The sequence below is a fragment of the Cryptomeria japonica genome, chromosome 5, assembly GCF_030272615.1.
Source record: "Cryptomeria japonica chromosome 5, Sugi_1.0, whole genome shotgun sequence".
Taxonomy (NCBI): domain Eukaryota; kingdom Viridiplantae; phylum Streptophyta; class Pinopsida; order Cupressales; family Cupressaceae; genus Cryptomeria; species Cryptomeria japonica.
The window spans coordinates 914,778,585-914,850,673 of record NC_081409.1 but is presented as its reverse complement, the minus strand read 5'-3'; positions in this window follow the sequence as shown (position 1 = coordinate 914,850,673).

The following is a 72,089-nucleotide window of genomic DNA, read 5'->3' as shown; positions in this document are numbered from 1 at the left end:
GTACCTGAGACAAAAAATGGGAGTTGTCCCACCATCTGGTAGCACTTAAATGCATGAGAGGATGCATGATTCAAGGGGAGTCTTCAATCATGACGCATTGACACAAGGGGAGAAAATGTCTTAAGCAGGAGTTGTCTAGGGAGAGATTATTGGTGTCAGTCTAAAGTTCCCTTTGCCATTGTTGTCAAAGGGGGAGTGTAATCGGAAAAGGCATGTTGGCATCAATGCCAAAGGGGGAGATTGTTGGCATTTAGTTGTCATTGATGTCAACCGATATCGCAGGCAAGCTACTGGGATAAAGAATAATGTACCGGTATGATGAAAGACAAGTACTATCAGTAACTTCATCAGTATGAGATGAGATACATGTGTGGGTGAGCATGTTAAGTGATAATCGGTTGAGCTCATATCTGTCTGAAGTTTGGTTGCCTGTTTATGATGAAGAGGCACAATGTTAAAGTCATCATAAACCACCGAAGGTGAAGGTGTGTTACCGGTGTAGTGTACATTGTCGGTTAGCAAAAGGTGGTCTCGCCGATAAAGGGATGTACCGGTATGAGGTTGTTGAACGATCAAGTATGAACCGACTGTGTGTCGGTAAGCTAAGTGATTGACCGTGTGACGCCATGTGGAGCTAAGGTGGAAAATATGTAGGGGTCAGTAAAGCTACCATCGACAAGGTTGGTGAAATTGTCAGTCGACATAAATGAAACAGCCACAAATCACGGGATTGTAACTGACCGATGCGGCTCGAGGAAGAAAGAATGACTAAGGAAGATCAGCAAGCAGTTGGCGCCTGAATCAATGCAAAGGAAATCCGATCACAAGATGACCTTGAAAAGGAAACAGCTAGGCGCTTTTATGTGTCAACGGATTTCAAAGTAAAAAATCTTGTACGTGATTGCTATCTTTAGCAAGCATGCGTTGGGTAATGGAAAATGTGTATAGATACATCTCTGGAGTATAGGGGATCGACACATGACAGACTAGATAGGATCTAATGCAGATTGTGTCGGGAAAAGGAAACCCTGAGCGCTCAAATTTTGATTTGCATTTTCGCAGGAAACCAGTGGTTAAAAAGAAGAGCTTGAGACTGAGCAACTAGTTGCTGCTGTAGAAGACAAGTGTAATTTTCCGTTTGTCTGGGAGCCAAAGAGGAAAAACACTTAAAGTGTTTGTGAGCAAAGTATTAATTTACAGGTGAAGCAGAGCAAACCGGTATAAAAAACAACCAATGAAGAGTGCATTGAACATAGAGGCTATAAACCAGCAGAAGCAGTGCCTGATAAAGTGTGATTGAGGGTAAGTTAAGAAGGAGGAAGACAGTGTGAGCGAGGATTGAGAAAGGTGACCAGCAAAGTCAAGTTGCAGAGTAGGAAAAGAGGAAACAGACCAGTAAGACTGAAACCGACAGAGCGGGATATTGTAAGGTTGCAAAACTTCATTTGCAACAGTGATTTCATTTGTGTATCTAAGTTTTAAATTGTTTTTCACTAAGTTTTAGCTTAGTGCAGGGGTTGTAGCTCCTTTAGGTAGTAGCCTATAAATTGTGCAGGGGTTGATGCTCCTTTGAGTCGGTGCTCATAAATCAGGGGTTGGTGCTCCTTAGGTTGGTGCTCCTTGGGTCGGTGCCCTAAATTTTGTAATCAGAGTTTCATTGTGACGCTGGATTGGAGCAGAAGATCTCCAGCAGCTATTCTCACCGAGGTTTTTTCCCACATTGGGTTTTCCTCGTAAATATCTGGTGTTGTGTGTTGCATCTTTGTATATGTGGCATTTTAGTAGTTTAGCAAATCCTTTCTCACACCTTGGTTGCACTATTTAAGCTGCCAATTAACACTCAATTTGTTTTATTTACCGGTATCTTCTTGTTAAAAGTAAAAAGATTAAATCACTGATTCACCCCCCCCCCTCTCAGTGATCCATTATGTCCAACATGTCATGTGTGGTCAACTAGAAGTTTATGCAAGCTTAACTTCGATTATTATACGTTCATTGTTATTCATCAACTTGGATGGTGGTAATTTGAATATCTTTGAAATACACCTTAGATGATTGCACTAAACTTGTGTGAAAATCTGTTCGACTTGATGGTGAGACCTTGCCTAGTTTGATTCCACTGAATTTGTTCACTACTTCTTGCATTCTAGGCTTAGAATAGAATTCCTAACCCTATTCTTTTTGCCCCTTTTTTTAGATAGTCTTGTTAGAATTTAATCAAGAGCTCAGTGCAAAATCCTAAGTCATCGACATGCCTATCCTAATCCATGATAAGATTGAGCATTCATGTACAACGTAAGTCCCCTTGTGATTCTAGCATTATCACATCAAACCACTGAACGTATCCACAAGTCAAGACCTGACATTTCATAACCTTAGAGTTGTCTCATTTGATCGCGAAGCATAGCATTTGAGAGACTTTGTTCAAGAGAGGATGAGATACCTTGGTATTTCATTCTGTGTTCGCATGTGCATAAAAAACACATCAACAGGAAGGTTTTAGGAAACATGATTGGTGGAATGTTAGTGTGTTATTTCATTTATGAATTAATGGTGTGGAAGATTAAGTTTTGTTTCATTATCCCATCCTTTTTCATTCAAGGTGTGTTCTTTTCAAGTTTTGAAGCAAGAATTGAAAGCTGGGAGAGATCAACACATTCAAGAGTATGAAGGTATAACATGCCACTAATTCCATATTTAAAGAAAATAGATCTAGAATAAGATAAAACTTTAAGCATCTCAAAATAAAACATAACTACTTCAGCTGAAATTGAAAAATAACTAACTAACTGCTCTTCAGCATAACAAGAATCTAATTGATTCATCTAAAAGGAAGTTATTCTTTTATTGAACAATAACATGGAACATATGTCATTATACTTTTCAATATGAAAAAGAAATCACTATGGTAACTTTAAATTACAAAAGAAGAGATAAGTTCAGTGATTACAATTCATTTAGCTTTCCAACTAGAACTTTATGTATCAAGCCTCGACATAGTCTGGAAGAGGAAGAGCATCATCAAGGCCTTTTCCACCCAACCACAAACTTGACAATCTCTCGTGCCTCTTCCTATTGGAAGTGGCCCAACCCTGCACAAGGGTGCAGACTAAGGACGAGACCTAATTGATATCTTGCCATCTAAGCCTGGTGTTTAGAACCTAGACGAATCTAGTCAATCATGCACTATAGGTACCCCCTAACTAGTATGACCTTCTGACTAGTAGGTGTATCTTGTTCATGTGAACTAATGGTCGCATGCATAGTGCAGCACTACCTTGGCTAAGGTTTTAACATTGAAAGCACATTCAACGTGCTGTCAATATTCAACACCCTTGCACAACTTGACAAACAAATTCTTGAGTTTATCTAGCTCATTGGTTGCCATTCCACTAAACAACCAACCACTATTTGTCTACTGACACTAGTTGTCATAACGACTTTCTTAGGATAATAACCCACTGGACACGTCATCCGGTTAATGTCTACTAATACCAATGGTTATTTACAACCGTAAGAAAATGTTCTCAACAGATTGTTAACAAATTTCTTAACTCTTGGTAGTTTTCCTTTTTAGCTGAACAAGGGCCTCCTACCCACCTGACATCTCGAAGGTTCTTACTATATTTCTTGACAATGTTAACTACCCACATGGCTCCATGCAAGATCTACCATATTCATATTCAGTTATACCAGCAATTAACTGCATATTATTTCTTGATGTAGAATATTATAATTATAATGAATAAAGATAATTTGTTGCTTATTCTAGCATTTAATTTTATTCTGCCATTATTGATTCCATACGATTTCAAATGGATAATATATTAGTGCTTACATTTTGGATTCTTCCTTCCCATCATAGAATTATTTTCCATTCAGACATGAGTCTTAAATCTTGAAGTTAATACCCGGTTGCTTATTATTCAAGGACCCTGAGTATTCTTTCACAAAGACACAATTCATTTCATTAATGCTCTCATCTTATCGGGGGCTAAACGATCACTCCGATCTTGGCCTTATTGAAAATAAAAAGATTAAGTATTTCATTGATTTGATTTTATAATTTCGTTACCATAAGATCTTCCTATTGTTTTAGGTAATCGGGTTTAGGTAATTCTTTCAACTTATACTTAAAATTATAACAAAAACAAAGTCTCTTTTCGTTTTACAACAGAAATAGAGTCTCCTTTCCTATATATATATATACGTAATTCAGATTCCATTCTATCATTAATTTCCTATTCATATCAATGATTATTTACCAATGCAAAGAATGAAAACTTAATCAACAAATTGCAGATATTTCGCATTAATTCAAAGAAAAATAGTTACGTCTTTACATGCATGCTAAGCTTGAAGCTCAATGAAATAGCTGCAGCTTCTGCCACCCATACTTCTCAAAACCAAGTTTGAAGAGTCCGATCAAAGAGATAATGATCCAAGATTACTGTATGATTTCCGAGGACAAATGAATGTGTGTGTGTGTGTGTGTGTGTGTGTGAGAGAGAGAGAGAGAGCCTGATGATAGGAAACCTTAATTATGACACGATTCTCTCCCACATTCCTTGCGATTTCCCCAGGTATAACAGTGCAAAGAAAACTTAGTTGCCTGAGACTGATTGCAATCCTTTTCTTTTTTGTGAACAAAGACAAATGCCATGATATCCTTGCAAAGTAAACAGATGTTATCTTTTTAACGCTAGGAGAGAATATTGTGTTTTCTTTTTCAAGTGAGCCACCGAATCAAGAGGGTGCAAAGAAAACTCCTTAAAAGGATAAGGTGGTGCAAAGAAAACCACCATCCAAGAGACTAGCGACAACCAAAGAACGTGGTTCAAGAAAGACAAACTCTCGAGGTGATCAAGGAGAGAAGTAACGCCTTCCCCTCTTTTATTACCATTATTAAGCAAGCTTTGGCTCTCTTGCCGATAACATACTTTAATTTTTAAATATTCAATTCTTTTCATTTAATATATAAACATATCTTCACTTAAGACTCGTGTATCATAGGATATGCGTAGATATCTATATGTTATATACATTCTCATCTAAGTATATATTTTATATTAAATAAAAGAAATTATTGCTAGAAGAATAATTACAATCCAATTAATATCATTTTTACAATTATTAAACCAAAAGCAACATCAAACACTTCACTTCCACAAGACGTCTAAGGAAAGACTGACTACCTACTAACTAACAAGACGAAACAACCACCCTAAATGCCAAGGTGACAAGTTAACTTCATAACGACCTAACTCCAAGTTCACAATTCGATGGCAAGTTCGATCAATCCCGAAGTCCACAAACCTCTCCTTGATGATACTCTCTCTCTCTCCCTTCAAAGGTGTTTCTCATCCTGCATCCACTGGGTAATATAAAAATGGTTAGACTATTCTTATCTTCTCAGTATTCGCAAATATATGAAATAACATTGTCAATATTAATCTCTCAGGCTCTTAATATAGCTTAATAAAGATTTCACATGCACATAAGCAGAAATAAACACAGATGATATAGTGATCACAATTGCATTATTCATTAGCAACCTTATTGAAAAGAGGTATGTAACAAAAGGTGTGACTTGGAGAGAGGACTTCACAAGCATATTGCAAAGACAACATCAAGATTCAATCACATGCAAGGGAGGCTAGCATCATGGTTTTCAATATGATAGAGGAGATGCACTTCCACGAGTTCAAGATGGCAACACAAGGAAGTCAAGACTTCAAGGCGTGAAAAGGATATCACAAATGCATATGCAAGATGAAGGATTCAAGGCATGACAACCATTACATGAAGATAGCTTTACAATGTCAAGATGTTCAGACTATAGCAGTGAGATGAGGAAACTTTACAATTATCTTAAATTTCCTTCACATATCCAAGATTCAAAGCTAGTACAATATGGAGATACCCCACATCAAGGCAAGGAATTCAAGTCTAAGTGAGGATCAATGCAAGGTTCAAGATGAAATGTAATTGTGATCAAGGAAAGATAGTTTCGGAAGAGTTAATCAAAGCTAGTTATGTTTTAATTTGTGATTTGATTGTTTGTAGGATCAAGGCATGGAACGCAAGCAAGGAGGTTACGAAGGACAACACATAGAGGAGACTTCGAGGAGCATCAAGGAAAGATGTAATTCAAGAAATTTAGAGCATCATAAGGACTCAAACATTGTACTTGCAAGGACTATGACCACTACATCAAGGGGTTCAAGTTTACAACATTAGGATGTTCAAGACATAGCAATGAGGATGGGGATACATACAATCTGCTTGGAGCCCATACATACAATTTGTTCTTCCCATATAGATATGTCTCCACCCTGTATGGATGTGTCTCTGCCCCTGCTCCTCGTATGATTTGATTGCCCCTTTGCTCTTGCAGCCTATACAGTTCACTCCTTCATACTGCTTTACTTACAAGGTACAATGTTTTACTCACTTCTCTTTTTTGTACAACATACGAACTTTCTTCCTTGGCATATGGACAGACTTCCTCTATGCAACTCACATTCAATATCCATACAGTGTATGGCTTCAGCCCGTACGACTTTTTCTTTCTTCATCCGTACGATTCTACTTCAAATCCATAATCCTAAAAAATCGTCATATTGGAAGCCATTTTGAACACTCCATTCATTGCTTGAGGGCAGGCAATCTTGAGTGAGGCAGACTATAATGTCCCCACTTTGAAATAGAATTTTATTATTAATATAATTAAAATTCAAAAGAATAAAAATAAAAATAAAATTAAAATATAAAAGAATATAATTGAAATTTAATTAAGTTAATGAATGGTCAAAAGACATAAAATGAAAAGTTGTGACTCCCTCAAACATGAGATATAAAAGGGAGAAGAGATCCTCATTTGAGAGGGGGATAATTTGGGAAGCAGAAGTGCAGATCTGATTTAAATAAGATGTGCAGATCCCATTCTGAAAGGTTGTGCCCCTTTCAAAGGGCAGATATAATGAAGAGTTGCACTCTTTCAAAGGGTGCTAATGGTGGAAAGGGTGTGTCTCTTGCCAAAGGGCATACATGATGAAGAGGTGTGACCTCTCCCTCACATTGAAAGATATAAGAAAGGAGGATGGGGATGATAGAAAAGACCAAGGATCAACAATTAATTGTAAATCATGACTTCAAAAAGACAGCAATCAAGGCATATATAATTGTTATTGAAGAGTGGTCTTATTATCAACTAAGGCAGTGATGAATGTAATTAAGCAAAGACAATAATTAAGAACAGAGATGGATAATTAATTCAGGTAAGGGAGAAAATCAGAAACAATAAAGGGGCAAGCCGATTATTATCCATCAAAGGTAATAGGAGATTAAATTCAGTCAGCAACAGCAGTGGTTAGGACAGCAACAGTTCCAATCAAGAGAAAGGAAAGAGGTCCTAATTACTTGTAAGATCTATGCTATGCTTTAAGCATGAGTATTCTGAAATTAATCATTAGATCCACAGGAGTTAAGAATAACAACAACTAGAATTAACAATGTCAGTTAATGACTCAGTTATCTTAGAAACTTATAACTATGTTAACTAGAAATTATGTATGTAAGTTATTCATGGTATGCTTTACTCAATGTAAATATGTAATACACAACTTAAAAGAATAATTAAGTATGTTTAGAAATACATTCTTCTAAGGAAGGGTATTAGATGTAATGAAGGGGTGACGAGGGGCTCGTAAGTAGGCCGTTCTAGAACGACCAAAGTGGCATCCAGGACTTTGAGGGCCCTTAAATGGAGGAGTCAAGGAACTCGGTTACATTCTTTGCCTAACCCCACAAGACATGGTTGATTTGGGAGAAATAGACTTAAAGGGGAATTCCAATCACGAGAAGAAGGATAAGGATGGAAGTGATGAAAGATAACAGTGATAGGATACCTCACTAGGTAGGCCGCCTCATGGTAGTTGACCAATGGTCCCATGAGGCCAAGGGGGCTTTGGCTTTCGCTCCACTCTTGGGCCTAGGGTAGAGGATCTCTTGGACACCTTATCGTTCCTCCTTACTCCCACTCTCCTATGGTTGAGTTCCAATAAGGAATTAGACATAACTATGGTTTTAATGTTCCTAACCCTAGGTATACAGAATTTATGTTTAATTATCCTTTTTAGAAGATTTATATTATGGTTTATAGACATTTCAATGGTTTCCTAACCTATTGCAGGATCCCAATCAGGTACGCATCTTGTTCCATTTGTAGTTTTACATAGAAATGGTGATTTAGGGCAAGAACTAGGGTTTTTACAAAAAGGGGGACATTACAAATAACTTTGGCACAATCTATCCTCCAATCTTGGTATTTGAACGCCTTTGACATGATGACAACGATTTCCAACAATAGGTGCAGTCCCCTTGAGTCTTGACCACTTAAACACTGGTATAATACTCCCGGGCTTGCACCAGGCAGTCATTGCCACTTTTAAGTTGTCCTCAAACTAATAGGTGTGCTTCTAGACTGACTGAGACACTCAAACTTGGGCAAAAATTTGCTAGGCACACTTTCACATGGTCTACTCTCTTCCACTTGAATTCCTTATCAAAAACCCTTGGACTGCAATCTTCCTCTGGTATTGATACTAAACACTTGCTGAAAGACTCAAAGAGTGCTCCATGATCAGGCTTGTCATTTAAACACTTTTTTCAATTGTAGAAAGTGCTCCAACTTGTCCTCTCCCATGACAAAACCCTCTAGAAGTGAACTCCTCTAGTGATCATGTCACATGAACGAGACTTAGTCGTGACTCGCTATACATTATCCTGGACCAATTTCAAACCCGGACAAAGACACCCTTCAATTGATGACAATAAAAACAAAGAAATGACTCTGCAAACTTAAGATTCTCAATGTAGGCATCTATCTCTATTTAACAATTTCAGAATTAAATCAGAAGTTGCAAAAAGTGATGCTTCCCAAAAACCCTTGGAAGTTATTTGAAAAGCTAATCTGCCTGAGAAATCCAAGGGGTTGTGAATCTCTTGCCCAAACAGGTCTATAACTCCAGCATGTGGTCAGGTTGTAATCTGACGGTTAAGAGATGCCTAAATTGGTTTAAATAACTGAGGCACCGAAGGGGGTGATCTATTCCAAATTATATGCCTAAAACGATTGGGGCACCGATGGTGTAAATATATTTACAATCATTTTGAATAAAGCTACACCGTCCTCTGCAAAGAGTTATTGAGCCCATTGTTGTCAGTCCAACAATTATGAGTATGATTTGGTATGCTTCTGGAGATAACTGTGTAATTACTATGGACTGAGGAAATCTAATGTGTCTGAATGTGTAATTATTTTCACGTCAAATAATTATATTTCTTTTCAGCAGAAAAAAAATACTTATGCAGTCAGTTCCACGCATTCTAAATCATGTACATGGACTAAAGAAATATCATTACCGCTTATTATGGGTATATCTCAAGTGCCATTGAGTTGTGGTGTGACAATTATGGGATGCATTCGAATGTAACTACAAACATTAAAGATGCCTTCCAAACATACCCAGTACCATCACCCAGGATTTAACAAACAAAAATAATAATCTTCAAGGCGGATGAAAATTAAATTTTATGTAGCGTTAATGTTAAAAACTACTACGCAGTTTATCCAGAAACAGTATTCCCAAATTCTATGTAGTCTTGCTTGATTAACTACCAGGTATCAAACAAATTTATACTATTGGGTTTCATAAACCAAAAATTTTGCACAGCATAGAGTGTCTCGAAATTACTCAATATAACAAGCAAGAAAGAAAATATAAATTTCAAAATCTCACATGACAATCACAGGAACATCTAAACCAATATTTAAATGCATTTGTGAATAAAGTTGGGCTAAAAGGCAATTCAGAAAATTACCATACACGCTTGAAAAAATGCAGAGTACATATATCCAGTTCTAATGATTTTATACCAGGAGAAGCTTTACCTTGATATGTTGGGCTCTCAAGCTTTGCTGAGCTGAAAAGCATGAGGGCAAAGAGGCAGAGGCAAAGTACAGCCCGAGTATTTCGGGGCTCCATATCTTTTTTCTGCGGATTGTACCCTGCTACATCAGCTCCCGCGTCGGATATATACAATTAATATACCATTACAAATTATACAATAAAAATTTTCGTTTCATTAAAAGAATTGCAAAGCACGTGAGCCCTGAAAATTTGCACGTCGCGCTGTTTTTGGGTACTCGTGGGATTGTTGATACTGATAATAATCCAAAAAAAAAAATTATGAAGACATTCCATTTAATTAAATAAATATAAATATTATTATTTTATTGGACATTTGGGAATTATCCAATTCTATGTGCATAAATGGCTATTTGTACAGGAACTCGGTATGGAAACAGCAAAATGTTCTTGATGTATTTCATGTTTTTCAAAATGATTTATTAAATAAGTTTGAAATCACAACATATTGATTTTTTAAGTTTTGGGATGATTTTTGGGTCTATTAGGATTTTGTTTTTTTCTTATGTTTGTGGATTTCTTGTGTTTGTCTTGTATCAAACTTCATTTATTGGAGGATTTCTTAGGTTTTTAAATGGCCACGGCTAACTTCAAGCTAGGATGCTGGTGTTGATCCTTTAGCATCTAGCATGAATGGCTCCACCAAACAAGTGACTTTGAACATTTGTTCCAAAAAAAAACATGAGGTATGCCTTTTGATAATCCCTCGAATGTGGTTTCTTTCATGAGGTATGCCTTCTGATAATCCCCCGAATGTGGTTTCTTTCATGAGGTATGCCTTCTGATAATCCCCCGAATGTGGTTTCACCCACTCCAAAATTTGATTATGTATGTCAATGATTAGAGCAATTTACACTTATTGGTTATTTTCTTGGGAGGATCCCCCATGAAAGCATGCTTCAAAAATGGGTTGCCAAGGCATGGATCCCTCATGGGATCCACCGCGTTGGCATCCAAAACCTTACCAAAGGCTTTCTTTTGTTTCGTTTTGCCGAGGTTAACCATGTACAACTCATTTTTCGGAATGCCCCTTGTATATTAAGTTGTCCTTACTTGTTTTTCAACTCTGGTTTCGAGACTTTTGTGTCTTTAATGATAAGAAACTCCGAGTCCCAGTTTGTGTTGAATTCCTAGGTCTTCCTTTGCCTTGTTGGCATTTTCTTTCTTCCATTGTTGCTTCTCTTAGAAAGGTGATTTGTGTCAAACCAAATAGGTTATATCATGCTTGATCCCAAAATTGGATATGTGTTGAAGTAGATTTGTCTCATAACCTAAAGGACATGATTGTGTTTCAGATAAGAGGCCTTCAGCACACCTAGTGTTCACTCTATGTGAATCTGTCTAATACTTGTTTTCATTGTTAATATGTCAATCATGAGATCAAGGATTACCCTCTAGCTGCTCCAAGAGATAAAACCTCAAGTAAGACTATAGAGTCTTCACATGCTTCTTTGGAGGCGACCAAACCAGAAGAAAAATGGACAACGGTAACATATAAATGCAAGGCCATCTCTTCTGGAACTGCAACCGCTAAGCCCAAGAACCTACAGTTTCTAATCTACCACCTCTGATTTCAAACCCTTTGGAGAAGGTGAAAGATATTATTGTTGCTAATACTATTAAGGCTTCAATTTATCAACCTTTGGTTCAAACTCAGCCAACCTTAGTGCTTTTAGCTCAAGGTAATCAATTACATCATTCTTATAGAGCATTTAGGTCTACTAAGGAAGGCGAGATTTTTCCAAAGAAATGGAGGAGTGGGCTGCTTGAGTTTTAGTTAGCTTCCACCTTCTTGCATAACCAATTCTCCTCCTCTCAAGGACATTGATGGCATACAAGAATATGTTACATGAATTTTCTCTCGTGGAACATAAGAGGTCTCATCGATCTCACCGGGAAGTATTCCATGCTGGATACTTTGCAAAATTATCCTAGTATTGATGTATTATGTCTTTAGGAAATTAAAATTGCTTCTTTCATGGTTTTGGCTGCATGTCGGTTTATTTGGCTAGTTGGTCCGGCTTTTGCTTCCAAACATGAGGTTGGTCATGGATGGGTTGTTACTCTTCTTGCACTACAATGGCATTCCTATATTGTTGACCATGGGTCTAATCCTACCCACCATTTGGTGTGGATCCTCATGTCAACCAAAAATCATTTTTTGGGGATCATTAATATTTATGCTCTTAATGATGTTGTTCAAAGATTTGCCTTTTGGCAATGGATCGTGGATTTAATGCCCCCTGCTACTTGGGTTCTATATAGGAATTTCAATATGGTTGAGATGGCATTTGATAAGGAAGGCTTGGTACCTTTTTGTTGGACAACTAGTGAATGAGAGGTGTGGTTTTATGATCCCAATTCTTATTGTCGTCATCCTCAAATTGTATGGCATATGTGGAGCAATTTTCGAGCGAGAAATGGCAAAGTCCTCAAAACGGCTTGATCATGTCATGATTACATCTTAGTCCTTCTTTTCATTTGCATCTTGTCAAGCTTTGCTCGTTATACCTCTCCCCGAAGTCACTTCATCAAACCACTACACCATTAAGTTTGACATTGAATGGTGTGTGAACCTCCAAAATGCAATTTTTCTTGAATACCTCTTTGTTGAGTCACAAGCCCACATTGGCTCACATTTAATAGGTTTGGAATCTTGAATGTTGTTCCACTCAGTAGTCTGGGTTGATTGCATGGTGGAACTGTGCTATTCAATGCACAACATACTTTCTTTGCATTGATGGGCAATGACTTGCTAATTTCCATTGACAATCATACGAGGATACCACCTTAGATCTTTGGCTTGGCACATAAGCTCTCTTTGTTGATCCCTTCTTGCCAACCCTACAAGTTCAGGTGGCTCAGTTGAGGCAACAAAAGCAAATTGTTAATGCTCATGCCACCAGAGGGGCTCAAATAAAAGCCAAAGTTCAGTAGTTTAAAGTTGGCAACCGAACTGTTAGGGTTTAGGCAAATCTGGAGCAAATATAAATTAACAATTATACGTAGATACAAACACAAAAGATGAAGAAAAATACATAACACAAATAACATAGAGATTTAACGTGCTTCACCCAAGATGGGCTACATCCATAGAACACAGTCGTCCAACCTTTTCTTATTAGCCAGTAAATCAGTACAACACCATTACAATGCCTTTTACATTCCAACCGCTTAAAACATGCAATTTTTAGGGCAACATACAAAGTTGGCTATTTTTAGGGTTTTTTCAGTGTCGATTTTTCAACAAAAAATGGCAAAAAAAAACTTTGCGAGGATACATAGCAAGTGCACAATACTTGCATGATCAATCACCACATCAACATAAACTTCTAAAGAGTTTTTTTGGCTATTTGAACTCATCATTCTTTTCCAAGCATTAAAAAAAAATCAAAGAAGGGTAGTTGTTGCTCTTCAAGTCACCAAACATTCTCCAACTTTTGTCTGTCATTATGAGAAAGTTTTCATTGCGTATGAAGTTTCTCCTAAGTGCAATAGGATTCTCCAGGATTATCTCAAAGTTGTGCCATGCCAACTCTTTAAGGCCCAGTTCAACTTCTATGAGAAATTGCTCACCCTAGAGGATTTAAAGGAGGTTATTAGTTCCATGGCAAATGACAAGGCTCCTAGTTGTGATGGTTTCTCGTGTATCTATTACAAAGTCCTTTGGCCCTGTGTTGGTTTTGACTTACACATGGCTTATCTAGAGGATTTTCATAACTAGTCATTAGGCAAGCTTATCACTAAAGGCAATATCAAATCCATACCTAAATTTGTTGACCCAGAAGATATTTGTAAGTGGTGGCCTATTACCCTCCTCAATGTCTCTTATGAGATCATAGTCAAGACCCTAGCTTTGAAAACATGACATCTACTTCTTCAAATTGTTCACCCCAAGAAAACAAGTTTTATCAAATCCATATTTATTCTGGGCAACATTATTGTTGTCTGGGAAGCTATGGAATGGGATTGACACTCTAAGAAAGTTTCCCTTTTCCTTAAAATTGATTTTTATAAAGCCTATTATCGTATCAAGTGGCCTTTTATTCTAGCTATGTTGAGAGCCCTTGGTTTTGGCCCTTGTTTCATTCAATTCGTACAAATATTTTTTGGAGATGCTTTTGCTTGCATCACCATCAATGGTTGTCATTCTTCCATGTTTTGTCTCCACTACTATCCACCGGGTTTGTCCTCTTGTTCCCTCTCTTTATGTTCTTACTATTGAAAGGTTTGGCTATCTATTGGCAAACTCTATCTCCACTAGGAGAGTTCGAGGAATTGCTCTGCCTAAGTCTTTTACTTAGTTGGTTAATGGTCATTTTGTGGATGATTCTTTTCTTCCTCTTATTGAGGAGAAGAAAAATATCAAAGAGGCTCTTCAATGCCTCGATACTTTTTGTTTGGTCATTCAATGGTATAAAATGCAGTGTTATCTTTAGTCCTTCCTTCCCATGCTATCTTGGCTTTCTAGTCATGGGTGGAAGTGGTTGGACATGGGGAAATTTTTTCACTTCTTGGGCATTCCTTTTTCCTTTCAATCATCTCAAATTTATATTTGGAATGTTTTCTTTCCAAAATCGAGAAGAAGCCCTCCTTTCGATTACTAAGCCTTTGTCCTTAGCTAGTAAATTTTAGGTTTGTTCTAAAATCTTAGCAGCCACCCATGTGTATTATTCTTCTTGTTGCGCTCCTTCCAATTCCTTGTATCTGAAACTTGAGAATCTTCTTCATGATTTCCTTTGGGCCTCTGTAAAGGATCGCAAGGGGTTTCACCACGTGGCTTGGAAATTTCGTTGTGGCATTTTCAGTCACCATTGCCTATTTGGTAAAGGTGTTTTAACACTGTCTGGTTGGTAATTATAGAACCCAAGCTTGCTCATTTTGCTTGGTGTATTATTTTCGAAGGCTTGCCTGATAGTTCCCATCTCAGACACATAGAGTCATGGACCCATGGTACCCTTTTTGTGGCCAACCTGAGTCAATTTTTAACATCTCTTTTGGTTTTGCCATCATGCCCAGTAATTATGGAGTAATGATTTTTTTCACCCCTTTCACCCAGAATCTTTTTCTTGGCATATGGTTCTCTTGGGGGACTAGCCTCACATCCCTTTATAATATACCTAGATTTGGCATGCTTTCAAGGTGGAGATCCTATTTTCTCTATGGAAAGATACAAATGTAAAACTCTTTTTCATCGCAACTCGATTGATACTTCTATTTTTCTTTATACTAAAGCAACCACTTGTAATAATGTCATGATGCAAATTCATGGTCAAGTGAATAAAGTGGCTATGGATGTATCCTACCTTTAGGAGCTACTTGAGCATTGGGGTAATGCCTCATGCACCATGGCTAGAGTGCTTGTTGATAGTTCCATCTCTCACAATTAGTCTCCTTCTCGAGGCCATTAGCAAAGGAGTTTCTTTGCTTGATATTGTCACTTGCCAAGGTCCTGGGCCCCTTGTTGCCACTCTAGTGACAAGGGTGGTTTGACTCAGTGGCACTCTACTTCTACTTTGCACGAGGCTATTGCCTTTAAGTGGCCTTTAGGTGGTGCAAGGTTGTCTACCTATGGTGGCAATGGTATCCTTCGACTAACAGTTGTGGTGGGTGGATTGATTCCAATAAAGAGCTTCCCTCATTTAGATTTGGTCATTTCTCCTAAGTAGACTAAAGATAAAGAAGAGGGGGAGACTAATGTTTGAGGGGTGGTCCCTACCTGATGTTACCCCAAACCCTATTGATGTATGTGGAAAACTAGAGGACAAAGATCCTCCTTTGCAACCCGTTGGATCCCTCTTGCTACATAAATTGGTGTTGGTTTTATTTTGCTTAAGCCTTGCCCTTATGCCTATGATTTTGTTAAGTTGTTTCTTTGCTTTCCAAGCTTTGCCTCTTCTTTTTGGGCTCTTCCCAAGTGACACTAGTTCTGATTTCCACACTTTTCCCATGTGACTTGGAGGGGTGAGTTCATGTCCCCCTATCTTTTTCTATGGATATTTATATTATATTTTTAATCTAACACAAATATTGGCACATGTATTCATAAAAAAAACACATAGCTTTTTCAAACTTATTTAATTAAATCATTTTTTTTAGCTCATAATAATGTTTTTTTATATATTAATGTCAAAATGTATTACATCGATCAAGTCTAAGAATTTTAGTAAAACAATCCCACCCTACCATCCACACCAAAATTCCATCTACCCTACCACACCCCAAAATACAGTGCAAAACAACCCAAAATTAGTGCCCTTAATCTCTCATACCATTCAAAAGGTACAATCCATCAAAGTTTACACCCAAACCAAAGACTTGAAATTAGCCCACCCGCCTTCTACATACAATAAATGTACCCATCCATACAAAATATACAAAACATACAAAATTGCACAAATTTATCAACTATTTCAAAATGTACATCATTTTTTCTTCAAACCAAATACAATCGGACCATTAATCTAGTAGTTGTTGAGATTTATCTCCACACTTGCCTTGCTCTTGTCATTTTTTGTTTCCTCCCTACCACCACACTCCATTTACTTCCATTGTAGAAATGCCTTCAATTCATCCCCTCCAATCATTACTACCACATGAGACTCATCTTTGTTGGAATTGAGGCTCTAATGAATAAATGGTAGCAATGGTCACGATGCATCCTCCAAATTTGGTACATCTTCATCAACCAAGAAACCTGCACCAGACTAAGCCCTCACCAAAAGCGATTCCATGCCATACAACCATTCTCATCCACACATCTCTGCAATACCCATGACACCTCCTCCTTTTTCTTGAATTCCAATCCTCACACCATCACCATCAAAACAATTTCTATATTTGTTCAATACCAATGCTCCACCTGCATGAATTCCTCCCCCAACAAGGCTTCCATGATCTATAAAAAAATTGAGTCACCATACTTAAATAAACCCTTTAGTCTTTTCTCCATGACCTGGCCAGGAAGGCAAGTTGTTGTTTCATTATGATGAGAGTGATGTTGGCCTCCATGTTGCAGACTCACCTCACTCGACACCACCAACCCTTGTGTCGTTTGGTCGTGGCATTTGGTTGCATAAATAACAAGCCATCTTTTTGAGAAATCGTTCCCTTCTTTATTTTCACCATTAATGCCATCACTTGAAATGATGACCTTGAGGGTGGTGGCATACGAGGGATATCAAAGATCTAAATCTACCTAACGGTAATATTCCCAAACATCTTTCTCTCCCTCTTCGTTAAAAGCCACCACCACCTTTTAAATCATGTCAATAACCGTATTCCCCTCACACACTACGTGGGAAATTTTAAATTTAGTGAATGAAGCTAGACTATTTCTTATAATTTAAATATTTGTATTGTCTCCGCACCTTTGTCTCCCCTTTGATCAATGCATTAACAATAATTTGGGAGTCATCTCCTAAATAGAGCATAGAAATATTTAATTTTTCCGCCATTCCTACCTTAAGACTTTTTTCCTCTTAAACTAAATTGTGGGTGTGGTTATGTCAATGAGATATATTTATATATGCAATCTTATTCCACCTTTTGAAATTTTATTTTTTTTGCTTTGAAGCGAACAATCATGAAAATTGATTGTTGCTCGTTGGTTTGTCAAAGCAATTATAGTTGAGAGGTCCCATAAAATATTATTCAACCACACACCTAAACAAAGAAACTCACAACAATTCAATGGAACAACAATTAAGAATGTATTTTATTCATCATAGTCACTATTGTAGACACATAATATTTTCCATTAAATTATTCTCCCATTCAATCTTCAAGTTTTTGATCATCAAGTGGATCTTTATCATATAAAATTTTTATTATCCATAATAATATATCATTATTCCCCTATTTCCATTATTCATTATTCATAATTTTCACTATATTATAATATATTCATTCTCCATTATTATTAATATCCATAACATTAATTCATTAAATCCATTAAATAAATATATATATTTCATTATTATCATTTATCCATTCCATTTATTTAAAATAAAACAACTTTAATAAGCACTTCCTTACCACTTACCATTTCCCACTACCACCTTTCCTCTCTCCTTACTATTGATTCTTCCTATACCACTAATATCTTATTATCCCAATTTCATCTTGATGCATGATTTCTTTGTAAGGACAACTATTTAAACCCAAGCCCCCTCTCTTTCAATCATCTAGAATTTAAGTTCACTTCTGCACTCTTGTATTCTTGTTATCTCACACTTTTGCTTTCTCTATCTTTCATAATTTAAATCTTTCAAATCTCCATTTCCTCATAGCCTTTTGTGCATGTGCTTTTGAGGAAATATTGTTGAAATACGAAATCTTGAGGAATAGGAGTGCAATTGAGTAGTTTTTTATAGCATTCATGTGTGTTTAGTTTAGATTTTGGGTTTGCACGTGTGTTTATCACAAGCACTTTATTGTTGGATAATTAATCTATTTGAATCTTCTCCCATAAGATTTCAGACCATATTTTTGCGTTTACAACAACTACATTGCTATGTTTCACAATGAGCTTCCAACATTTTAGGCCTTACTCATTTAGTTACAATATTTGATAGCATGCACATGTGTTATAGAGTGCAATGGAGTAGTTTTTTATACCATGCATGTGTGTTTTAGTTTAGATTTTGGGTTTACATGTGTGTCTATCGCAAGTACTTTATTGTTGGATGATTAATCTATTTGAATCTTCTCCCATAAGATTTCAAACTAGATTTTTGCTTCTACAACTACTACATTGCAATGTTTCAAAATGGGCTTCCAACATTTTAGGCCTTACTCATTTAGTTACAATATTTTATAGCATGCATGTGTGTTATAGAGTGCAATGGAGTAGTTTTTTATAGCATGCATGTGTGTTTTAGTTTATAATTTGAGTTTGCATGTGTGTTTATCACAAGTACTTTATTGTTGGGTGATTAATCTATTTGAATCTTCTCCCATAAGATTCCAGACCATATTTTTGCTTCTACAACTACTACATTGCAGTGTTTCACAATGAGCTTCCAACATTTTAGGCCGTACTAGTTTAGTTACAATATTTTATTATAAAAAAATTGAGAGATATTTCAATATACAATGCCATGATCCAACTATATTCTACCTTCTTCATTACTTTCTAAAGATCTTCAAGAATGTTTGTGTATCTACTTATAGTCAAAGAGTTAATTCACAATCAACCACAAGGTGGTGCAAAGCTTAATGCCTTGTGAAGTATGTCAGTGCATTTTCTGGTATGAATATGGTAATGAGTTGTAAAAGTTGTTGAATACAACCTCACATAATCCAGTGAATCCTTATATGCAAATAACTTGTCACAACAATGGAAGATTCACAAAACACAAAGATTGCTTTGAAAACCTAGAGCAAAAGAATGCAATAAACGATAATCAGATTATGAATTACAAAAGGGATCAATCCTTATAAAAGGAGATCGAACCTAATAGGAAAACCCTAAAAGCAATTAATAATTAATAATAAATTAATTATTAATATTCCTAAGTTTAGCTTCCTAAATTTAACTTAAGTGAAAATAGAGAAAATGTGACTTAATTATTAAATCAATGTGATTTAATTAATTAAGTAAACTAATACCTTTACTCTAACACCCCCCTTTAAGATGAAGTTAGGGAGAATCTAAAAAGAAACTCTAAGGACTAGATGCATGAAATCCAAAATGGGTCCCGGCAACAAGGCCTGATGAGGTACCCCAAGTACAATGAAATCGGAGAAAAGGAGAAAACCCTATGGGAACAAAAATCCTCTCTAGGAAGAGATGAAAGCTCAAGTGAAGGACTAAGAAGCCTCCAAACAATAATGTTCCAAAAGATAGGAACAAAAGATGAGCATGAAGAATCACTGAAGCATGAAGAGGCTACAAACACTCGTCGAATGACTGCTATGATGCTGAAATAAGAACCTCATTTGAAACAAAAGATGATCAGGATCAAAAAGACATGAATCTGCATGAGTGCCCTCAATGACACTACTCGAATCTAAATCAGATGGAAAACACAGGAAAAACATCTGGAACTTGAAGATACAAATGGCACAGGTACCAATAGTCCGAAGAATTGATCAAATAAAAAAATGGAAGGTCACCTCCAGAAATAGGAATGCAAGAGTATCCATATGGTAAGTATTCCATCTCATCGAAATGCATGGGTAACCAGCCACTACATCCACCTAGTACATAGGAACAAATACTAAATACATAGCTCACTCCAACGCGAAACCAAGGAAGCATTAGCACCAACAGTAGAAACCCCCCCATAATGCTGACAAGGGAGAGGTATGACAGGTACACTGAATCTGAAAGCCATAACGTAGTGCATGAAGAAGAACCAAGAACATCTAATCATGCAAACATGAAAGTATAAGCACATACAAAGGGTGTGCAAACCAAGGCCCACATGCATAAGAAAGGTATGAATGCAAACAAAGGCAAACATCAAACCCCCACGACACTTTATATCATACTGTGAGTCCAATAAGGCACAAAAAAAAAGTGCAAGATCCCATAATACATATTCAATACAGAGGCACTTTATCTCAATGAGATAATAAAATTATAAGTGGTTACAATGAAAGCTCAAAATGTCAAAAAAGACATAAAACTAGAAATACATGAAGAGCACCCAAAAATGAGTCATTCCATGCAAACTAGAAGTTTCCACGAGCTCATATGTCCAAGTAATTCACCAGAGCGTGAGAACACAAAAAATGAATAAAATGTACCTCCAGAGTAAAATTTGGAAAAAGTGCATGGATGGTTGTGAAGAGCTCTAAAACATCGTCCCAATGCCGCTAGAATCACGAAAAAAGGAGAAATTGGTGAAAAAATACAAGCTTGGAACTGAAACCAACACCTCTAACTTCAAATGGTTGTAGAATGTACCAGCAACAAAACCAGGTGGTGAAACCCACAAATCTGTAAAGTAGACGAAACTAGCTTTCCAACTGTAGACACCTAAAATTGTCCAGTCTAATTAAATAAATATTTTATTTATTTAATTATCTAAGCCTAATTCTTCTATTAATTAAATAAATCTTTATTTATTTAATTAATTCATTTATCCTCTTCTAGCCTTATTTCTCATTTAAATAAATACATTTATTTATTTAAATTATCCTTTTCCTAAATTAAATAAATATTTTATTTATTTAATTATCCTACTTCTTCTATTAATTAAATAAATCTTTATTTATATAATTAATTCATTAAGCTTTTTCTACACATGACACATGTCATTCATCTCTTAATTCCTACACTACCTACCTCTTTCATTATTTTGGTATTTCTTTTACCTACCCTCTAATCCTAGCCGACCTCTCTTTTTACACCTCTCAATCTTATCCCTCCATTTCTTATAGTGTCTTCTATATAAGGAGATGCTTCCTTCATTGTCAAACCCTAATCACTCATGCTAATGACTAATCTTGAAGACTTGGCTACACTACAATCCTACTTGCAACCACATTCCGTTCTTTGTTGAGCTCTTGTGCATATAAAAATCTGAGAGCAAATATATCAAGCAAGATCAATGGAGATAGGAAGAATGGATATCAAAACCCTATTGGACATGTGATGGTATAATCTTTGTGATTTCATGTGATTTGCATTGTCTTAGGTAATCTTCATATGTTATGGTGGATCTTTGTTGATTGTTAGGCTAGGGTTTTTGTGGTTGGATTCATTTAGCCTTTCAATATTGTTGTTATTGTTATCCATTTTCACCATAAACATTTTAGCACGCCTGGTGGGACCCTTGTCCCTTTGCATTTAACCTTTTTGTTGCAGATTTTGCGTTTTTGAAGTTGCAGATCGGACATTTTTCGACGACATTTTAGGTTTTCCGCGTCTGTGAACTTTCGGATCGCGTCTCTAATTTTCAGGCGCGTCTGTGGAATCTGGCATCGCGTCTGCGTTTTTGACAAATTTTGTTTTGCAGGTTTCTTACAGGGGCGTCTGTGTTGTTTCTGATCGCGTCTGTGTCTGATAAGGGCGTCTGGGTATTTTGGCCGTGTTTGTGCATCACAGAACCGCGTTTGTGTCATACAGACGCGTCTATGTCTGGTATAGTAGCATCTGTGTTTTTACTGTTTCAGAATTTTAAAATTTTCATTGATTCGGTTTTCGGATTTCGCACTCAGGGTTTCAGATCTGGTTTATTTTTGGATTAACCTTTGCAGATCTAGCTAACTAAGTTCGTGCAGCTTGTCTTGGAAGCAAAAACATTTTTGTTGAAGGCCCCTCTTTCACAAAGTCTTTTGGGTTTTCTAAAATTTACCTAACTTGTGTGCTTGTAGGAAGGGGTGATCATTTGAAACAACCCAAACTACTAACAATTTTGTTGCAGGGCCTTGGCTAGGGTTTTGAAATTTTTTTGTGTGCCTTGTTTTCATAGATTAGCAAACACTTCCATTGGTGCACTAAAATTGAACCATTGTCTTTTGTGTCTTGAGCAATAGGCTCTTTTTGTTTAATCTTTAGAGGGCCTGTCTTTCCGTGTGGTCATTAGGACTACTAGTGAGAAGAGAACGACCCAAGTGGTAGCAAAAGAAAATCCATCTTCTTCCAAGCCACTATAATCAAATGTATTCATGGTGAAAACTATGAATAACGTGTGCTGATTAGTTCATATCGACACTATGTCTCCCCATAAACCCGTTTGATCAAATTTATTTGATCATTTGTAGGGCGTAACCCCTACCGGCTGGGAGCCTTCTGTATTTACAGAGCTGAAAGTGTCGCATGTATGGCCACACGAGCGGATGCCCTTACTAGCACCTTTTTGTTTTAGAAGCCCAAATCCTTCTAGTCAGGAGGTCAGACCTCTGGTAGTGGCCCACACACATACGGTTCTTAGTAGAGATACAAAGTTCGCCATGGGGAGTTTTCATGGGGAGTGATGCTTGGCTGACCCGAGAAGTGAGTGCCAAGGGTGGAGCCAGTGAGGTCAAGCATCTAAGTATCCGCTCTGAATAGCGTAGCCTCGGGGGTAAAACCCTATGTGGGATCAACAACTATTGTCTTGGCCAGCCATAAGAATTGTGCTTGTCTTATGTTAAACATTCAAACATTCAAGACCAAACAACAAAACATTGTGTCTTTTGTGTCTTCGAGTGTATGCAAAACATTTTACATCAAACAACACACTTTTGGAGTCTAAACACTAGCAAACATTTTGTGAGTCCTCATCAACATTGTGTCCTCTTGTCATGAAAAACAGTAAAACAATCGGATTTGGTCACAACAAAACAACTTCACAGATTGGAAAAATTGCACGAAGTTTACAGAAACGCGTTTGTGTCTGTTTTAACCGCGTCTGTGAAGGGCAGAATAGGGTCTGTGTTTTTAGCAGCGTCTGTGTCTAACAGAGAAGGGGCTATGTCTGGGAATCGCGTCTGTGAAGTATACAGAAGCGTCTGTGTCCAGAATTGAAAATTTTTACAGTCCAGCAAATAAAGGAAATCCGTTTCAGAATACTTGAGCTTCCTAGGTTGTCTCTTCAGGTTTCATCTAGCATTCTTACCTTTGGGTCTCATATAGTCCATCATTGCTTTACATCTCTCATTACATTCATACTTGTCTAAACTTTAGTCAAAAAGGTCACTTGCTTGTCCTCATCATACTTTTTCAACATACTACATACAACTACACTTTGCTAAGTGGTCCCTCATCAAGGTTTCTTACCTTTGGGTCTCATTTGGTCTTACTTAGAGTCAAGGTCAGCTTACCTCATCAAGAGAAACAATCATCTCTTTGGAAGTCACACCTACTCTACTACTTACATACTTGGTCTTACACTTTGGACATTGCAAGTACACCTCAAGATTCATTTACACTCCATACAACTCTTGGTCTTCCATACTCTTGCCATTTTTTTTCATCTAGTCTCTCACATCTTGGTCAAACACCTAGTTCATGGTTGAAACCCGCCTTCAAAAATCTAGGAGAATAGCTAAAGAAGCTCAAGAATCCACAAACATGAGTTCTTATGAGTATGACAATGATTTATTTTTCAATCTTGAGCACACTACATTACCTGACATGGATGTTTATAGAAACAATCCAAATGTGGAAAACGCAGACACTACAAACAACAATGCTACACACAATGACAATGTGGACAACTTTTCAATACAATCAGCAGATGTAGAAGAATCCATAATGAATCCTCATTTCAATAGATTGGTTGAAGAGATAATGAGAAGGGATAGATAGTACTTTCTACACATGATGGCACAAAGTGGAGCTAAAATACCTCATGACTTTGACATGTCTCAACTTATGGAAAACCGACCCTCGCAACAAACTTACTCTAACATGGATCAAAGGAGACCCAATAGTGGAGGAAATAGAGGACCGCATATGGTACCTGAAACACCATCAGCTTTGCTTCAAAAACCAGAAATCCCACATACACAAGCTCAAACATATGATACTTACCTTCGAAGACCATTATGGAAGCCTTATGCAAATAGATATGCTCAATCACATGCTCAAGCTATGGATCAATCAAAACAAGTGGACATTCAAAGGCATGCTCAAAATTTGGACATAAGGAAACCTCATGTCAAATTTGGGGGCAACACAATAGAACATGAAATGCCTATAGAATATGGTATATATGCACAAAATAGATATGGGGTTCCTCAACATGAAGCTATGCCAAGTGCTCCCTACATGCCGCATCAATATAGACCTCCTCCATATGGACATTTCTACGATCAGTATCATCCATACATGCAGCAAGCTCCTCCTCAAATTGGTGTCTCAAACACGGGGTATGCTACAAGAAATAGATCGCCACCTAAGAATACTTTGGAGCAACAAATCAGAGATCTACAAAAGAAAATGGAGGACATGAATACACCAAAACCAACATACACTATGAGAGACATATGTCCTTATCCATTTGATAAGAGCATCCCAATGCCTCCATTTCCTGCACACTTTGTGACGCCAAAATTTGACAAGTACAGAGGAAAGGGAGACCCCAAGGCACACATACGACAATTTTTCACAGCTTGCATTGAGGTAGCGGCAGAAGAAACATATTTGATGAGGTTGTTCCCGCAAAGCTTAGGCGATCAAGCTATGTGTAAAGCAGAAAATCGTGATCCAACCCTCTTCCAACTTCGAGGAGAGAGAAGGGAGGTTCGCTAGGATTCGATGGTTTTCACTTAGGGGAGAGACTTTACATTCAAAAGAGGGGTTGAAACCCACAAGATCCAATCCCACGCAATGCAAGATTGGATGCTAAATGTGTTTCAAGGGTTAAGACAGCAAGGCTACCCTCTTTCGTAAAGAATGTTGATAGGAGAATTAAGCTAAGCATGCATAGAAAGTGATAAAGATTCGCTTATAAACTGAGATAGGAATACAGTATGAAGCTGCGGACCTGGAATTAGCAGTAAAATGTCGATACGGCACTGTCCTGCAAATTTGAGCAAAAGTTGTCGGGACGATGGCGCCCGGCGCCATGGTCCTCCGAAAAATCCACGAAACGAAGGGGGATCTGTTCGTCTCTGCACAAGGATTCCAGATCTTCAATTTCAGCCGCATACCTGCAACCTACACACAGAAAAGCGAAGACGATTGGGGGGTTAGGGATTAGGGGTTTGCCTTTAGGTCAAACCCCGGTTTTGGAATTAACCAAGAAATGAGCAAGTGCTGTAAATGTAAATGTATGTAAAACAAGTACTAATACCTTGTTCTAAGGATGTTTGTATCCTTATGTGCGAAGGTTTAGATGTTGTATGTTGTAGCATGTAGTATGTGATCTCCTCTTCAATGGTTGAATCCTTGACTTGAATGCAACACTTAGCCTTGAATGGAGACTTGAAATGATCAATTGCTTGAAGGAATGCTTGAATGCTTGAATGCTTGAGTATAATTTCCACGCCTTTTCCATCATCATGTCGAATGAAAGAGGAAAATGTAGTTTATATACTTGTCATTTAGGGTTGATAGACTGATTTTCCCGACCTTAGGCCGACCAGGAAAGTTAATTTCCAAATTGCAAACAAAAAGACCCGAGACCCCTTAGGAGACCGGGCCCAAAATAGGACCCAGGGACCAGGGCACTGGGCGCCATGGTCCTAAGGACCAGGGCGCTGGGCGCTCTGGTCCCACCTCCCGGGACAGCAGGGTGCAAGGAGGTTCAGGCCAGGGTGCTTGAAAAATGCAGTTTTCAGTGTCGTGAGCAAGTTTCAGGGTCTCCATTCAGGTTGCGTGTTGCGTCGCCATCGTGAAGACCGAAATGCAGTCGAAATTGCAAGTGTCGCAATTTTTAGGACGCTACACTATGGAATGGTTCTCTCAATTACCTCCTGGTATTAAGTCATGGGGTGACTTAGCAGAGGCATTTATTCAGCATTTCTCCTATAATATAGAAACAGATATCTCAGTCACTACTCTATGCAATACTAAACAAAAGGAGGGAGAATCTTTTGCGTCATTTTTACAAAGATGGAGAAATTTAGCTAGCAAATGCTCTTGTGAAATCCCACAGAAACAAATGGTAGAAATGTTTACTCAAAACGTTAACAAGGACATTGGCTATGATCTAAGGAAAGCTTGTTTGTCCACCTTCAAGGATGTTATTGAAAAGGGCTTAGCAACAGAAAAGGTCTTAATTGAACAAGGAGTCATTAAGATATTCAAGGAAAACAAAGATGACTTTAAAGGAAAAGACAAGCCAAAATTTTGGAATAAAAACAAGAACACAGTTAATGATGGTGTTGTTGATGCCAATACAGTGAGACCCAAGTTCATCTTTTCGGGATCAAGTTCTACAAACAATCAAGTGAATACTCAAACAACTTCTAGACCATGAAGGAAGTACACCCCATTGGGAGAACCACTCGAATCAGTCTTCAAAAAGCTTGTAACAAACAAAGTGATCACAGTTCCAGATTTTCCTCCATATGAACCAAAGGTCAAACCAAATTGGTGGAATGATGATGAGTATCATGAATTTCATAAAAGCAAGGGTCATAAGATAGGAAATTGTCATCGACTGAAGAATATTGTGCAAGATCTCATTGATAGAGGTGACATTGAGATTGAGGGACACTCATCCAGTCAAGAACATGAGATGTTTAAGGAACCATTCCCAAAACATGACAAGGGAAAAGCCAAAGTCACAGATGATCAGGCCAACTATACTAGAGCACCTTACAACTATGATTCAACTATCAATCACATCTCGATGGACAATCATATCTCTACTATTACCATTAAGAACAAAAACCCTGAGAATCCTCCTCAGCGACCCAAGATTGTCTTAAGAGGTGTGGGATCTTCTTCCGAATCTACCTCTGAATGTCATGTTACAACTCGTCGAGGTAAAATTACGTTGCTAGGTGCCTCTACTAAAAATACCAATCCTTCATCAACCAAACCTGAGTATGACCTTGTAGAACAATTAGGGAAGACACCCGCACTCATCTCCATCCTTGAGCTCTTACGCATATCCCCCGCTCATAAAGCCATTCTTGACAAAATCTTGAGAGATACAGTCATTCCTACTGATCTGAACGTGGACCAGTTTCAAGCCATGGTGGGATACCTTTCCATTCCACACTCCCTTACATTCACAGAAGCCGATGATGCCTCCGTAAGTCAGCCACATAATGCACCTTTACATGTTGAAGCTTTCATACACAAACATCGAATAAAGCGAGTCCTGATAGATAGAGGAGCAGGTCTAAACATTTGTACATTGAGCACCATTAAACAATTGGGATATTCTGATAAAGCTGTGAATTCAACAAATCAAATTACCATCAAGGCATATGACAATGAAGAGCGTTCATCCAAGGGCACAGTCACCTTACCTCTAAGAATTGGGCCAGTTACAAAGGATGTGGTTTGTCAAGTCCTAGATCTAGATCTCACATATAACATATTGGTAGGACGTCCTTGGATTCATGAAATGAGGGCAGTCCCATCGACCTATCATCAATGCATTAAGTTTCCTCATAATGGAGTCGAGGTAACAGTTAACGGTGATCCTAATCCGTTCATATATTGCAATAACTTGAGATCACATACTGAGACTATCATTCCCAGTAATCGTGAGGTTGTTCCTTCTTCGACATACATTGACCCTGAGTCATTGAAACCTTCAACATCAAAACAAGGTGAACTTAAAGGCAAATTTCAAGACAAAGGTATGGGAGAATACACTTTAAATCAGACCATGTATTTACGACAAGTCATGAGCTCTCCAAAAGAATATGGAAGGCCACATCCTAACAAGCAAATTTCTATCATGATACTCAAATGGGATCCTACTACCTTTCAAAGATGGGGCGAACTAGAAGAAGAAGATTTATACAAAATGCTTTACAGAGATATTGAAGAGAACACACAAGATCAGATCAATATACCCTGTGAGAAATATGGCAAAGGCTTCAAGATTCTGCAAAGATTCGGGTATGATGGAAAAAGCCCTCTTGGGTTACGCAAAGAAGGTGTCATGGAGCCCTTACAGCCTGAATTAACTGTAAAAAGAGAACGCTCAAAGGGACTTGGCTTTCTGACTTCCAAGATCCATACTAAAAGGACAGAAGGGGCATCACAAATCAAAATTGCAAAAGTTCAACAAGAGGATTACTATTCCACTGATTCCAACGAATGGGAATGGGGTTCAGACAAGTCCTCCAGTGACTATGAGCTCACCGAGACATTCAGAGAACCAGATGAACCCACAGAAGAAGAGAAATTTTATAAAAGGTTCAGAGTTGGTCAAGAAACAACCCATAAGGATTCCGCACAGTCTTCGTTTCAAGGTCTTAGGTTGAAATCACATAGGATGAGGACACCTGTCCCAGAAGGCGCTACTAGTGATGATAATTTAGATTCGCTTGCGATCGAAACTGATGAGGAGAGTGCCATCGATGATCTCGACAATTGCCTCAATATACCTGAATATAACCACATCTTCACTCTTAGCCCTGCAAACTCCGAAAACATTAAAGGCCTTCCCCTTGTTCACCCCCAACTCATTGACTGGGATTATGAAGGACCAGCACAATTTGACACATTTCAAAATGACGAAGCTATTATTGACTATCTTGGCATCCGAGATTATCTTCCCCCTAGGGACCATAAAGCAGGATACACCATAGAACTCAACAACATGGCATATTTTGGTGAGGGCGTCGGACCTTCCAGTCGCAAAAATGTGAAAATAAGAACAAATCAAGGGTCTTATGGCGAAAACCACACTGTGGCGCTATCTAACTAAAAAAAGTAAAAAGAAAGGACGTATCTGAGGGCGAAAACCTCTTTGAGGCACCCAAAGATGGAAGGCTCGACATTCTCCCAGCATCATATGAGGAAAAATCATCCATGTTGGTAGAGGAGACTATTAAAACAAACATTGGTACAGAAGAGGTTCCACACAACATATTTCTGGCTCAATCATTAACAAAGTCCGAAAGGTCACAATTCATAAGCTTCTTCAAAGAATGACAAATCAACTTTGCATGGTGATACGCTGATATGCCTGGATTAGATCCGGATTTGGTAATGCATCATTTGACAGTCAAACCGGGGGCAAAGCCAATGAAACAGAAATGAAGGAAAATGCATCCACAAGTGGCATTACTAGTCAAAGCAGAACTAGAGAAATTATTGGATGTCGGATTCATACGCCCAATTGATTATCCCGAATGGATCTCCAATTTAGTACCTGTTAGTAAACCAGATCGCAGCATCAGAATATGTACAGATTTCAGAGACATCAACAAAGCTTGTCCAAAAGATGACTTCCCATTACCAAATATCGACTTGATCGTTGATCTCACAGCAGGTCACGAAATGTTATCTTTAATGGATGGATTTTCTGGTTATAACCAAATCAGAATTGCACTCAAAGATCAACACAAAACATCATTCACTTGTCCGTGGGGAACTTTTTGTTGGAATGTCATGCCTTTTGGGCTGAAAAATGCAGGCGCTACATATCAAAGAGCAATGACCACTATCTTTCATGATCTCATGCACATAACCGTGGAAGATTATGTTGATGATCTCTTGGGTAACTCAATAAACAGAGATACACATTTGGACATACTTTCAGTCGTCTTTGATCGGTTGGAAAAATACAAGGTAAGATTAAACCCCAAGAAATGTGTCTTTGGAGTAACCTCCGGGAAGCTCCTAGGATTCATTGTGTCTAAAAGAGGAATCGAAGCCGATCCAGCAAAAGTCAAGGCTATCTTGGACATGCCGCCACCCAGAAATATCAGTCAACTTCGATCCTTGCAAGGGAGACTCCAGTCTATACGAAGATTCATAGCACAACTTGCAGATAAGTGTAATCCTTTTCAGCACCTGCTACATAAAAATATCAAGTTCAAATGGGATGAGAACTGTCAACAAACTTTTCAGACGCTCAAAGATTATCTTTTGAATCCGCCAGTTTTGATGCCACCAATTCTAGATCAACCTTTGTTACTATACATATCAGCTACTCCAACAGCACTGGGGGCACTCCTAGCACAACAAATAGCTGACGGCAACGAAAAAGCAGTATACTATATCAGTCGCACATTGGTGGGATATGAGCTAAACTACACACCAATCGAGCGTGCATGTCTCGCTGTGGTCTTTGCTTCACAAAAATTACGACATTATATGCTCACTCACAAGACTAAGTTGATTGCAAGAATTGATCCATTAAAATACCTTCTCAACAAAGCTACACTTACTGGGCGACTGGCCAAGTGGGTAATGATCCTGAGTGAATTCGACATCGAGTATGTGGACAGAAAAGCAATAAAAGGACAAGCAATCGTGGATCAATTAGCAGATGCTCCCATGATAGATGATGTTCCTTTAAATTCAGAATTTCCAGATGAATCCATTTTAACAATATCACATGCAAAGCCATGGCAACTGTACTTTGACGACTCATACACACAACATGGGGCAGGAGCTGGTATTCTCTTTATAACACCTCAAGGCGATTCTATACCAAAATCATACCGCTTATCATTTCCTTGCACTAATAATATAGCGGAATATGAGGCATTAACAACTGGATTATGAATTGCAGTTCAGTGGAAGATCCAGGAACTTCATGTTTTTGGGGATTCTCAACTTGTCATCCATCAAGCAACTGATGATTACCAAACAAAAGATGAAAAATTAATGCCTTACAAGCAACTGGTGGATGATTTGAAACAACACTTCACAAAGATAGATTTTGAGCAGATACCAAGAGAGCAAAATCGTGCTGCAGATGCCATGGCTACAATTGCCTCACTAATTGACCTGCCTCAAAATGAAACTTGCTATGAGTTCCTGGTGGACAATTTGTTGGTTCCTTCATATGAGATCACTCCTACTGAAATGATATGCATTGTTGGTCCCGAATCCCAGTTATATGGTTCCATATTCACATATCTTCGCGATAATATCCTACCTCCTGATCTATCAAACAACCAATGCTGCACTTTCATTCGCCAATCCTCTCGATATGTCATTCTAGCTGATATCCTATACCGACGAGGTCTAGATGGCACTCTTCTTAGATGTTTAGAAAGCGACGAAGCTCAGATTGCGTTACGTGAAGTGCATGAAGGGATATGTGGTCCGCATACTAGCGGTCCTACCTTGGCCAAGAAACTCATCAGGACTGGATATTATTGGCCCAATATGGAAAAAGACTCATATCAGTTTGTCAAGAAATGTAAGCAATGTCAAATTCATGGAGACCTCATACATGCACCAGCATAAGAACTACAACCACTTGCGTCTCCTTGGCTCTTTTGTCAGTGGGGACTCGATCTCATAGGCAAGATTCACCCTCCTTCTTCCAATGGTCATAAATTCATTATCACAGCCACAGAGTATTTCACAAAGTGGATTGAAGCCGTGCCTCTCACACAAGTCACTGGGAAACAAATTGCTACCTTCATCCTTAACTATATCATTTGCCGATATGGTATTCCTAATTCCATTATTACTGATAACGGGCGTCCCTTCAAAAATCAGGATGTTCGTGAACTCTGTGATCGCTTCCATATTTCCCATCGTTTCTCCACACCATATTATCCCCAGGGTAATGGCCAAGCTGAGGCGTCTAATAAAACAATTCTTAAAATCCTCAAAAAGACAGTCAACGACGCTGGCCGTAACTGGCATATCCAACTCAATCCTGCACTTTGGGCCTACCACACAAGTGTCTGCACACCTACAGGAGCTACACCCTACTCACTTGTCTATGACGCTGAAGCCATCTTGCCTATTGAGGTCGAGTTACCTTCTTTACGGGTCTCTTTGCAAAACATCATCAACGATGAAGATTACAGGGTCTCTCGCTTACAAGAACTAGAACTGCTAGATGAACGGAGACAAACTGCTTTTAATCATCTCAAGGCTTACCAACAACGAATGAGTCGTAGCTACAATCACAAAGTCAAGCCTCGCACGTTTGAAGTAGGTGACTTAGTTCTCAGAGAAAATCCCAAGAATCAGCAAGATAGAGAGAAGAAGGGCAAGTTTGAACCAAACTGGCTTGGTCCTTACATCGTTACAACAGCCTATGGATCTGGGGCATATCAGCTCTCAACTACAGAAGATGAACCTTTGGAGGATCCTATCAACAGCATGCACCTTCGCAGGTTCTACACATAGCTCTTCGGAGTATCCTAATTCAAAAAATACAAAAAAATCAAAAAATTCAAAAACACAAAAAAATTATAAAAACAAAAAAAATCGTTACTTGGTGAAAATCTGGCAAACAGGCGCCTTGTGACACAAAAAAAAATTAAAAAATTGAAAAATCGAAAAAAGTAAAGAGAAATAATTTCGTCCAATGGTGAAAACCACTTCGGTGGTGCCCTGGGCAAGTACCATGGTGAAAACTGGGTCACCAGTGCCGTGCGTAGAGACATTGCTCCTGCCTCCTTCAGGATTCACTTTCATCCTTTCACATTGCACACACTCACAACCTATTCATTCACAATAAACTTACCTATTCCCATCATGGCTTGTTATTGATCTACCCAAGATTGGTTAGCCATTCATAATAAACCCCCCCTTTTTTCACTCCCTTTCCATCCATAATAAATTAGATCCTATCTGTGGCTAAGGCAATTCCTACATCTAGTGATAGGTGTGGAACTGAGAACATCACATGTTTCAAGGAGTACAATTTCTTCCAGCTTCCTTCAAGTCTATTCGCGCACAATCCACAATAAAGCAACATTTGCATCACAGATCCGCAATAAAGTTTCGTCTTCTCCGCAATAAAGTATCAGTTTCATGGATTTAGTCAGTTTCAGATGAGACACAGCAACAACAATGGGCTTCAACAAATCAAATCTTTCAACAGACTCAGACAACATATGGTTCAGTGCTATATATTTTTTTTGTGAAAGTGAACATTGTGACCACAATCAAACAAGACTTATACAAGTGACAAGAGACACTAAACTTGAGGACTACAGTGGATGTTGGTGTCGAGTCTTGGGTTTTCTTTTGATTTTATCTTTTTTGTGACATATCTTTTAGCTTTTCCGGGATGTCTTTGACTAGAGATTCTATCTCCAGGATGTCTTTGACTAGAAAAGCGAGGATGGGGTATCGTCACCTATTTTGTTTGCTGTCTGTGGATTGTCTCTTAGTAATGCTATGACTTGTCTAAGGATATGAGGACACTGTGAGTCTAGTATGAACTGGGGCATTCCTTGTTTGTGACTATCTTATCTCCATGCAAACAGGTACAATGACTTTCTGGGTCGAACATATGCCTTGATTGTCATAACCTATTTTGCCATAATAAGCTCAATGATGATAACGCACAAGAAGCTCTTTCACGTTCATATCTTCTATCTTTCATCCCCCTTTCTTGATTGACTTCCATCATCCTTCTTGAGTCCACGTAGCCTGCTATCACATGACTGAGTATAATGACACACCAAAAACATTTGCATTTCATGTAGTTTACACCTGCATTACCACATATAAGCATTTCATACATACATATAGATATCACAACTGCATCACATCCTGCACACAACACTTGTCAGCACAATTTACATTTACATTATCATATTCATCTGCATCACATGCATTTACATTTGCATTGGCATACACATATAAACCATAAAAGAACAAATATATATTGCATTGCATCATATACATATAAGCATCCATATCATAAGCATCACATAAAACATACATTATAAAGAAAATCTCATCACATAGGTACACATGCATATAGCTGCCGCAAAAATGAATCATCTCTCATAAATAATCAAATGTGTCATGATACAATGATGTCAAAAATCATATGGCTACAATCACCCGCAGGTGTCTACAATACAAAAAAATGGTACATACTGATACAAGGGAGCCCTCTATGGCTATGATGAACTCCCTCCCTCGGAGCCGCCTGGCCTCGACGGAGTCTGAGCTCTAGAAGGACCCGCTCCACGATCACCCTGCCTGTCTGGTGGTGGTGGAGGACCCATGACCCCACCACTCGATGTCTGTCTCCTCCGGCTCCCTCCCGTAGCCGTCGCTGTCCGCGATGGTCTATGAAAGCTTCTCGCCCGCTGATCTGCTGGCACGACACCATAATACAGGTCCCTCCAGTAGGCGATCTCCTCTCCGACTCGCAAGACATATGTGTAGCTTGCTCCTGCGTCCTCCACCGCCTGCCTCCCTGCCCTCAGTGCTGTCTTAGCCTGATCCCTCTCCCGCTCAGTATCCTTGAGCCTGGTCCTGAGTCGGTCCCTCTCCCGCTCCAGATCCTAGATCTCATCTGCCTGGCCCTGACAGATCTCCCTGAGCTCAATCAGCTCATCCTCCTCTGGATCTCCACCCTCTGCCTCTGCCTGTGGCTCTCCCTCTACGGGTGCCTGCCCCTGTGCCTCTCCCTGTACCTGAACCGGTGCCTGAACCTGTACCTGTCTCTGTGCATGCCTCGGTACCTGTACCTGTCTCTGTCCCTGCACCTGTGCCTGTACTGGCACCTGTCCCTGCACCTGTCCCTATCTTTGTGCATGCCTCGGTACCTGTACCTGTCTCTGTCCCTGCACCTGTCCCTGTCTCGATCCCTGTGCTCTAGGACCCTGTGCTGCTGGTACCTGCAGGGGCAATCCACCGCGACCCCTCACCACCTGGGCCTGCCCCTCCTGTCCACCCTCCCTCCGAGGTGCCACTCTCCTCTCCCCAACTACTCCCCTCCGCCTCCGTCGGCCTCTGCCCCCATCACCTCCATCGTCATCATCATCATCTCCTCCTACATCTCCCTCCAGTAGCTCTCATGGATCTGTCAGTCGCGGGAATGGATGCTCTGCCCAATATGCGGAGTACTCTGCATCCATACCTGCATCCTCAATCTCCGGCCACATATCCCAAGGTAGGGGCACCATCTCTGCCAGCTGTATTAGTGCCTGATCATACGACAATAAAGGCTCGAACTGCGCCTAATCCCTAATTGTACGGGCATACATACCCGAGCCTCGTGGCATCCTCTGGATCCTGCCATACTGTCTACATACTTGGTCCACCAGCTGTCTCTCCAGTATATAGGGCATCCGCCCAATCAAATATCTGCTCCGAAAGGTGTAAGGCAGCTCCACTGCGTCATCCTCCCACTCCTCACACCCCAGATACGGCCTCCAGATGACGACGTCAATGTCATCTATCACTCGCCGCCAATGCTCTAACCTGCCAATCTGAGGCTGTGAAGTGATCATATCATACAAATGAACAAAGTTTTGCCCATGACCTCTGCCTCTGAAGTGTATCGGTCGTGTGATAGGCAGATGCTCGTATGCCCAAACCTGCAAAAGTGTCACTCCATAGCCCAGTCCCACTAATCTATGGTAGACAAACTGGTGCAACTCATAATATAGGTGTGCCAAAACACACGGACCCCATGCATATCTGGTGTGCTGAGTCACCAATATCTCCAGTGCTCCTCCCCAGCCCACTGCCAACCCTCGTGTCGCCCTGTCCGGACACAGGAACCCACTGATAGCTCCTCCAATCACAGCTGGCAAAGCTAACCCTATCGCAGTCATGGTGTCCCATGCCACATGTCCTGCTCTCATCTCTAGTCCAGGATCCTGGAACACCCGTCTCAAAGCCTCTTTGTCTCCGTCGCGATCGTATGGAATCAGCTCTCCATCGATCGGTATGTGTAGAATCCTATAAACATCCTCAAGGGTCACTGTCATCTCCCCCATCGGCAAATGGAATGTACATGTCTCCGAATGCCATCTCTCGGCCAGCGCAGTCAGCAAACCCATGTTTGCCCGAAACTCAGGCACATTCAGTACGTGTCTCAATCTCATCTCCTCGATGGTAGCTCTATCCTGAAATGACAACTCCGGTCGCAATCTCTGTGTGGATGGGAATCTCTCCCGTGACTTTAACACAGGCAAATACTCCTGCAGTCAAACAAATCAATCATGTCAGTCATTGTGGCATTCACTGTTCATCACAAAATGCTACTTGCTATCTAAATGCATATGGTTATCTATCCTAGTGACACTCACTGTTCATCACAAAGTGTTGCTATTTATCCTAGTAGTGCTCCCTGTTCATCACAAAGTACTACGTGTGTGACATTCCCTGTTCATCACAAAGTGTTACTCACATTTTGCACTCCCTGTTCATTACAAAGTGCTGCTCCTACCTTGGGTACTCCCTGTTCATCACAAAGTACTCTATCTTGGTGCTCCCTGTTCATCACAAAGTGCCTTGATCTATCATAGTCTTCCTTGAGGACCTGCTTGAGTGTATCTTCTCAGCAGCTTATCCAATCGACAGCGTATGTTCATCACAGAACTGCCGATTTGACCTAGAAGACAAAACCTTGCATTTTCTGACGTATACGCGCTTTTAACTCACAAACGCGTTTCTAACTTACAAACGCGCCTCTTGACTGCACAAGCGCGCCTAAACAACGCAAACGTGCCTGTTTGACATAAACGTGCCTAAACTATTCACAAACGCGACTTTGACACACAAATGCCCCTTCAGGACGTAGACGCGCCCGCATAGAACACAAACGCGGTTCCACACGCATACGCGCCTGGCACCGACACAGACACGCCTGGCGGACACAGACGCGCTTGGCACCGACGCAGATGCGGTTGCACGTTTTTGCACTTTTTTTTGTGCCCTATTCCTAAGCGCATTTATTGCTAACTACCATGCATTAATGACAAAATTGAATGCGTCAAAGTACGAGGAGGTTTGGTGGTACTTACCGGCTCTCCTGCCTCTGCTGGTCTCTAAAATCGGCGAACACGGTCGAATCTGTGTACGAAAGCCATCGCTGCTGACTGCTGCTGCTCTTTTTCTCGCTCTGCACTGTGATCTCGTGAGGGTGTAGATGACAATGAGGATGTCTTTTGCCCGTGGTCTATCTTATAGCCTACCCTAGCCCTTGGCCTTCATTTCCCGAGTCAGTATTCTTCATCCTGTGACTTTGTCACTTTATCTGGTCAATCCATTCTAGCCTTTCTTTCTTATCGAGAGATTATCTGCAATCTTTTCAGACATCTTCATCCAATCTCTCGAGGGGGCATATTATTCCCATTCCGGGGCAACTCTGTATCAGTTCATCTTATCTTCTTTGAAACAACGCGAAAAGCACATTGTCTCAAAGAGGGGCAAAATGTAGACACCTAAAATTGTCCAGTCTAATTAAATAAATATTTTATTTATTTAATTATCTAAGCCTAATTCTTCTATTAATTAAATAAATCTTTATTTATTTAATTAATTCATTTATCCTCTTCTAGCCTTATTTCTCATTTAAATAAATACATTTATTTATTTAAATTATCCTTTTCCTAAATTAAATAAATATTTTATTTATTTAATTATCCTACTTCTTCTATTAATTAAATAAATCTTTATTTATTTAATTAATTCATTAAGCTTTTTCTACACATGACACATGTCATTCATCTCTTAATTCCTACACTACCTACCTCTTTCATTATTTTGGTATTTCTTTTACCTACCCTCTAATCCTAGCCGACCTCTCTTTTTACACCTCTCAATCTTATCCCTCCATTTCTTATAGTGTCTTCTATATAAGGAGATGCTTCCTTCATTGTCAAACCCTAATCACTCATGCTAATGACTAATCTTGAAGACTTGGCTACACTACGATCCTACTTGCAACCACATTCCGTTCTTTGTTGAGCTCTTGTGCATATAAAAATCTGAGAGCAAATATATCAAGCAAGATCAATGGAGATAGGAAGAATGGAGATCAAAACCCTATTGGACATGTGATGGTATAATCTTTGTGATTTCATGTGATTTGCATTGTCTTAGGTAATCTTCATATGTTATGGTGGATCTTTGTTGATTGTTAGGCTAGGGTTTTTGTGGTTGGATTCATTTAGCCTTTCAATATTGTTGTTATTGTTATCCATTTTCACCATAAACACCAACGATATCTCATTTGCCAAAAAATGATATCGTATGCCCAAAAAAAAAACCCCTCTTTTAGGGCACAAAGAGGGTCAAAGGGGCCATTGTGCAGTTCGTATTGTTGACGTCAGCAGAATATATCGAAAATATTCCCTATCTTGCAAAAAAAATCCCTCCCTGTTGAAAAAATATTTCGTTGCCGGAAAAAAATTTATACCGGGAAAAATCGTCGAAAACAAATTCCGGCAACCAAAAAAGAGCCGGTGGCGGCCAGGAAAAATGTAGTGATCGAAAAAAGGTCGTTGGGGGCCGGAAGGCAGCGTGGGCTAATGGCGGGGTTGGGGCTGGTTGTCGAGAGGCATTGTGGATCAGTGGGTGGGGCGAGAGCTTGTGGAGCTAGCAACAATCGTCGGGTTGTTGTAGGTCGTATGGCTAAAACCCTAACCACTGTTGTCCGTACGAACTATAGCAGGGGTACTGCTATAGTTCGTACGGACAATTTTTTTTTTAATTTTTTGAACACTCGAAAAAAAAACTTTTAAAAATAAAGTTTTTTTCATTGGATTTTTTTATAATATATTTAAAAAAAAAAAGCAAGAAAAAGAAAATAAAACTAGAAAGGGAAAAGAAAAAATACCCCCAATTTTTTTTCTCAAAGTGCATGCACAGGCGGCAGTACGACCGTACAAGTAAAATTTTTTTGCCTCAGAGGTCAACGATGCCCAGATATATCGAATTATATATGAAAATTTGTGGAATCGACCTCCTGAAGCAAACTGCAACATTTGTTTTTGCACAAATTGCTCCAAAAGATAGTTGCCCCTACATCACAAAAAAGCTGAATTTTCAAACCCTCACAAATCTGGCCCCGTGAATAAAAAATTAACAAACAAAAGGTCAATCTTGACTATTTGACACGTGTTGGATTCAATGGTGAGGTCCAAATCAACCCAAATTACACAAAAGACCTCGGGTCTGTAGCTCTGATACCATGTAAAAGTTGTAGAATACAACCTCATAGAACCTAGTGAATCCCTATATGCAAATAACCTGTCACAACAATGGAAGATTCACGAAACACAAAGATTGCTTTGAAAACCTAGAGCAAAAGAATGCAATAAATGATAATCAAATTATGAATTACAAAAGGGATCAATCCTTATTAAAGGAGATCAAACCTAAAATTGAAAACCCTAAAAGCAATTAATAATTAATAATAAATTAATTATTAATATTCCTAAGTTTAGCTTCCGCTTAAGTGAAAATAGAGAAAAGGTGACTTAATTATTAAATCAATGTGATTTAATTAATTAAGTAAACTAATACCTTTACTCTAACATGAATGATCAATAGATATAGGTGTCATTCAAGCTATAAGATTTCATGGGCCCAATGTGCCTCGTAATAAGTTCCTCAATTATCACAAACTTTGAGAAATTGAGGCAAACCTTGAATAGTGATACTAAATGTTCATCAATTATTTTATTTTGCCTAGTAAGGTTTAGAAAGCAATACATGCCTTTTTGATAATCAAAATCTCCTAAGATTTAGATATATCATTCAAATATCCAATATTGTTGGTGTGAACATGAGTATTCCCTATCTATTATTCCCTTTTCATGGTGTGAATGAGCTATATTATCCAACTAATTCCTAGTTAGAACCTTTTCACACATGTTAGGCAAACTTAATGAGTTAGGTAAATTTCTAGAATTCTCACGGACATGTGATCTTGTCCCTTAGTTGTCACATGACATAGGATGAAGACACTTTTCATCATCCTAGTTAGTCCTATCTCTCAACATTGTCTATATAAACAAGGTAATGTATGTACATTTTTGTAGTGTCATAAATTGTAACCTCTTACAATTTTATGATAATTTTTGTTCCCATGCCTTGGTGTGTCCCCTCCTATCTCTTTTTCAAGCATATTTCTAGCTTCGCACTATAAAATTGTTGTCATATGATCATATGGTGATATGGGTCTCTATCATAAGCCTGAGCACACTTGAGCCACCTTTGATTCACCACTTTCTAAGTAGACTAGGGCACTAAGCACCATAGTCCCCCCAAAGTGGTCCCACTTTTAAATATGTCATTGTACTGATTCCAAATCCCAATATTTTAATATGACCGATGAAGGTCAACCTAATTTATGAAATACCTTAGGAACCCTATATAAGAGCATCTTTCTAATTCATTTTCATATCACAACATCTTATTATCATTCCATCCCGCCATATCATTCAAGAGAAAATATTCTTTAGATTTGGGCATTATGGAGCAATAAGCTGCAATAATATTCATGCAAGCATATTTTCATGAATAATCCTTTTATGTCTTGTCACATCATGTTATTGAATGAACATTTGTGGGTCTTATTCAAAGAGCATTACATCATCACCATCAACAACAACATCAATCTTGAGTATAATATCATGTATCCAACACTTTACTTTGGAGCTTTCATTTATATCTATTTCATTTTATTAAGGGTCAATTCCAAACTTGGGGTTTGACTAAGGCACACCCCTATCAACATAGCACCATTTTTCCTCTCTTGTGTGTGTAGGTGATAGGGTTATGAAGAGAAGGAATGGAGATCCATAAAGTAGATATTGAGATGAATTGAATCAAATTTTGAAGAACCAAAAAACCCTAGACACTAGCAATCGACAAACAATGTCCGACACTTTTTCGACAAAATTTTAGGAGAATCTGAGCGACGTCCTAATTCTCAAACTATATTCAATAGTTGAATCTGACACCTAGCCCTAAAGTCCAAAATTTCCAAGCTCAAATTTTAGGCACAAGTTCCTCTTTGTTTCCAATTTCTAGATCCATGCTTAGTATTTACATATTTGTTTTGAAATTCTCTATCTTTGCTTATTACTTTCCAATTTTACATCACTAGCCCTAGTTCACATCATTTTTAAATCAATATCAAATCCAATTTGACTAAATAAGGAGAATAGTCAATAGTGCTTGATAAACGTATAAGGTACTGAGAGGGGGGGGGGTGAATTAGTGCAAGCAAAAACTTAATAAATCTGATAACACCTTTCACCAATTTGAAAATCAATATGCATGCAAGACATATAACCACACAAGCAAACATCCAATAAAGCATGCAAACCATAACACAATGATTTTTCATGTGGAAACCCAAATAGGAAAAACCACGGTGGGAATTAATACCCACAAAGATCAACTATCTGCAATATAGAGATTTGACCCGTTAAGGTCATACAACACCCTGTTTAGGGTACACTCGGTTAAGAGTGTTTTAGCCTGGTTAAGAGCTATTACAATAAGGCCTGTTAGGACCCAACCCTGTTAGGAGCTACCCAGTTAAGGGATTTCAAAACACAAGCTAATGTGTCACCTTGTTAGAGTATTTTCACCTTCAGACCTGCTAGGATACTACCACACCCTGTTAGGAGTGACCTTGTGAGAGGATTTTCTTGCTACAACTGTTAGGGAACAACAAGTTTGACTAATCTATTGTTAGCACCTCTATGCTTGATTAGATCTGATTTTGCTCAGCTTCTATCACTGACCAAACAACAAACTCTAACTCCTTCCACCGCACGATCAAACTCTCACTCTTGATCCCATAAATCATACAACTTTCATCTCCTTAAAAAATTTTTGTTAAGACGGCTAAGAACCTTGGAACAATTCCCTAGGTTCATTGAATCTAGTCATCTTTAACATTTTCCTTCTCATTACACTTTACTTATGTCGGCCAAACAAAACATAACGTAAATTATACTAGTTACCGATCAAAGCAACTCTGCTTTCCGGTTCTTTGTTTTTCTTGACCGTAACTGTTCTTCCGATCATAACTCGCTCAATACTTTGAATCTACTGATGTGGTTCTAATCAAAGACTCATGACGATATCATAAACACATTTTCCAAACCGCAACATCTAACTCTTCTCCAATCGTCTATACCGATTTGATGATCACACGATTGTTCCTGTTTACCGGTTGCCTACAACTTAGCAGTTTTGTTCTCTGACAGATCCCACTATCGGTTAGGCTCTACCAGCTGATCTAGATGACTTAGATGACTAAAAAAACATGGTTGTCATCAATGGCAACACAAATAAAGTCATCATACAACCTATTAAAGAATATAATCATCATCAAGCCAACAATCTCCCCCTTTGGCATTGATGGCAACACTTAGGAATTTTTTTTGTCTAAGTCTCTCATTACAACAATCAAGATTCAACTCAAATACAAAACTCCCCCTTATCAATTACATTCTATTACAAAATACAAAATTTTGACTAACTTATACTACTCCCCCTTTGACAACAATGGAAAAGGCAAGCAAATACATTTGAAACAAATGAATACAATACATCAAAATTTTCATTACCAAATGTAAGAGTTCAACAGTTTACAATAACATCCTGAGAAAAAAATCAGCAAAATTAGTCTTCAAGACTTTCAAATCATTCTCCCATATCTCCAAAAGAGTAGACGTTATCTCAATATGTGTCCTGATCTAGTATGCAAGTTCTTCCATAGCATCAAGTATACTCATCTCTAGTGTAGTCAAAATTGCCTATGTCTCTTTGTAACCTCTCTGCAAAATTTGTAACTTGGGAACTAAGTGAGTATGTAACTCCTGTAATGATGCAGTCCTCTTTACCTATTTAGCCTCATATGCCTTAAGCTTCTACTATATAATTATAACCTCTCTACCAAAAATTATGACTGAATCATTTACATGATCAAATGATTCACTCAAATTCTTTAGCTCTTGTTGCTCTGCCTTCCTCTTTTTATCAATATCATCCAAAAACAATGAAAAGTTGCAAATTGTAGACATAATTTTACCTCTGGTCTTCAATGCTTCTTTGATTTGCTCCATATCTACAGTAAGACCTACTTTGTCTCTGTCAATTGCTTTAATTAACTACTCAATTATTTTCTTCTCATATTCTTTCTCAACATTATATAAAGCAGCTTGTCCAAGACTCTTCATTTGCTTCCCTGCAGATGTGACCAAGTCATCCAGTTTCTCAATAGGGGTTGAGAGACTATCAGTCTCAGTCTCTGGTAACAGACTAGAAAATATTTCAACATTAGTCTATATATTATGAGTTTCTCTCCTTTGAACTCTCATCATCTTCTTCTTGGCCTTGGATTGCATTGCAGATGCAATCTTCATCAATTATGTGGGACTCAACATATCCATGTTTATCGATCCTTGGATAAATAATGTATCATCTTCATCATCATCATCAATAATCTTCTTAGAAGTAAGTGACTGGTAGGTCACTTTCTGCTCATGTTCTTCTTCTTTTTGCTTCTCTTCTTCCTTTACCAGTGACTTTGTTGTTTGCTCAACATCAATCTGTTCACTTTCCTGAGCATTTTTCTACATCTCTTCACCTATCTTCGGTGGCTCAGTGATTTGCACATCATCTGTTTGTGCATTCACCTATATTTGTTTCATCTTTATCTTTACCGATGGGAATCACTTCCGATAACACACTTTCTTCTATTGTAACAGTAGGGACATATGTAGTAGTACCTTCCAGTTCTTTCTCTATATGAGTAAATATCTCATCAATCTCAAATACATCTTGTAGCTCTCCTTCAATTATCGGTGCCTCAAGAATATCTTCTTCCTCAAATGATTCAATATATTTCGGTTCCTCTTTCTCCAGTCCTAAAAACTTCTTCAAAATCTCCTCATTCTCAACTTGAACCAACTGGGATTCTCCAACAAGCAATCTAGTCAACCTCTTCTTAGTTCTAAATAATGGTTTTGATCTTGAAATAATTTCCTGCACTTCTTCCTTATATGTCTTCGATTACAAATGCATCAGTACATACTCAATTATTTCTTTATCCTGCCTAATAGTAGTCTGCCATCTAGCTTCTAGTTTATTATACAAAGAATCAGGTATTTGACCTTGTAACTCAATTAATACTTTGCTATAATGATTCATGTACCCAACAACTGAATCTTTAATCTATTTCTGCTATTCCTCATCAAAATTATTATAGTTCTCATGTACACCAACTAATATACCATACTTATATCCTCCAACAATTTCTCAAGTATAGTAGTTTTAGTTACCCGTGGTGTTACTAATTTAACAGTAGGTGCTCCAACTACATTGGATTTCTTACAACTTTCTCTCAATTCCTTTTTGCCTCCTTTAGATTTTGTTTCCTCTGCCTTTTCCTTTGTAATAGCTTTAGAAAATCTTTGGGCTTGTTCTTTCTTCCTCTTACTAGTAGCTTTAGGTGCTTCTGGTGCAATCTTCTTAGCTTTTCTTCTGATTTGTATCTTTGGAGGAGGAGGGGACTTCTCCTTAACAACTACACTTCTAGTTTGTCTACCGATAGGTGCACTAGAGGTTCCTACCTTCCCAGCTTCAAATTTGGTTCTAGGTTCAGCAATCATTTCCTTTGTGAAGCATTGTTCCACAACAAATTCTTCAACTTCTTTTCTGACCTTTTTAGCTATTACTGGTTTTGCCAACTCATAATGTACCTATATTGATTTCTCCTTAAATGTGCCAAACCTAGTTACATTAGGATCTACCAGTTTGGATAGGAGGTGATCAACATAAATAGTCAATATATCTTCTCCTACCTCATACCCCATAGGCATGAACCATAAAGTTCTTGGATCTGCAGCCTTCATCTGATAAGTATTAGTGCCAACCATAAAATAGATAGAGTCTTCATACCTTTTCACTACATGCTTCGGTATCCTTTCTCTGGCATGCATTCTCTTTTGGAAATCCTTGAAGTATCCCCAGATTATCTTTGTAATTTCATTGCCAAGCATCTTAATGTTGTTCTTAACTTGCAACATTGTCGGTGTATCCACAGACCATTGAATACAACCTATACTGAGAAAGAAATTCTGGAAATAGAAAAACAATCCAATAATCAATTGACCAAATTTGAATTTATGTCGCTTCTCCTTCTCTATTGACTCAAGATTCAACATCAATTGGGCTCTTAAAGCTTCTTCTAGATCATAATCAACATTCGGTAAGCTATGTGGATAGCAGCTCCGGGAATGCTATTCATCTACCTCGAATGATAAACCTTGTAACCGATGACCATAGATGCAAACTTCATTGTTGGATCATCAATCTAATTTACTATCATAGCATGACCATCCCATTTAGATTTTGTCAATCTGATAACCTCATCCTTCGGGATTGATCTAAGAATAGGAAATTCATCGGTTGTCCATAATCCGGTGACAACGTGGATAGCCTCCTTTGTGATCTTGTGTGGTCGATCTAACCACATAAACTGATCATCAATCCTGCTCAAAACATATCTCACATGATCTTCTTCAAAATCATCTATAAAGTTCACAACATGGTGAAACCCTTTATCGGTAACCCTTCTTAATTGACCCTTTATCACTCCTTGTTCATCACACAATGTTCGGTATTGATCAAAGATAGAAAATGTCCCCAAATATTCCAATTTGCATTGTATGTAAGATCAAATGTCCCCAACATGTAAAACACCATACGGTACGCTGGATAGGGCTCCAACTGGATCTGTCTCCGTTGACTTATGAGAATGTCTTTTAAATTCCAGTTGAGGCCTTTCAGTAACATCAACAATGTGTGGTGTATCCATTGTAAAAATTCAAACACAGAATCAGATTGACAGAGAAATACCTTTCAACTTCTTTACAAATAGGGGTTTCGGTCTAAATGCTCTTCCACCGATTCACCTTTCCACAAATTTTCACAATCCCCTATCAAGTTCGCCAAACTAGCAGTCAAATGCTCTTATGTGCTTTTGTCGCTCTCCAAATATGCTTTCAAAAATGCTAAGTGAGAAATGAAACTGTAAAACACCTTTTTTATTTATTTAATGCTAAACCAGTTGAGCATACCCTAATCACCGTTCAACCCTAAAACTTGTTACCAATTGACATAACACATCCAACTTACTAATTTGAGATGAAACTAGTTCAAAATCACTTTATAACATCATAATGCATCACAACATGCATATTTGACTTACTGCACACTATATAGGGGATCCGGAAATGGATCTGACAATATGCTCCCCCTAAGCTTCATACATAGCTTAGTTTTTCGGTAAAGGATTCTCCACACCAAGTGAAGAATTGGAGTCCTCTGATGGTTTCTCCTCACTTTTCTTCCTCCAAACCTTATTCATCTCACTTCTGGTTTCTTCCACATCTACCTTCTTCTTTCCTTTCTGGTCAATAGATTGATTAACCGGTTGGTTCATTCTTGCTTTGTAAAACCTTGCAATATGTCCTGGTTTGTGACAATGGAAACATGCCATTCCGGACGCCCTCCAGGGTCCAACATTGCCTTTATTAGTTCTTCTCTGACAATTCATAGCTACATGACTATAGTTGTGTTGGTTAACAAATTTGCCCCTTTCTTTGAATTAAAATGTTAATTTTCTTCAAAATATAATATGACTCTTTACACCCATTAATGAAAGGAAAACAAATAAACCAACAGTTGGATGAACCAATTATTAATTCATCCTCTGCATTAGAGGGAAGCTCCTCGTAAAATTTGCAATGAATTTTTATGCAGACAACTTTGAAATGACTACACTTTTAACCAGAAAGCGTAAAAAAGGCTTTAGCATTCATTCATCAACACAAAGGAATGCTTTTAGAAATGAAAGAATATATTTTTGAAGACCTATTCCAGGTAAGGAGCTCACAGACTCCTATTTCTATAAATGTTCATTTTATAAATTCAAAGCAAAACAAATGCATAGTAGTATGAACACTGATCGATTCTCTCTCGTGTCTCACAGGACAAGGGGGGTCAGTACAACTCAATACACCATGAATTTTCTTGTAAGTAAAGATAACAATGAATTCAGAAAAACATAGGAGATAACTGATAACAAAATGATATTACGCGCATTAGCAAATTTCTCAATAGAGATCACCAATTCCTTAAACGCACAGATTTAAAGACTGCATACTAGAACACATTTCATTGATAACCAACCATTCTAGTTTTCAGAAATTCAAAGAAAAACAAATTTTTTTTTGTTCCTTCTTAAAATCACAGTTTTTTTCCGGACCTTGAAATAAACTTACTAACTAACTTAAATAGCCACTAGGCTCATAGTTTGTTACATAAAAACTAAAATTTCATTTTAACCATGGGCTAAAGAAATCGTTTGCCTAAAACAAAAGAAACTAAAATAACAGCCAGAGAAAGGCTGACAACTCATCCCTTAATTGATCATGATTCCACCGTGGCTAAGGAAACCATTGGTTTATCCTGCTTTGCCGCAGAATCACACATGCCACGCCACTCCAAATGTGTCGCTGAGAAGCTCAAGATGACTTGGAAATAGGGGAGTCCAATATGTTGAATTCATTACTTCCAACCATCATCCTTCATAAGTTAAATGTCAATGCATTTAATATCTTTTTGCATTGTATCGATAAAATTTGTTAATCCTTTTAGCAGCTTGGTGGATTCCTTGTGGCCCTGTTTGATAATTGAATTTTGCCACTCCACGTTTTTCTTCGATACATACAATACATTGTCATCCAAGCTCTCCACAGGTTTTTCAACCAAGAACTTCATCACATTGAATTTGTGTATATCATTCATCTGTGCAAGGACAACCACCCATTTGGTCCTTTCTTTCTCCCAGGTAACAACCTCTAACTCCAATTCCTTACTCACTGTTACAGCATCCTCATATACTTTTACCAAACTGACAATATAGTCTAAACCTTGTTGTATTATGAGATCAAGCCATTCGTTGAACATCTCCGCTACCATTATGTTTCTTTGAACTTGATCTAACATCCTTTGATTTGTTGGAGATTTGGGATCAAATGATACTGCCACTTGTGACAAAGGCTGAGGATTTGGATGATGAATGGCATTAATGTACTCAACCATTTGAGTGTTGATTTGTTTCATCTCTTTCTCATCTTTTTCATCTTTCCATGATCTGGAAATCATTCTCTTCGTGGAAGACTCCAAGTGTTTGACATCAACGGCTCACGAAGCAACTCTCAGATCAATTTTTTCTACTTTGAAGTCATCCTCAGTAGCTTTGTCTGAGTCTTTACCTGGAATAGGCTTGGCTATCTCGGACGTCCAATGACCTATTGCTTCATCTACCTCAATCATTGTTTGTGTTTTGAGTCTTTTCGGCTTGGACACCTTTCCAAGACACTTGCTGACCATATCTTCTATAGGAATGGCAATTGGTACCACATTGTGTTTCTTCCCAACTGCAGCTTCTAGCCATCATGGTGTATTTGCAGGTTCTTTAGATAGAGGAGTTGTCTAAGTACTCGGTGAATTAACCATAACAAGAGTGCTCATTGGGTTCAATTCATCCTCTATTTCTTGACCTATGTCCACTTCATGTATCGTAGGTTTACTCAAATCCCGTTGATCCATTATTACTCCAGCTTCTTTACTTGGATCCAGGTCTACAACGATCCGGTTCAATGCTAGCTCTTTGCTCTTTTTCTTGCTCCTCAACCAAGTTACTTGGGCTCCTAAAGAGTCTGATGGTGACCTTTTTTATCTTCTTGGTTGGATTTTTTAAACAATTGATTTTGAACTACCTGCAATATCAACAATTTCATTAGTGGAGGAAATAGGAAGTTGAGTCACAGTATGTGAGTCAACTCTTAGTTCAAGGGAAGACATAAGAGACCCTTTCTTAATTTTCTGGTCTCTCAACAACTTCTCAGTTCTCCTCACAACATTAAAATTCCTGGCTTGAATATTATCATCTTCCTTTTTATTCCAATCTATCTTAGGAATTGGCTCTCCTTGAACCCTTTTGTTGAATTCGGGATCCAGAACATCTTCCTCTGTTTCCTCCTATATTCCAGATACGTTGATAGGAAGTTTCATAGTGATTATCTGTTGAAGAGTAAATCTTGACCAAAGTCTCCTCCTTACTTCATGTTCATCACTTCAATTCTCCCAATAATATTCCAACTGGGGTTCATGACAAAAGTGACATATGCATTCAAGTTTTCCACGGCATAGCCTCTACTATCAGACTTACATCTGGCAACATAGGGTTGTTGTAGTGTCCACCCTTGATTTGACTTGTTTTGATTAGAGTTGAGTTTTATTCCATCCGTGATAGACTTATCTCGACTATTCATGATGATTTGGAGGATGATTATTCATGAGATTTGATGGATACTATATGCATACTATGTGGTAGATTATCGAAAGATTATATTGATCATGGATTTGATGTTGATTATGATTATACTAACCCTATTTCATGATTATATTTGATGAGATGCTTATGAGATGTGTTTGACTATCTTCATGGAGAATCAATGTCACATCACTCATTGTGAGCGGGACGTGTCATTGCATAATTCTACCACTTGTCTGTTATATATATATATATATATATATATATCATTGTTGGTGGTTGCAGGACTTGCAGGTACTGGACATTTATTCCTCCTGGAATTCCTAGGTGCGAGCTCCCCTGGCTTCACAGGTGCGAGCTCCCCTTATCCCAATGGTAATATGTGGTTTCGGAGTTGACATGGGTTCCCTTCATATACTCTAGGTTTAAGTTGTCACTAGGCGCAATTGGTCATGTCAGTTTTCAGCTTGCCTTTTTCAATCTTGGGAGTATGCTAGTATTGATTGACTCTTTTGGTATGAGGATTATTTATGTTGTGATTGATTTTATTGTCACGTGGTTATTTATGTGGTGTTGGATTATTTGTCTATTCGTTGAGAGATTTGATAATTAGTATTATTTATTTTTAATTACTTGATTTAAGTTATTTGAGCTTTTGATTATTTGATTTATGATTTTAAGAATTATAGTATTTATTTAATTAATAATTTTGTAAAGATTATTTAATTAATTATTGATTATTGATTATAGTCTAAATATTAATTAATATTTAATATTGGAAGTAATAAATTATTTAATGGTTGATTTATTTAATTATGTTTTCTATTGGTGAGTATTTAATTAAAAATAACTACAGTTCATAATGTATTAAATAATAATTCCTATAGAGCTATAGTTTAATTACTAATATTTATTTGGTGGTATGGTAATTATACCTTGGGATATTAAAATATATTTATCCCACCTACTTATAATATATGTTAGTATTTCCTACCTACCATATTCTCCTATTGGAGGATTTTATTTTGGGGAAACCATAGGATATGGGAAAAATGTTCCAAAATGGAATTACCCTATTGGTTGGATTTCTATGTGATGCTCTGCAAAAAGGATTAGAAAATCTGTTTGATGGCAACACACACAAGAGCACAAGAAACAAACGTTAGTGTTATCAACAAAAGACTATCCTAAACAGGCATATCAAGAGAGATATTAAGCATGAAATAGAAAGCATATAAACATAGAATAAAATAGCTAATCAAGATGCTCATAGTTGCTCCTCCCTTGTTCCTCTCCTCTCCAAGTTCCACATGAGTGTAGCTCTCAGCTTTTAGCACTAGCTATGGATGCCATATGGAGATTCAAGATGGTTGAATATGATAAGCAAATGCTATGCAAGTGTAGATAGTGATGCTATGAGAAAGTTCTATGCTAATGCCAGTATAACAACAATACTCTAATGCTTTTTCTTGCTTGAGGAGAAGGGTTCTATTTATAGAAGAAATGGGGAAATGAAGGGTTAAGATTGAGTAATCTTAACAAGGGTTAGGATTGAAAGATATTCAATCCATGTGAGACTTTCAATCCAATCCCATGTTGACAAGTGTCACCATGAGGAGGCTTGAGAGGAGAGATAAGGAGCATTAAATGCTTGAGAGGACATGATGGTTACCCTAGTCAAAGAAATAAATGCTTTGAAGAGACACATGGGTTACATGAGGGTTAAGTTAGGGGTCAAAGTCCTTAACCATGGGTGCAAGTGGAATTAACCATTAATGGTCATGTAAGAGCCATAAGTGGTTTGGAAGACTTTAGAGGTTAATTTGTTGAACACACAAAGCATTAATTGATTTTCAAAGACTTTGGAGTCTTTGAGAAGTGACTTCAATTTGCTTAGGAATGTGACAATATTTAGGGGATGGATTAGGTTAATTAGGAAGGGTTTAGAAGAATCTAGAAGGGGTTTAGGCATGCAAGTGGATTTTGTAGGAAAATGCAAGTGGGAGAAATTTTGGTATTTTCAATTAAAATAAAATCATTTATTTCAATTAAATGGTGTAATTTTCATTTGGATAAATATTCAAATAAATATTAATTGATTTAAATGAGAAAAAGGAAGATAAAGCATTAAAATGCTTGAAGACTTTGAGGGAAACCATTAAAGGCTTGAAGACTTTAAGGAAAACCATTAAAGTCTGAAGACTTTAAAGCCATCAAGTTTGAAGACTTTAAGGGAAACCATTAAATGCTTAAGAAGACTATAGAAGGAAGCCATCAAGTTTGAAGACTTTAAAGCCATCAAGTTTGAAGACTTTAAGGGAAACCATTAAAGGTTTCAAGTGGGTGAGGATAAATAGGATTTTAAATAAATAATAAAATTAGTTGTGCAACTTGCATTTGTAGGAAAATGCAAGTGGGTGGAGGATAAAGGTGATTTAAATAAATGATTTATTTAAAATAGTTGTGCAACTTGCATTTGTAGGAAAATACAAGTGGGTGGAGGATAAAGGTGATTTAAATAAATGTTAATTTATTTAAATGTGAGAGGTGGGATTTTGGGGGAATTTAAATAAATATTAATTTATTTAAATGTGAGAGAAGATTTAATTAAATAAATATGATTTATTTATTTAATTAATGGTCTGAATTTGGTTAAGTGAATTAAATCAAATAAATTGAATAATTTTTTTAATAATAGGAGAAGAGGGTTAAGATGAATTAATTAAATATTAATTTAATTAATTATAATTGATGGTTAAATAATCAAATAAATATTAAATATTCATTTAATTAAGTGGACAGATTTATGTGACTACACTATGGTTTCTTGTTTATTGTTTCTTTTTAATGGATTCCCTGTGACTGTTCATGGGTTCCATTATTTGGCTTTGGATTCTCGATGGATTGCCTGGATTGAGTTTTGGAAGAGATTTGGGTTTGGATTTGGATTGCAAAAACTTGTGGGCTCTCCTTCAGTGACCTACCATCACACGGGTTGCAAGTTGGAGACCATACCCTTTATGTTTATCTTTGTTTTTCATTGTCTGCAAGTGTTTACTCCCTAAATGTTTTGTGTGGGGAATAAAGAAATAGTTCATTTCATTCTCTCTATTCTTAATAGATATGATTGGGAATCCCATGGGTTATGAGATCTTTATTTGGATGAAAGTTTGGAAGTTACCTTTTTTGTAGTGGTTGTGAATGCACGACATGGGATTTATATGTATGGAGGCTTCTTCCATTTATGATGTGATTGTATTGGATTATTGTTGTTGTTTTGAGATTTATTTCATGTTGTTAAAGATTTAAGGGAGTTTGTGGAGTTGAGAGGAGAGAGCCTTGTGAGCTTCCAGTCTGGCCTTGCCGTGAGGAAGACTCATAGGACTCATCTCCTTCTGAGACATTTTATATATTTTTCCTGTTTTAATGTGTTTTTATGTTTTGAATAAGTTATTGTTTGTATATATATGTGTGTAGAGTCTATTTCATGATTTGGATTCAAGATTTGGTGTTTGATGGTTTTCTGGACTTGCTGGAGATGTTTTTCCCTCCTGAAGCCTGTATTATGTTTTCAATTGGGGTTCCTTGGGTGAATTTTATTATTTTATTTTGTTCACATATTCTTAGAGTTCATTTTGTGCCAATTCCAACAAGTATAAATACGTCATATTTGGCTGATTATATTTCGAGCAGTTTTGATCCCGCACTTAAGCAGTTTTCTGTCGTTTTTTTCTTTGCGCTAAAGGAATGACTATATGCACTAAGATAATCACCCTATGTGCTAAGAGATCACCCAGATGTGCTAAACTATCAGTCGTATGCGCCATTCTATGTATTTTTAGGGTTTTGTCCAGTTTGAAGTCTGTTGGATTTGGGGTCGTACCAGAGGCTTTTTGAGGGCATTTATGATATTGTCTAATGTTGATTTATTATTGATGATGTCTTCATATGATTTATTTGTGAGTTTTGTATGTGTTTTACACCATTTGAGTTGTTTGCACCTCCTCTCTTGTTGATGTGCCAAGAGAGAGATTGGGATTCTTGTGATTATGCCCCAGCAAGTGGATAGGCCTTGCTGAGATTATTTGATGGCATTTCTTATGGCCTTGATATGTTGATTTGGCAAAGAGGCTCATTGATTTTTTGTTCTCATGATGTTACCTTTCACATGTTTCATGATTATGAATGAGATTGTTGGTTGCATGTGGATTGTTTATGATTTCAGATTTATGTATGTTCTCATATTTAACTATGATTCTAGAGCGTCTTGTGTTGTCATTTTTGAGACCATGTTAGGAGGAGTGGGCTTCCTTGTGATGACCGGGGTCACGAAAGATAGGCTTGCATGAGGTTCCTTGTAAGGATATATGAAGTCTAGACCACCAGGGCACATTGGAGTTTTACATGATTTGTGAACAAGTGATAACATTGATAATGGATTAATTGGGATGGGTAATTATACCTCATTTAAACAAGGTAATAAATAGTTGTGAAACTCATGACTTGATCCTAGGGAGGATGTTTTAGGATAAGCATGAGAAGGTTGTGATGATGGTAAACCAAACTCCCTTGATCTCTCATAGGTTGAGTTGGTTCCGCATGTGTGTCACTTACCAAGAGGTTCCTTGAAAGGATGCTTGGGGGTTTATACATAACAAGAGGTTCCTTGTAATGATGCTTGTAACATGTGATGACACTCCACTCCTACATGTGTTCCCTTTGATGATCTTATGACTATGCCTTGTTGATTGATAAGGCTCTGGGAGTTTCTTATTATGGTTGTTTGTGTTGGTTGTATTTGCTCCATGCTTGAGAGAGTTGGTGTAATCTTTTCTTTTGGTATTAAGTGTCAACCTAGATGTAGAGTGTGTGTTGGGACCCTGTGTCATCTCCTAGCACGGGGGGGTGGTTCCTTTGGTTCCACATGGTCGGGTGGTTGGTGCTTTTTACCATTGGGTTTTTCCCCTTGTTGGTGTTCTTTGTGCGTGGATGTAGATTCTCCTTCTTGATGGATTATGGATGTACCTTGTAGAAAATTTATGTAATGAATACGATGGAATACATGTATGTAGTATCTTGTATGTGGTAGATGGAATCATGTAAAAGGAAGAGCTGTGTTCATGATGTATTGTTATGCAAATGTATTTGTAAGTAGTTCATAATTGGTAGTTAGGGCATGTCATGATTTGTAAATATGGCAACGAGATGTATGGATATGTTCTTGTTAAATGAAGGAAATGATTTGATGTGCCCTAATTTGGAAATGAAGTTGCAATTTAAATAGATGTGATTTATAAAATGATCTGCTTGTATTGGTTAGAAAGGAATTCTACGGTTACTTCTTAAATTGTGATTTAATATGTGAAAGAACCTTGAGAAATGGAATAATCTTAAATATCAGTATTGAGGATGTTAGAGAATATGGATAAGGTTTAGATAATTATGCCTCTATATGTATGCTTGGAAAATTTTAGGATTCTTGTGTTATGCATTGGGGTTATTGTCAAATTGGGATTAAAAGGTATTGAGGCTTTAGATTGAAACTAATATAGAATGGACTGATTTGCATAGTAATGGAATGTATATCATGATAAATAAATAGTAAATGAATTGTATATGATGTATGCCATGTACTTGTAATGAAGTTACCAGATTTATATTGTTATATGTTTGTAAGCCAATAAATGAACTTTATGAATGAAGGATTAGTGTGATGTTGTGCTTGAGTAAAGAAATAGGAGAATTAGTTTATTACATGGATTGAAGAATGAATTATAGTTTATACCTTACGAGGAGATAATTATAATAAATATAATAAGATCATGTTAGTATTAGAAGCGATTGATGTATGTTTAAATGGATTATTGAGGATGGATTTTACCTATGCATTAGGATTGCATCATCATGGAAAAGGAAAAGAGCATGTAGATAGGAGATGTTGGGTTAAAACACATTTGGATTTGGTGCATAAAATGAATGTAGGATTATGGGGTTGTCTTGCATTTTAAAAGAAGGAATGTAATATGCTAGTAAAATGGTATAATGGTATGCATTTCATAATGGATAGATAAGTTAGTGGGTTGCATATCTCATGATTAGGAAATTAAATATGATGCATTGATTCAAGATAGAATATGTTTATCATGTGAGTAGGTTGTCATTATGGAAGTTAAATGAGTAATGGCATTGAAGCACCCTAGGGAAAGGTTAATGATGTTATGTTATTTCTGCTTGCGTAAATTAATGAAATATGAGATGATGTATGTTCATAATGTTTAAATGGTTAATGAATGCAGTTATATGGAGATGTTATATGTATTACATTAGTTGTTATTAAAAGTTAATTAAAAAAATATATCTCAATTAGTGTGATAGATGATTAGTTTTCTCTAGGGTATTTTGGCGGGCATTACATTTGGTATCAGAGCCCGTGTTGCAAACACAACGATCTCTGGTTAGGGATGTTGTTATTGGTCTTGTGAATGTGCTTTGATGTTCCTTTGAATCAAGTTACTCCTTGAGATTTGTGTTGGAAGAAGTGTCATTGGAATTTTGGGAATCTTAGATGTCTATGCCTTGTGTTTCTCTCTAATCCCTTTTAGGAATCATAATTTTAAGCAAAGCGTGTACTCATTTCATATGCATGTCTCTAGAATGAGAGGAATGTCTATATGATCATATCTGATCTTGCTTGCCTTGTAAATTTCTAGTGCTTACTTGAATGATAAAGGTTGCTCTCCTTATATATATAAATAATTATGTTGTAGAATGAGAAAAGATTGTGTTTATCCTCTTAACTAATGCTCTGCTCATAAAATTAGCCTATTATGTTGATCTTCCTACGAATAGTAAGATGAAGTGCTTGTATTGTGCATTTAGGAATAATTTAGTATATATCATGATGTGAAATTGAAGAACTTGTATGTGATGTATCTGTATATATAAAATAGTAGATTAATAATTCCTTTCTCTTATTTTAATATCTTATGTGAAATGTAAGGAAGTTAGCTATTGATGTATGGGTACCCAATAGAATTGCTAGTCATTTGTATATGTGTGATTTTGCATGTAAGAAAATATTGTTTGAGAAAATCATATCTTTCAAGGATTTAGGATTTCTAGTTGCATTTGTAATAATTAGGAGACCTTATGGAAAGTTGAAAGTGCATATCAAAAAAAGATGTAAGTAGCTGCATCTGACATGACTAGGAAATTCAAACTGACTATGCATAAATTTGTGTGTGTATTGATTGTGTAGCAGTATCCTTCCTTCTTCCTCTTCTCTCTTTTGGGTAAAAGATTCAAATACTTAGGAGTTTGTTGATATTAAATAAAAGGATCGAAACAATAATTCATGGAATGACTTTTCATATATTAAAGAGAAATTCAGATGGAATAAATTTACATTGAAGATTGAAATTTAAGTATTGCATTCATGATCTCTGCTCTTTAAAAGTGAATAATTGATTAGATAGAATATTTCATCTTTAAAATAAATAAAAATTCATAAACTAATAAGTTAAAAGACTAGATGATATAAATATGTGTATTGAAGTGAGGATTGATGCATTGCATATGTAGAAGTTGTAATGACACCACAGTGTCTTTATTTGGATTGGAAAGATAAAAGTTTTAGCTTTCAGTAGGAGATGTGTGGCTTTGAAGAAATGTTTTGATTGATTACATGGATAGATTAAGAAAGAATGCTACCTCTTTACTCTATTTGAATTTTAAGAAAGTGCTTCCTTCACAAATGCTAGTGAGCTAAAATGATAAGTAGTTGTATGAATTTGTATCGGGTTTCTAAAAGTCAATTTTCCTTGAAATGCTGAAAATACATATTCTGTGAATGAAAATAATCAAGTAACGATAGGGAGTGTGTTTGAATAGAATGATGCATATATCTATGGAATTTGTGTGACATTAGATAAAAAGGAAATTAAGTTTTTGCAAGTAGGACTATGATATCCTCAATTTAGATAACTAGGAGTATATTAGGAGATTGATATTGGTAAGAGGTATGGATGTGGGTAGAAACATATTAAAATTTTGACTTAAGTAATGAGACTTATTTTCTTGTTTAAATACATGATTGCTTAATGATCTTATGTAGGGCATTCCAATCATCTATATGTTAGTGGTTGTGTATAGAGAGGAATGATGCATGTCATAGCTTACTATCAAGTGATTAATTGAAGTTCTAACCTTGTTTCTATTATAACATGGTAAAAATGATCATGGAATAGATGATATATCTTAAAAACTAGTCATCATATGAGTGTATTTCATGTGCATGTATGAGTACTTTAGTCACTTTATCTCTTCCTAGCATATGTCATCTTTCATAAAGAGTAATTGTCTAGACTTTCATAAAAGATTGTATTGCATTAAAGATGATGAAAAGAATATGGACATATATATTAAAAAAAAGGTCTTAAATATATGGTGCACACTCTCCTAACATATTCAGGGCATTATACCCTTGGATGTCGTGCAACAGTTACTCCCTTTAGTGTGACTAATGTTGGTCACCTCGTGATGTGGGTTGGATGAGTTGTATATTTTGCCTTGAGTTAATTTATAATCTATGTGATGTATCATTTGGATTAATGTGTTTTTGAGATTTCTTTACTCTTGGGATGACCACTGAGATCTTCTTTCTTTTATTTTTCTCTTGTGGTGGCACTTGTCACACTTAGATTTCTTGATTGATTTCGCCAACAACTTTTCTTCTTTTGTAATTTAATGGATTGATTCGAGGATATTTCCTTTTGACCTTATATTTGTTGTCTATGGTGGTCATTCTTAGTGTTAATGTATTATGGGCCCTTATCTTGAGTCAAGTGTCATCTCTATCATGTTCATTTCGAACCTCTGATAGTGTGTGCAAGGGAGGACACTGCAGAGAAGTGCACTGGACTAAGAAAACAATTAGATAATGTTGATATTAGTTGATTAAATGAAAGGTGTTAATAGATGAAATGTGTTGGTAACTTTTTGAATTTTATAGTAGATAGAAGTGCCTTGGAATTGTGAAGTCTGTAATTTATGAAATAGTTAAATAAAAACTAATTGTTGATTTCTTGCCTTCAAAATATTTTGCGTATATATCATGTATAAATAATGGATTAAGGATGCATTGAATGATTTGACTAGATAAAGGTTGCACCTAACGTTGTGTCCAGAGTAGCGCAATGGAAACATGATACAAAATTAGGATATTTGAATGTCATGAATCTTGTTCTTTTAGTAAATTGGTTATATATGTTTGGTTATCGTGTGATGTCTTGAGTATATTTGACCGAAAGAAGCCTTATTTATGAGAAATTTTACCTCATTTAGGCTTATGATATAATTTATTCGATAATATAATATGTGCATAGGTGTAAGCTTGGACATTTTAAATGAAAAATTGAGGGGGCACTAACAAGTTGTGATAGATTGAACATGTCATGTTCCATCTATTCTCCATTTCATATGGACTAGACCGGTTTACATAAGGTCTTTGCCAAGTAGGGTTTCTTCGGTCATTGTAAGATCTTTGCCATTCACTATTAGACCTCAGATTCATGTAAGATCTTTGATTGTTCACTCTAGACCTGCACTCAACAGCTCTATACCCATACTTGTTGCAATTGAAGCAATATCCATCAAAAGTACTAGGTGTATATCCTTCATATGCATTAGGTGTATATCCATCAAAATTACTGGATCTACTTCTACAAACATTATCAATATGACCTACCTTATGATAGTTAAAGCATATTGTCTTGTAGGTTCTCTTACCGGTGATCTTCTTGGTCTTAGGTGCAGATTTAGCTTCATGCATGATGTCCTTGGTACCAGATGACTCTCCTTGTTCAAAGTTTGTGTATCCCAAGCCATGTGTATCTTCATTTTGCCTTTGTGTCTAAATCTGCTCATCAAGCATAACAATGCTCTTGTTGAATTTAGCTAGCAACTCATTAGCATTGGCCAACTCCTTGGTAAGATCCTCATTCTTCTTTGTGAGACTTTCTCTAAGAGACATAGCCATGTCTAGATCAGCTTGTATTTCCTCTTGAAGATGTACATGCAGGTTACCAATCTCTCGGTTCAACTTAACGATCTCATGCTTCTGATCTCTTATTTTGTCTTCAGTTGTCCTCCTGGCTTCCAACTCTTGACTCATCCTGATGGTAAGGGCTTCCAACTCTCTCCTCATATCTGTCTCGTCATCATTCAGCTTTTCCACCTCATTAACCAAGGCATAAATGTTTTCTTCCTCAGATAAGTTGTTTTCACTGAGTTCTGATAACTGCTCAGCCAACTCTTTTCTCTTAGCCTTTGATTCTTTGCACTTGACCTTTAGTTCATCATAGGCTTCTTCAGATTCTGCAAGCCTATGTGAAAGCTCTTTGTAACTCATTGAACCTTCCCCCATGTTATCCTTGGAGATCCTTCTCAAGTGATTAAGCCTTAAGGGAACTAGGCTCTGATACCAATTGATAAACTTATAAGGAATTTAGAGGGGGGGGGGGGGGTAAATCAGTGTAAGCAAAAACTTAATAAATATGATAACGCCTTTCACCAACTTGAAAATCAATATGCATGCAAGACATATAACCACATAAGAAAACATCCAACAAAGCATGCAAACCATAACACAATGATTTTTCATGTGGAAATCCAAATGGGAAAAACCATAGTGGGAATTAATATCCATAAAGATCAACTATCTGCAGTATAGGCATCTAACCGGTTAAGGTCGTACAACACCCTATTAGTGGTACACTTGGTTGAGAGTATTACAATAAGGCCTATTAGGACCCAGCCCTATTAGGAGCTACCCGGTTAAGGGATTTTAAAACACAAGCTAATGTGTCACCTTGTTAGAGGATTTTCAACTTTGGACCTGCTAGGATCCTACCGCACCCTGTTAGAAGTGACCTTGTGAGAGGATTTTCTTGTTGCAACTATTAGGGAACAACAAGTTTGATTGATCTATTATTAGCACATATGTGCCTAATTAGATCTGCTTCTTCTCTGCTTCTATCACCGACTAAACACCAAACTCTAACTACTTATTCCATTGCATGATCAAATTCTCACTCTTGATCCCATCAAATCATACAACTTTCATCTCCTTAAAAATACTTTGTTAAGTCGGCTAAGAACCTTGGAACAATTCCCTAGGTTAATTGAATCTAGTCATCTTTAACATTTTCCCACTCATTACACTTTACTTATGTCGGCCAAACAAAACATAACTCAAAAACATAACATAAAGTCTATCGGTTACCAATCAAAGTAACTCTGCTTTATCGGTTCTCTGTTTTTCCTGACTATAACTATTCTTCCGATCATAACTCGCTCAATACATTGAATCTGTTGATGCAGTTCCAATCAAAGACTCATGCCAATGTCATAAAAATTTGTTTGAAACCGCAACATCTAACTCTTCTCCAATCATCCATACTGGTTTAATGATCAAGTGATTGTTCTTGTTTACCGGTTTCCTGCAACTTAGTAGTTTTGTTGTTTGATAGATTCCACTACCGGTTAGGCTCTACCGATTGGTCTAGATGACTTAGATGACTAAAAAAACATGGTTGCCATCAATCACAACACAAATAAAGTCATCATACAACCTATTACAAGAATATCATCATCATTGTCTAAGGGGTTGAGCTTAATTGGTTAAAACACTGGGTTCTCACTGTGGAGACCCAAGTTCAATTCCCAATAGAGACATCTAAAGTGAAATTATAAGCCGTGGCTCTTGGCCTTCCATAATGGGGAAGGTCATGGGTCAATTTAATCAAACATAATAATAATAATAATAATAATAATAATAATTCAAAATATTGCGGCTTCGGCCTATTACCTATCAAAAAAAAAGAATATCATCATCATCAAGCCAATAGGGCTCAATTATTTTCAATATCATTTTGTATAAAGCAAGTTGGTTGCAAAAGGACACTCTTAGGTCGAGGGTGTTCATTATGGTGAGATTTTTTCTCCTATTGCAAAAATGACATCCATTAGATTTTTTCTTTCTAGTGCTACTGCTTATGATTTAGAGTTGAGAAAATGGATGTGAAAACAACTTTCCTTCATGCTGATTTAGAGGAGGATATTTATATGACATAGCCAAAGAACTATGTGGTGAAAGGTAAAAGTAATTTGGTCTGTAAAATAATTAAGTCTTTGTATGGCCTCAAACAGAGTCATAGGATGTGGTACCAAAAATTTGATACATATGTGTTGAGTTTGGGATTTGAGCGCACTAAATTAGATCACTATGTTTATTATAAATCCGACGGTGATCTTTTATTGTATATTGCATTGTATGTCGATGATATGTTATTCATTCGTAAAGGGAAAGATGATTTCATAACTAAAATCTTAGCTCGATGCTAAATTTGAAATGAAAGATAGATTGGTGCAACAAAGCACATTTTTGGGATGAAAATTAGAAGAGATAGAGTGAACAGAAAGCTATGGCTAGGCTAGAGTAAGTATGTGAATTTAGTTTTATAGAGGTTCAACATGAGAGTGTAGCATCCTAAAATTGCACCCCTTTGTAATTTTGACCACATTTGGGGCCTTCACCTTGGCGTTCTCATCCCTATGCTTAACTAGGACCCATTTATGCTTATATGATGCAATAATGACCTTTATATCACATTCCATCTTGCTAGGACCCTTAACCCTACCCCAAATATGGGGTAGTACCAGGGTGTGGCACCTTGGTCCTCATTGGGATCATGGTGCTACGCTATGGTCTTCCGTAATTAGGCCCTATTTTAAACCCTTTGCCCTATCTCAAAATTGAACAAGAAATTTCTCCTCGTGTCGGCCTGTGTCAAAAAATTAACATTATTTTCGATGGGTGAGTATATAAGGAAGTCTTCCCCTCTCATTTGGATATACATTCATAAGGTGGTGAAATTGGGAGCACAAGCAATCAAGCAGTCAAGCATTAAGGCATTCATCATCAAGTATTTCTAGAGGTCTTCAAGACTGTATATTCTTCATCTATCCATTGTGGAGCAACATTAAGTTATTCATTTGCAAGCATGTGTATGTGATTAGGGCTTTGTCATGTTCATGTCATTTCATACAACATATGTGATTACATTCAAGAAGCAAAGCATCATTATCAATCATTGCAGATCTGAGGTGTACCCTTCCATTATTTATTTAAAATATTTACAATATTTCATTCAAGGTTGATTCCAAACTGGGGTTTGGCTTAGGCAAACCCTTATTCCCAACCTATTTCCCCTTTTTTCTATGTAGGAAACATATATGGAGTTGTGATCTTTAGAATAAGCATTATTTGCAAAGATGAATCAACCCTTTTTGGCATATGAAAAATTAGGAGGACCAGTGCACCCACCACCACAATCCTGACATTTTTGGAGTTCTTTCGAAGATCAGATCTGATTTGACTTACATTGCTCTGATCCAAGTACATGTGAAAATCCCACATCTGTAGCTTGTTGTTTTCTCAATTTTACCTTCATTTTTTAGCATTTTACCTTAATTCAACATTTCAACTCACAAAAGAGAGTCAATTAAATTCATATTACCCTTGAATCCAATTAGTATTTAGTCCTTATCACTCTTCGTTTGGGATTGGATCTATTGGATTCATCCCTCTTTTGAATGTAATGTCAAATTAGTGGTTTTCATCACTCTAATGGTGGAAACCCTAATTTTCCCACATTACAACAATATTGTAGACCATTCAGTGTTCTTTTTACAGTTGAAACAAAATTATCTATATCAGACTATCCTACAATCCCATTGTAGATAGAAGACATGAGCAGAGTGCCTTACCAGAGTGTAGTTGGAAGTTTGATGTATGCTATGGTTTGTACTAGACCAAACATTACCCAAGAAAGTGAGAGATCCTTCTAGATACATGTCTAATCCTGGTAGAGTTCGTTGAGATGCAATCAAAATAGTCTTCACATATTTGAAGGGTACCTTAGAGTATTCTTTGTGTTATCATGGTAATTTGGTTGGAGACATGATTTCCCTTGATATTGATGGTTATGTGGATTCAGAATGGGTAGGTGATATTGATAGCAGAAGATCAACCAATGCTTATTGTTTACTTTATTTGGTGGTGCAATTACTTGGATGAGTAAGCAATAGGCTATGGTTGCTTTGTACACTACAAAAGTAGAGTATATGACAACTACTCATGCTTGTAAATAAGCCATTTGTCTTAAAAGACTATTCAGATATTGGAATAAAACAAGGTGCAGTGATAGTTTATTATGACAGTCAGAGTGCAATCTGCCTAGCTAAGAACCCAACATTTCATGCCCAGACCAAGCACATTGATGATTAGTATCATATTTTTAGAGATATGGTTGAAGATGGCAGGGTGAAGTTGGTTAAGGTAGAAACTTTGATGAATGTTGTAGATTCTTTAACTAAGGTTGTGAGCACAGAGAAGTTCAAATGGTATTCAGAGTCTATGGGCCTCATGCCCCTTGGAAATTAATTTATTGTATTGATACTCCCTTTGCTCTTGAAAGGTGTTTGACAAGTGGTAAATTATTGTGAAAATTGTGTCTCAATCTTGAATTTACATGGGGTTACTATTTATAGTAAGTTTTCATTTGAATAGGAAATAGTGTGAAATTCTCCCCAAACTTTTGGTTTTCTAGATAAGCATGCTGGTAAATTTTCCTTGCAAGATCATAGCTAGTTTTGAAGATATTAAAGTTTTTGTTTTGGAGGGGTGCAATGAAAGGTTTAAATTTAATTTTGAGGAATTTATACCCTCTAAAATGCCTTGAAAAGTGGTCATAAATAGCGTAGCTATTTACAAGATGATAGAGAACTTCATGAGCTTTCTGGTGCTTCAAACGGTTTGTCAATCAAACACACAGTTCATAAGTTATGGCCTTCAAGAGTTTAGACTCCTGAAATAGGAAATATAAAATGAATCAGACACAAAATGAGTTGTAAAAGGGAGGGACATGTGTTGATGTGTGTTTTGACACGTCATAGGGCATCTAGAATAAAGATAGGGCCAACTCTACTTTATTGGGTGGTTTTAGCCCATGGTTTTGTAAACCATTTGACGGTTTCTTATATTGTATCTCCTATATATGAGGTGTGTGAGATTGAGGCTATGAGAAAGAGGCTTATGGCTATTGAGTTACCTCTAAATATTTGATTAGTGGTACTCCTGTAAAGACCTTACTCTGCAAGTATATTTTAATATGTAATTGATTGTTGAATAATATATTGGGCGACTTTTAGAGTGTGGGATTTTTCGGCCGAAAGGGTTTTCCCCACGTAAATCATTGTGTTGAGTGGTATGAATGTTATTATGTTTATTTCTGTTAAGTTTCCATAGCTATTGTAATGATCTGAAAAAAGTTTTGCATTACCCTCCTCTCAAGGTTAGTGTAAGAAGTTGTTTCGCTACTTAACTTCCTTACAAAGATGACATTCATGTTCTATTTTTATAAATACAACCTACATGAAACCCTAAATCCTTTATGGAGACAAACAAAAATTCATTAAAGGTATATCATTAGTTTTTCATTCATTTTCAACCTTTCCTTGAAAAGGAATATATTTTATTGCAATCTTACATTTACATTTTCAATTCAATTTCATGGTTAATTCCAAAATCAGGATTTGACCTAAGGCAAAACCCTATTCACTATAATTTCCACCTTTTCACTGTGTTCAAGAGAAGGTATACAGATGTACAAGTTCAACTTTCTCTCACGAGAAAATCGGAGGACCATGGTGAATTGATACTACTTGGTCCTAAAAAATCAAGTCGAACTTATAAGAACAGATATGAGAGATCTTCTTCTGCTCATATCTAGGTTGGTGGATCCAGATGACATCTGTAGCTCACTATTTCTATTAGATTGCTTCAATAATTTACTATCTTGCCCTAACCTTCAACAATTCAAATCAATTTAATTTGACCTTATATAGCCCTATCAAAGAAGCTTTGAATCTGATCAAAATATTTGTATATCAAGGCTAGATCTATTAGATTCCTCTCCTCCTTAATGTGATGGTTAATTAGGTCATTTAGTGGTTTTATTTTCTTAATTTAATGTTGACCCTAAATTTTTACCACTCAGATCTTATTGTTTATGCATTTTCAAATTCAAATTCACATTCATAAGTTTTATTTTAAATTGAATTATATAAATTTAGAGGTTAAATTTGTAAAAACCCTAATTTATAGTTCTAGAATTAACTTGTGGGTTGCATAATTATTCAAATCTATTTTCAGATTTGATCTTTATGACATGTTATGCTATGATTTAAAGACGAATTTCTCGTTCAAATTCAAAATTCAAATTGCTTAATTAATTGATACTTTTAGAAAAAAAAATGCATTGTTTAATCATAATTTTCAATTTGTGCACGATTTTCATTACTAGTAGTCTTACATACATTATTTTGATGAGAAGAAGTTGTAAATTAAGGCTTCCTAGGTTTAATTACTAATGATATGGAGCCTAATTTGGATAACTTATTTCATGAGAATATTGGTGTTTCCTTCAATCCAACAAATGATGTCATATATTCCCATCATCTTCATAATTCTCATGATGAAAATGAATCACTAACTAGGGTTACCATTGAAAAATTAGAGAAGATTGACAATGAATTGGAAATATTCAACAATGGGTGAGTCGACAATACCCATAAAAGTGAGACAATCCCATTGATTGAATGATTAAAAATAATGGTGCGAAGTAATAAAATTGGTGTTGATTTGTTGCATGGACTTACTTACATTGTTGACACTAATATCATGTTCAATTAAAAGTTGTGCCGAAGTCCTTGGTTATTTTTCAACCCAATTGTCAAGTCAATCATCCCATTCCTATACTTACATTCTTGCCTAGTGTGCCTACATTTACATCTTCTATCATGACCACTTCCACACAAAATGTTAATCCTACACATGTTTGTCATGGGGGCAATCTCGTTAACCAATATTCTTATATACCTCCTTTTGTGAGCTTTCTATTTGTATCCCAATCATCTCCCATACCCACATATCATAGTGTTCTGCCTCCTTACCCTCAATCTCCACCTACATACAATAATGTTACTCCTCCGTCACAATCCAATATGTCCAATTTCAATCCATCCACCAAAGCAACCATTAATAACCTTGTCCAGACTATTACATCCCTACAACAATAATTGGCTTTCATTAACCAATCCAATTTTAATATGCTCACATTGCCCATTCTATCCCTCCTAAGCATACGGGTTTCCCCCAATTAGAGTTGTACAATGGAAAAGGTGATCCCTTGACTCATGTGAAAACATTTCAAACTTTGTGTAGTGTTTTTTTCTCAACACCAGAGACTTATGGCTAAATTATTTACTCAAACCTTTAGGGATAAAGCTTTGCAATGGTATTGTTCGTTGTCTCCTTATTCTATTACATCATTTCAACAATTATCTAATTCTTTCATTCAATAACTTCACAATAATATTGGTCCTAAAATTACTTTGATTGTTTTTAATCATTGTAAGCAAGGAGTTAAAAAATAGTGACTGATTTTATTTGGTAGATATAAAAATTTGTATTCTAAAATGGCTTATCATATCCCCAATCATAATGTTCAAATATTTTTTATTGCTAATTTACCAAAATACATCAGGGATAAGTTTCTATTTTCTAAGTTTACTTCCTTTAAGCAATTATGTGCATTGCTTCATTACTATCAGCTTCAAGTAAATCGATTTGAATAATCTCCTTCAATGGCTTTGCTTGATAAGAATGAGAGTGATCAACAATCTTTTGTGAAGTTTAAAACGAACAAAGGATACATCAAGATAAACGACAACATCAATACTCAAGTGGCAACCACAACATCAGGTGTGGTCTCTTTATCCAAATAATTTAGAAAAGAATTTACTCCTCTTTCCGAGTCTTTGCATGGTATAATGTCAAGATTGATAAATAATAATGTGTTGAAACTTCCTCCCATCAAGCCAGTTGATACCTCCAAACCTTTGCCATCTTATCATGATTTCAAAGCCTTTCACCAATATCGTCATCAACCCCATCATGACACTAAGAAGTGTCATACTTTGAGTAAAATTCAAGATTTAAATCATAATAATACCACATCCATAGTTGGACAAGGAAACAAATCCCTAACTTCTCCTAATGAAAATCTCCAAATCTTCACCAACCCTTTACCTTCCCACTCTACTAGTGTTAAAAGGCTGGATCTCTTGCCTTTTCTCATGATGACCTTGGTATTAAAGTCTAATAATATTGTGAATCTTGTTGAAAAACCTACACCTCTTAAGGACTTATGCATTACCTTTGATCCTAGTGAGACTATTTGTTATCCATGAAATTTAAATTTTGCCACCATGTCACAAGTATTTTCATGTCTTGAGGTTTTTCTTTAGGCTCTCCCTTTATTTGCTTTAATAACCTGAATCCTGGGTTGCAACTTTTATGCATTTTCAAATTTAGTTGCTAGTCCCTTGCTTTTTTAACCTTGTCACGGGGATCTAAGGTTTCATAACTTCCTGACCACCCAACATAATTGTGGAAACTAATAAAAGGTCGATAACTCTCTGTGACGACTTATAGGAGGTCAGGTTTCTAGTTGATTACTGAACCAGTTTGAAAGTTGTGAATTCTTCTGATTCCTTGACACTCTTTGTTTTTTCATCACATTTGGTGATTCATGAAGCCTTCAAGGGGAAGCCACATACCTAACTTTGAAGCTAACACATTTCTCAAGAAAATGACCTAAAGGTTGATACATCAGGCCTGTTTATGTGGTGACACGAGTATTGATAGGGGTGAGGCATAATTAAACGCCAGTGGAAATTGATTAAGTTTTTCTACCCGGTAAAGGCAATTGCCTTTGCCATTACTAACTAGTCCATTTTTCCGCCATGTGATACACACCCTCCAAGAAACAAATCAAAAGGAGATACACAAAGTGCCATCATTAATAATAGGTTAAGTAGTTAAGGACACGTAAAGGTGGCAACATGTGTGGTAGTACTTGATATTATCTGTCTTATAGACCAAATTTAATACACCACCTTTGAAACTGGTCGAAGAAATGTATGCTATCATGAGCTCCCTCTATCAGAATGGTCTTGCCCCATGATGCTAAGCTGCCATTTGAGAATCTAGACTTAAATTGGCTAGAAAGTGAACAAGGAAATATCATCTGAGAATTGTGGTCTTTTGCATGGAAACAACACACTGATTTTGGCAAATATAGAAAAACTATCATTCTATTAGGAAAAATCATGGAGCATTTTGAGAACCACGAATGACGTCTACAAGAAGAACTCATTGCAGAGAAGATTCTTGGTAATTAGTTTTTCAAACAACACTAAGGATGGTGCTCAAAGGTAAAGGCCCTATGATCCAGCTAGATGTTAAACACCTGCAAGATGATATTTGCCTTGATCTGAGTGACCTTGCTCGGGCACTCATACGGGATGACGGTGAATTCATAGCAATCCTCTGGGTGCTGCTTAAAGAGGAGACAATAATAGAAAGGATTGATAGTCAAATTGCACATCAGAACCCAGTGCTTGTTTAAGAGGAAGCATGGAATTGGTAGCCTTTAATGATTAAAATTTTATGATGAGGTTTATCTGATAATTTTGCTTGTTCATATCAGTCATTTTCAAGACCGTTACTTTAAATAACCGTTTCTTGAAAATGGAAAGGGCATTTAGCTATAAATAAGTAGAAGATAGAATAGAATTGGGGGAGGAAGAGAAGAAAAGGTACTGCAATATTGTGGATGATTAACTATGTTTTGCAGGGTGGATGGACTTTGAACCATATTTCAAATATCTTTTGAATTAATTAATACATATATCAAAACTCTAAGTTTGTTATATTATTTTATGCTGGAAGTAAGCTTTGAATTACTACAGTTTCACTTGGTTCTCATCTGTTTGACATGGTTAAAATGGGTAGTGTAGAAACTTTGAACCCTACATGATTAGTATTTAGTTTATTTACATTGCATTTCCTCTTTTTTCGTGCAATTGATTGCATTGTGGGAAAACTTTGTGTTGTTCATATTCCTGGTTGTTAGACTCATCCCAAGTTCTACTCTCCTAGAAATGTGGGAGAGCGTTGTCCCTTTCCCTTTCCCTTTTTTCTAGTCAAAAGCATACCCCAGGAAATTAGAATTAGATAATATGAGAGAGTTTTACCTCTAAAATTCAGAGAAAGATTGTTGATTTAATTAGTAATCTCTCCAATTGGTAGTTTCTTGTTTGTCTTTTATGCTGGGCATGCTGAGTTTTTCTTATAATTATTTTGGGAAGACAAATATGCTAACTAACACTATTGTTGTACCCGATGGCCCATTGTATATCACTGTTAAGATCTAAGACAAACTCTCATGAGGAATACTCATTGATCTAGTGTGTATGGTGAATGTGAAAACTGAAGAATATCTTTACATTTTACAATTGCAACAGGTAACATATGATAAAGCTAATGTTATAGTCAAGGTGTATGATGATTTCTCTTTCCCTACTATTGGCTCTATTATTCTCCTCGTTGAGGTTGGTACTAAGTTCTTAGATGCGACTTTTGCTATCATTCCTACATCGAATCAATTTTGTGTAAACTTAGGATATCATTGGCTCTCTTCCATGAAAGCTATCCCTTCTACTATTCATAAATGTTTAAAATTGTGTCATAATGGCACTACCATAACAATTAATCATAGCATGTATCAACCCACGATGAGGCGTGAAAATTTTACCCTTGATTACTTTTGGCCTAAACAACTTGAGCCTCTCAAGCCGAAGTGATGCCCTTTTTCTATCTAATCAAAAGTGGAAGAGTTAGATGATTGTATCTTTGAGTAAGCCTAGAGACCCTAGAGCTATTCATCCTCCTTATGATGGACTTGGTATCCTTTTGACACCAAGTTCTATGCCTCCCATATATGTAGCAATCTTGCCTCTTACAATTTACAAAGTTAAGTGATTGGCGTGTTCTCTTTCTCAACCTAATGTCCCAGTGTCCATTGATCCTCAACCTTCACAACCTTCGGCTAAAACTAAAAGGAATGTTTTGCAAGAGAAAGTTGATGAAGATTTCATGCCAAGGCTTGTGAACTTGCTTCCCAAACCCTTTCCTCCTTGAAGATGTTTACTTGGTCCCATTTGACTAGCCTTAACCTAACCCTAGGGAGCAAGTTCAACGTAAATCACCAAGATTAAAAATGTTCAATAAAAATGATGGTTCGTGATCTTTTCGTGTGAGAGACCCTAGTTTTATTAATCTAGATGACAAAATGGATGATGATGTTTTTCATGCTAATAAAGTTGATTCTAATGATTTTGATGATATGTATGAGCTTGTTGATGTTAATAACGATGTATCTTCACATTCTTTAAAAGCATTAACCCTAGCTCATAGTGCAAAAAAAGTGACTCATTATTAGAGCATGGTACTTGTTTGGAACTTGCAGTATCTCTATCTACCGTGCTTGAAGTTTCTCCTCTTGCATCTTGTCCACCTTCCAAAAACAATGTTCAACAAGATTGGGAGGCAAATTATTTGCTTGATTAGCTTTGTGGAGACTTTCATGTTCTATGTTTTATGAAGAGAACCTACATGAAACCCTAATTCCTTTGTGGAGACAAACAAAACTTCATTAAAGGTATATCTTTAGTGTTTCATTAATTATCAAGCTTTCCCTCAAAAGGAAAGTATTTTATTGCAGTCTTTCACTTACATCTTCAATTCAATTTCATCGTTAATTCCCAAATCAGGGTTTGACTTAAGGTAAACCCTATTCCCAACAATTTCTCACTTTTCACTGTGTGCAGGAATAGGTATAGAGTTGTGTTCGGGAGGAACACCAAGATTTGTAGAGAGGAACAAGTTTAGCTTTTGACCGTGAGAAAATCGGAGGACCATGGTTAATTGATACTACTTGGTCTTGAAAAATTAGGTTGAACTTTTGGGAACATATCCGAAACATCTTCTTCTGCTCAGATCTAGGCTAGTGGCTCTGTATGACATCTATAACTCACTGTTTCTATCGGATTTCTTCAGTAATTCACCATGTTGCCGTAATCTTCAACAATTCAAATCAATTCAATTTAAGGAGGATAAAACCCTATCACAGGAGCCTAGAATCTAATTAGAATCTTGGTCTATCAAGGCTAGATCGATTAAATTCCTTTCCTCCTTCATGTGATGGTTAATTATATAATTTAGTGGTTTTATTATCTTAATTTAACCTTAACGTAATTTTTCACCATCAAAGTTACATGTTTATCATGGAGGGAAGAAATCTTTTCATGTCCCAAATCTTCATGGGAAGATGAATGGCAACAAACTTGTATTTTCAATTGACATCAACTCTATATTATATCATTTATACATATAAAGAAATTAGTGTACTAAGTTATGGTTTTCTTTTATTGCATTATGTAAGGT